Below are 72089 nucleotides of genomic sequence, written 5' to 3' on the forward strand. Positions count from 1 at the left end.
GGGGGTATCCAAGAAGAAACTGCCTACGGTCTTATCAGAGGTTTATCTGAGGTTTCAGAGGAGACTCCAACAGAGGGTAGAAAATTAGATGCAGAGAGGTCTCTATTTCTCTTCCACACAGAGATTCTTCAATATTGGCCCATTTTCTTTCCTGTTAGCTATAATTTAGATGTGATTATCTACATGGTCACAGGAGGGTTCTCTAGTCTGGTAGTTTTACAGACGGAGAACGTTGGTCTATAGAGATCACTTTTTCTTCATTTCTAGCTTTATGCCCTTTCCCTGAAAACAGCCCAGAGCTCTTTTACAGCATCTTTATTCGTGCTGTAAGCAGCATACGTGGTTTTCTGCTTTCACATTTCCTTCAGGTGCACACACATTCACTGATCCAACATCTCCTTTCCTCGATTCGCGTCCCCAGTCACACACACGTCAAACAGCCCTCGCCCCACGTGCCCCATATTATTTTAAAGGACAGGGCTCCACTGAACCAAGGGTGCTTGTTCCTGGGATTAAAACTGTGCCCTGGACTACCTCTCCAGATTTCTGCCATTGTACTTTTATGCCATTCGATTCTTGCTCATTTTTTGTATATCTACCTGTCTCCCTCTTCGTTTCTCCTTGAGGAAAGGCTATCCCCAGCTCTCCATTCAGGAGGCCCCTGTCGCAGTATTGCTCTCTGGACAGAAATCCTGCTCTGGCTTCCCCCAGACCTACATCATGTCTGGTCTGGACCCCGCCTCTGACCTCGCTCTGGTTATGTCTGCTCACCCTTCCCACTTCTGGGTTATAGTTCACCTTAGGATTCCCCTGACATCCAAACCTGTCTGTTCCTTTTAGTAAGTAACTTTTGTTAAATTTGGTAACTTTTAACAAATTACGATCAATTGTTAACCAGCTTTTAATGTTTCCTGTGCCTACCACTTCATGCTTGGAGAGTCAGAGGCATCCCTCGGTCCTTGACGAATAGACTAATCATAAAATGATAGAAATCATTTATAAACACTTACCCTCACTGCTACAAAAAAAGTAAATACAGGCAGTGAGGTATGCTTTTTCACATACAAAATTAGCCGAGATCAGAAAGCAGGCGTGCGTCGCGAGCCTGGTGAGGTGTCCTGGGACAGGCACCCGTGCCTAGTACACTGATGAGTGTAGCTCGGTGCAAACTTTTGGAAAGAAGTTTGGCAAAATACAATAGGAAACATGACAGATACATATAAAGCTTTCAGAGCATAGAGAAGAATCACAGCATTATTTGGACAGTGAAAAATCAGAAACAACTTAAAGGTCCAATGTAAGTAATATATAAGAATGTTTGCTAGAGGCGACTTCCGGTCAAGATGGCGGGGGAGGTAAATGCGGTATCGCGTCCTCCCACAACCACATCAAAGTTACAACTAAACTACAGAACAACCATCATTCAAAACCGCCAGAAATCAAGCTGAATGGAAGTCCTACAACTACGGAATTAAAGCAGCAGCCACATCCAGACTGGTAGGAGGGGCGGAGGCGCAAGGGGCGGCGTTGGCGGCGTGACGGGCTGGTCCCACACCCAAGCGTGGTGGATAAAAATCAGGAGGCTCCCGCGGCTGGGAAGGTCCTTCCTGAGAACTGAGGGGTCCCCGTCCCACACCAGGCGCCCCGCTCAGGGTTCCAGTGCCAGGAAGAGAATCCCCATAACTTCTGGCTGGAAAAACCAGTGGAAACTGAGGCTCAGGGAAGCTGAAGCGGCTGGAGCCCCAGGCAGCTCCCTAAAGGGCCCGCGCACGGACTTGTCGGACTCTCTCCCTCTAAGCTCGGAGGGGAGGCAGCTCGAGGGGCGCCAGAGACTTACAGGGAAGAACTGAGCTGTTTGACACTGGAGCGAGGGCTGGAGAGGGGGCTTTCTCGGGTACAAACGTGCTGTCAGAGGCCTTTGTTCCTTTGGTGAGCCCTTCCGGGGGCAGCAGACAGTCTCCATATCTGGGACTCCAGCAACCTGGCTCACACTGTTAGCCCCGCCCTGGTGACTCCCTGAGGCCCCGCCCCGCCCAACTTTCAAGCCCACCCAAGCTGCTGCCACTTGCTTAACCATAGGATTGGCCTGTCTTGGATCCTGCTTCAGGTTTTTCCTAAATTCTTTCAAACGAGCAGCACCTGGGCTCAGCGAGCCCCATACCTCTCATTAAGTAATACACAGAAACAAACACAGGGAGACAGCCGAAATGAGGAGACAAAGAAACAGGTCCCAAATGAAAGAACAGAACAAAACCCCAAGAAAAGAACTAAGGGAAATGGAGATAAGCAACCTAACAGATACTGAGTTCAAAATACTGCTTATAAGGATGCTCAATGAACTTAGTGAGGGCCTCAGTGAACGTAGGGAGGGCCTCAAGAGCATAAAAAAAGGCCAGTTAGAAATCATGGATACACAGTTAGAATTGAAGGAGGCATTAACTGAAATAAAGAATAATTTACACAGCTTCAATAATAGAGTATGTAAATCCAAGGAGCAAACCATTGATTTTGAATATAAGGAAGCAAAAAATGCCCAATCAGAACAGCAAAAAGAAAAAAGAATCCAAAAAAATGTGGATAGTGTAAGGAGCCTCTGGGACAACTTCAAGCGTGCCAACATTTGCATATTGGGGGTGCCAGAAGGAGAAGAGAGAGAACAAGAAATCGAAAACCTGTTTGAAACAATAATGGCAGAAAAATTTCCTAACTTGGTGAAGGAAACAGACATACAAGTCCAGGAAGCACAGAGAGTCCCAAACCAGATGAACCCCAAGAGGCCCACACCAAGACACATCATCATCAAAATGCAAAAGGTTCAAGACAAAGAGAGAATCTTAAAAGCAGCAAGAGAAAGGCAGCTAGTTACCTACAAGGGAGTTCCCATTAGGCTGTCAGCTGATTTCTCAAAAGAAACTTTGCAGGCCAGAAGGGAGTGGCAAGAAATATTCAGAGTGATGAAAACCAAGAACCTACAACCAAAATTACTCTATCCTGCAAAGCTGTCATTTAGAATCGATGGACATATAAAAACTTTCCCAGACAAGAAACAGTTAAAGGAGTTCATCACTACCAAACTGTTATTATATGAAATGATGAAGGGTCTTTTTGAAGAAAAAGATAAAATATATGAACAAACAAAATGGCAATGAATACATATCTATCAACAATGGAATCTACAAACAAAATGAACAGGTAGAACAGAAACATTCTCATAGATACAGAGAACATTTTGTTGGCTGCCAGTTGGGAAGGGGGTTGGGGGAATGGGTGAAAAAGGTGAAGGGATTAAGAAGCACAAATTCATTGCTAGACTGACAAACCTCAAAGGGAAAGGGGTTGGGGGTGGTGGTGGGAAGAAATAAACCAAAGAACTTATATGCATAACCAATGGACACAGACAATAGTGTGGGAAAAGGTGGGAGGGGGGCGGGAGTGGGGAGGAGGGGGTCAATGGGGGAAAAATGCGGAACATCTGTAATACATTTTACATCCAACAATAAAGATTTGGGGGGAAAAAAAAAAAGAATGTTTGCTAGAATTGAATATTTTGCAGACGTTCAGTGCTTGTTCTTCCTCTATTTTAAAATTAAACTTTCTATTTTGAGATAATTGTAGAGTTACATCCCATTGTAAGAAATAATATAGAGGGATTCCTTTTACCTTCTACCCATTTTTTCCGGTGATAAGATCTGGTAAAACTGTCACACAGAATCTCAATCAGGATGTGGACATTGATTGATATGGACAGGAGGCAGAACAGTCCCCTCACTGCAAGGGGCCTTTGTGTTAGCTTTGTCTGCTCCCTCCTGCCTGCACCCCCCCCCCCATCCTCAGCCCCCAGCAACCACTCATGTGTTCTCTATTTGTATACTTTTCTTACTTCAAAAAAGTAATATAAATGGAATGATATAGTATGTAATATTTTGGGATTGGCCTTTTTTCACTGGGCATAATTCTCTGGAGATTCATTCAGCTGTTGCATATATCAATAATCCTTTCCTCTTTATTGCTGAGTAGTATTCCATGATGCGGATGTAACCAACCCACTGAAAGACATCAGGGTTTTTTCCATTTTGGGGCTAGTATAAATCAAGCTGCTATGAACATTCACACCTAGGCTTTTACATGAAGATAATTTTCTTTCTCTCTGGAATAAACACCCACAAATGCAATTACTGGGTCATACGTCAGCAGCATGTTTGTTTTTTAAGAAAATGACAAACTGTCATCCAGAGGGGCTGTTCTTTTTACATTCTCACCAGCATTGTAGGAGTGATCCGGTTTCTCTTCATCTTCATCAGCAGTTGGGCTGTCACTGTTTTTTTTTGTTTGTTTTTTTTCTTTTCTGTGATAGGTTTGTAGAATATCTCACTGTGGTTTTCACTTGCATTTCTCAAATGGCTAAGGATGCTGAACATCTTCATGTGCTTATACACCCTTTGTCTCTTCCCTACACCGATTTGTCTCTTCGGGCCCTTGGTCATTTTGTTATTGAATTGTTTTATTCTTTTTACTGTCGCATTTTTAAAAATTGAGATGTAATTAACACCATAAAACTCATCCTCTTACGGAATACAATTCAGTAGTTTTCAGTATATTCAAGAGAGTGTGTTAACATCACATTTCATATCGTTCCAGAACATGTTAATCTCCCCACAAAGAAAGCCCATATCTATTAGCAATCCCTCTCCATTCTCTCCTTCTAATCTGCTTTCTATTTCTATACATTTGTCTATTCTGGACATTTAATATAAGTGAAATCATACAATATGTGACCTTTTGTGACTAGTTACTTTTGCTTGGCATGTCTTCAGGGTTCATCCATGTTGTACCATGCATCAAATCTTCATTTCTTTTTATGGCTGCATAATATTTCACTGTGTGGATATACCACATTTGTTTAGCTGCTCATCAGTTGACGGACATTTAAGTCGTTTCCACTGTTTGGCTAATATGGAAAATGCTTCTCTGTACATCTGTATTCAAGTTTTTGTGTGCATCTATTTTCAGTTCTTTGGGTGTATCCCTAGGAGTGGACGGCTGAGACAGAGGCTAACTCTGTGTTTAGGTCTTCAGGAACTGCCCAGCTGTTTTGCATAGCTGCTGCACCCCGTCACACTCCCACCCGGAGTGTCGGAGTGTATTAGAAAAGTATAGACCTAAGGAAAGGCTCTGCCATCTTAGACAAGATAGTTTACTCTGGGCAGTTAATTGTCTCTCAGCCGAGCTAAGGCTCCTGACCTCACAGTGCAACAGAGAGACCGTGTGTGAAGTGAGTGAGTGACAGCCCTCAAGTGTCCCACTTGTGCCCTGAGCAAGCGGTTATTTTTCACACTCTTCTGGGGGCTGTTACCACACTTTGTAAATGTCCCCTGAACTAATCCTCCTCACGTCAGATCCTCCTCACGTCAGATCCTCCTCATTACCACATCTGACAAAGCAGCTCCACGCAGTGCCCCTCGGCTCTGCAGGGAATGTCTGCTTTGCAGAAACTAGCCTGGGTTTCAGGGAAGGAGGCAGTGGGGAGATGCCCCTGAAGACCCTGAGAAGGCAGCTTGCCTGCTCCCCCTGCCAAGTATCCGAACTTTGGCAGCCACAGCCCAGGAGGAGGGAGCGAGAGGTGGTCTAGGGTCTCTGAAGTAGGAAGTGACGGTCTCCCTCCTTCTCCGGCATTGGGAGCAGCACTCTGGTGCGGAGCAGAGTGGGGGCTCTGGCCGCCCGGAGTGGGGGGCAGAGCCCTTGCAGCCATCAGCAGCTTGCACGGTGACTGGGCCTCACTCTCCGGACTGAGCTACGCGTTAGGTCGCCCTGATGGCCAGCACACCATACAGTGTGTCCTTCGTGGCAGCCTCTGACGCTGATCCTTCCCAGACCTCGGTTATCATTTTTATTTTATTATTTATTTATTTATATTTATAATCCTCACCCCAGGATATTTTTTTATTGATGTTTTATCAGATAGAGTGGAAAGGAGAGAAGGAGGGGGAGAGAGAGGGAAAAAAATAAACATCCATGTGAGAGAGACACATCAATTGGCTGTCTCCTGCATGACCCCAGCCGGGCCAGGGACCGAACCACAACCGAGGTACGTGCCCTTGACTGGAATCAAACCCGAGACTCTTTGGTCCTGGGGCCAATGCTTCAAACGCTGAGCCAAACTGGACAGGGCTTTACTTTATTTTTTTTCAATTAAATTTATTGGGGTGATATTGGTTAATAAAATTATATAGTTTCAAGCGTAGAATTCGATGATCCATTGTCTGTATTTTGCATTGTGCCGGGCCAGCCACGCACAAGGGTTTCTGTGGGAGGGCAGGAGGGGTGGGGACCTAAAGGAACTGAGGCCGGTTGGCCTGGAGGAGAGAAGGCCCGGGCGCAGACGTGCAAGTCTGTCCTGTGGAAGGGAAAGCCCACTTGGCCCGCAGCTGGGAACTCAGCCAGGCCCAAAGGGTGGGTGAAAAGCAACAGAGGCATTAGGCTCAGAAAGGTTCCAGCTCAGGATAAAAGCTGCCAGCTTCAAGGAACCAGTAAATTCTTAACATTCTCTCTTCCGTGAGGGTAGCCACGTGGGCTCTCAGCGAAACAGCTCAACTGGGCCGTAATGGCAGTGTGTTGTGAGGGAGCAGATTGATCTTGCGTTGCTTCTACGTACATATGCCCAGAAGTAAGCCTAATGGACACGTGCAATGAAGGAAAAGATGACCCCCTTTTTTCAGCTCTGATTCACGAGCTGCTTGCTGCTCCAGGGCTTTTCGCAGGGGTGCCGGGGTCTCAAGGACCGGAAGGTTGGGAGCCTGCTGCCGAATCCCACTTCTCTCGCTGACCTGAGCCCCCTCCTTCTGTGACCGCTGACCCAGCCCTTTCGGATTTGCTGGGTAAAAGATAATGAAGTTTAAAAGAATCTGGAGGAAAAGGATACTCGCATTAAAGGGATTTGATGTTCATTGTAAGAGATTGAAGTAAAGGCTCTAGGAAAACTTGCCAATCTTTAACACACACATGGAATTTGCAGCCCAGGATGACTGAGCTCTGGGGTCTTCCTTATGTGTCCCTGGTGGTCTGCACATCAGTGGACCATCCCCTGACAGGCAGTCTGGATCTTTCTTTCACTTCCCCATCGAAAGTCACTGATGCTGTGCTCTCTCAGCATCCTTTCACCTGCAGGGCCATAAGCTCATGACCAGCAACTTTCAAGGCTTCAATCAGAAAAATAATGAGGGAATTCAGGCATTGTGTCTGCGTGGAAAGTGTCTCTGGACAAGAGTGAGTTCCTCAAAGCACCGCCCATAGCTGGTTGTCTGTCTCAGAGGCCTTCAAACTTTTTAGGTATTACACCCTCTAAAGGACTCTTAATAAAGTATGTACCATCATGTAATTTTTAAGTTAATAATAAAGTTTTTATCATAAGTTTAAATATTTTCAAAGAATGTAATTTGGGTCATATTGTACATATTTCCATTTTAAAATGAAAGTTGCTCTTTGTAAATGTATACAATTGAATTTAAACACCATAACAATTGATAATCAATTTTATTTTTAAAAACAAATACTTCTTTAACTTGCAGAAATTGGACTTTTTTTCTCTTTGAAATAAATTTTCATTCCACTTTCCCCAAAGAATTTCACCTAAATGTATATAATTTTTTCTTGAAAAGACTTCATTGATTACCCTATCACATTTACTTTCAATAAAAATGTGTCTAAGTTAAAATTTTAAACTTTTATTTTCTAACACTGTACGTCTCTAAACATTTTTAAAAATTATTGTGCAATTGAATTATCATTATTCACAATACACTACTGATTAAAACAAGATGAATACATTATACTAATTATCAAATGCAAAAAGTGAAATGATATTGCAAATGCATCTCTTAATGAGGTGACAAACTTTTTTCACTTAGTTCATGTATCTGTAAATGAATATTACTTATTGCTAGAATAAGATAAGGTTCAGCCTCAATTCTGGTTCCAATTTTTTTGGATATAAGCTCTAAGAGTTGAAAGTGTTGTATTACAGCAATATAATTCAATTCTTTGAACTCCTTCTATATTGTATGTCAAAATTTATATAATGATCTTTTATCAAAAAATATTTTTAATCTTCTGTCACCTGACAACTTGATGAGGTCCTTCTTCATTTTTCCTATAAGCAGTGAACTGGAAATCACCTGACTTACAAAAAGATTTGTTCTCATCATTAGAATAAGTCACTTTCTCAATTTCTGAGAAGTATACCAAAAAAGCTCTACTAAGACTTACCAAATTATTGTTAATTATGCTGTAACACTTTCATTCAGACTCATCTTTTTATTTATTTATTTTTATTTTTTATTTATTTATTTTTATTAATTTATTTTTGTTACTGATGTTTCTCTTTTTTCCCCACATTGACTCCCTCCTTCCTATCCCCTCCCACCCCGCCCCCAGTTTTGTTGTCTATGTCCATCGGTTATGCATACGTGCATATAAGTTCTGTGGTTTATCCTTTCCCTCTACCCCCGCCCCCTTCTGAGGAATGTCAGTCTGTACCCTACTTCTATGTCTCTGGGTCTATTTTGTTCATCAGTTTATTTAGTTCATTATATACCTTGTTCGTGGATTGGAAGAATTAACAGACCCATCTTTTTAAATCGTAGACATTCAAAAATGATAGAAAAAAGATATATGATTAATTTTATCACATTTTACCAAAATAATGCTTTTTGATAAGAATACTTTGAACTTATTCCTTGTTTTAAATATATAACCATGACTCTGAAGTTGCAGATTTAACTCATTTATGGACAATGTCTACCACAAATCTCATCTCAGATTGGTTAATCTTCACTGTCAAACCAATTAGCCAAGTCAGATACACTTTCTGTCAGGAAAAAAATCTTTGGCTTCATTTTTCAATTCAAATAACTATTTTTGAGAATTATTATAAAAATTAATAAGCAGGAAAAGTATATCTCATAAAACGGATTGCCACAAACATGAGAATTAAAAGCACATCTTATGAACTTGATTACTAAAAACAATCAAAATTAAAATAATGTAGACCCAGTATAATTAATTATTCCATGCTTAAATAAGTTATAAAACCAAGATGATCAATATAATCTCATAAAAAGTAACAAGGACGATAATAAAGAGCATGGCAAATACCTGGTAAAACTAGGTGAGGCACCTCTGTCGAATGCTGCTGACTAGCTTTGGAGAAGCAGCAGAACGAGCCGCAGATTCAGAAACGCCACTAACAACACAAAGGTTCTAGGCCGCTAATCAACCTAGCAGCATATACTTTCTTGTTATGATGGAAAGGATATTAGTTTTATATGATAGAATATGATAATAATTTACTATGTTTGAAATAAATATTTCCTGCTATGATTTGATACAACAGGTTTTAACAACTGTTAACTAATGCATGTCAGATCTGGAAGAGCCCACATGAAAGTGTATCCTTGGGTTTTATCCATTTTATCTTGTAAAAATTGGTATTCCTCAAAAGCATTTTAATTACATTTAAAATAATCAGTATTGCAAACCAATATTGCTTTAACTTTTCTAAGTTACTTGTCTTCCCTGTTAAAATTTATCCTAGACCTGAGTAGAGAGTATAGTGGAAAATAATTGCTTACAATTACATAAATACAGTTTTCGTGTTTAATGTCTCCTACTGATTTTTCCTCCGCTTCACTCTCTCAGGATTCTCCCTTAAGAGCAGAGCATTCATTCTTTGACAAGCATCAGGAGGTAGAAGGGAAAAAGTATTAAATAAAAATTGTCATTATTTTCATCACTCCATTTTACCACATACCTGAATTCTGAAAACCCCTGTATGAGTCCAAACACTTCATTTCTGTGTATTCTAGCATATCACATTTAATGTGTGTATAAGAAGGAAAAGCCCAAAGTTCTGTGGATTTGTGATTAATCATTAAAGGAACCTTTCTCTTTGTTTGCCACATCTGGGGGTTTTGTGTTATTTTAAGGGCAATATGTCATTAAGATTTGGAATAGGTTAAACCTACGTGTATATTTTTTATAATGTGGGAAAAGGACTATTATGAACACAAACTCATTCTCAGCAGATCAATTTTAGGAGAGTACAGAAAGACTTCATGTAGCCCTGAGGCACACATACCCCAGTTGGAAAATGATGAGTTCACCAGACTCTTATATAGCTTAATGTGACTCAGTCCAATATTTTACCGTGGAGATCTCCATCACTGAGGGGTGGGAGGCGTTATTGAAGAGTTTGAAAGGACCCAGAAGTAGAGAGGGACCTGCAGCAGCCCTGTTTTGGGAACAGTAATGAGGAGTCTTGTGTTCATAGACCTCATGTGCTCCATGCTATCAAACGTAAAGATCTAAGAAGATCCCCCGGCCCTTTGTTGGTGAATAAGCGCATCACCGTCTCCTGAACCCAGACGACATGTTGCAGACTCACATGCCAATGGGAGGAGACAGATGAGGTAAATGAATGAAGCAGACAGTTTATAAGAAATTAAAAGGTGTAAAGATTGGATCTTGCAGGGGACATGCCTCACCAAAGGTGGAGGCTGCTACTCAGCTACAACCCTGCTATTGTTAGGTCTTCCACTTTCATGGAAAGTCAAAACCTCCATTTTCATGTGAAATCTTTCGATTTGAAAATCTTGGCGATCAACATTTGTATAAACACACAGTAGTCAAAACAAGTCTATGGGTCTCATCTGGCCCCTGGTCCTTGGTTAGCAATCTCTGCCCAAAGGCAAAATCGTGATATTTTTGCCCCAGGAGAGAGAATAAAGCAGTGTTTAAACAAAGTTTGGGTCTCCCATTCTGACTCCATCTAGAGCTCCAATTTCTTAGCTCCGCCTCAGCAGTTATTAAGTTTACTATTAACTTTAGCTGATCCTTCACACATGTGTCCTGCTAGTTTAAAGTGAAGTATAGGGTCAAGCTTCATGGAGACCAAGGGAGCAAATCCAAGTCCAATGAGTTGAATAGAACTTAAGACATCATTTATTCTGGCATTCCTATTTTTATGGCTTCCAGCAACATCTTCTAAATATTCCTTTTGGGGAATATCTTTAAAGGAAGGTCATGCAGCCCCAATATAGCAGTGTCTGGATGCTCTCCTTATTCACCTTCCGTCTCTGGCCTACAATTACCCTGAGTCTTTAACTTCAGATGGTGTGCTGGTCTTTAAATGTATCCAGAAATTCTTTGATACTCCTCCCTTTGGGAGGAAGAGCTTAATTTCTTCCCTGAGTGTGTAGACTATACTTAGTGATTTTCTTCTAATGAATAGAATATGACGGATGGTGGTGGCTTGTGAGAATAGGTCAGAGGCATGTGGCTTGCTCCCAGCTGTCTCGAGTTGCTTGCTCTGAAGGAAGCCAGAGGTCACGAGGACCCTTGAGTAGCCCTATGAAGAGGCCCATAAGTGGAGGGGCTGAGTTCTCCTGCCTACAGCCATGTCAGGGAGCCCCACTTGGAGCAGATTCTCAAGCTCTGGTCAAACCCTCAGGTGACTGCAGCCCGCTGACATCTTGACTACAAACTCATGAGAGATCCCAAGTCAGAACCAACAGCTAAATTGCTGCTGAATTCCTGACTAGAATCTGTGAGATACATAAAGGTTGCTGTTTAGAGATGCAGTGTGGTTGTCACATGTCATGTGGCAAGAGATAACTAATAGAGCTGGACATAAAGTGACCCAGGCCATGGCACCTCCATGGCCTGGCTTGTCATCTCTCTGTTGTTCTGTGTAGCAAGGACAAGAAGGCAAGATGTACCCCTCACAGTTGGGATAACATACAGGTGATGTGAGCCTGTTGGGCAAAGAAAGTGGTGATTGTTTATAAGATGAAAGGTAATTAAGTGTAAGGAGGACTTCTCATATTCACAAGTACTAATCTCTGGATGGGAGGACCAAAAGACAGAGTGGTCGCTCCATTCTAAGAATTTCCTGTCAGACAACACATTCTGGTTACCTGGCAGGCAGCTGGGATTTAGTTCTGCCCTAAAGCTCCTTCTCTTAATTAGGTTAAAAGTCCAGGGTAAATAGGAAACTTAACCCAAATCTGAAATGTGCATCGATTTCAAAAGTAACTCCCGATTTAGATGGCCCTCCTGACACACACAGGGGTCAAGACCCGGGCTTTCTCAGGGCGCATGTGATCCCCGCTCCCCAGGGGCGGAGCTCTCGTTTGGGGCAGAGCCACCTCTGCTCCTCTCCCTCTCTCACTGCCTCTTATCTCGGGCCTGCGCCTTAGCTATTGTTCCGGAGAAACTCCTATCTGAACCCAGCCAGCCAAGGTAGTAACTTTTGTGTAATTCCCGTCAAGTTTCACTCTCCTAACAAACAAGAAGAGAGCAGCAGCCATTTCTCCTGCCCAGGGAGAGCACAGGTCCCCTGAACTGCAGGGATTCAGGCTCACATGAGACTTCCAGAAGGTTCTGGTGATGCCACCTTCCTCATCGATCATCTCCTCGATGCCAGGTGGCTCGGTCCATATGAATTAATGACCTAAAATCCTGTCTCAAATTCTTATCATCTTGCCCGCGTAAGCCTTGCGCCTGCTTATAAGTGAGATCAGGTATCTTTTAACGTGGACAGAGAATACCACAGAGTAGTTTTTGATGGTAAGGACTGAGGGAGGACACGCTTCAAGGTGTGTGGGAGTGCCCTGAAAAAGGAAAAAAAACAGTATAGAAATAAAAGGATTTTGGTTTAATTCTTCTTTGTATCCAGAGGCAGCTCTGCAAATCCCACCCTAATGAGCCCAGTGCCTGGCCCCTAATCTCATAAAACCCTCCGAAGGGAAAATGCGTAAAAGGCAGACTGATTCGATCCCTTTTGATATTTGCCCTGGGGCCTACTTTGGGAGCTCTGAGAACACAGGAATTAACACGAACCGATAAAAGCATTCCAAAGTAGGCCTTTCCAATGACGAGCCAAGCCAGTTACCTTACAGCTTGTATATTTATTGAACAAACACTACTAAAATAGCTAAAATACATTGGGTACTTGTCATGAGTGCATCAGTAAAGATCACATTGTCACAAAAGCCTGCATTTCCAGCAGCACACAACTGCAACTACATAAATGCCACAGAAGCAGAATACTGATCTTGCTCTATTTACACAGCAGATACACCTACTCTAACAAAGGGAGGAGAGGGGAAATGCAGGAGAAACGCAGGCCAGGGGAGGAGCAGAGGAGACCGAAGTGCAGCGCATGCATCATCGATGTTTAACAGTCAGAAGCGGAACAGTTCAGAGCAGAGCCTGCCCTGTCAAAGGAAGAGCTAAAAGACAGTTATATAAAAATTAAGGTGGGCTTTCAGACTGGCTAACGCAACAACATTCTGTGAGTAGATGGTATTTCTGATTTTTTTGTTTGTTTATCCATTCCGTTGGGAGCAAGGACAAAAATGTAAAATCTACACCTTGCTTATCAAAACTGCCGAAAAAGAGTGTTCTGCCCTTTTTTTTTTTTTTTTTTTAATTTTGTAAAGACACTTTTTTCCAACCTAATATTTGGGAAAGGTGTAATTTCCCTATTCCTACCCAAATGCCAGTTTTTTTGGATTTTTTTTTAGAGGGCATTTATTAAAAAAGCTTTCCCTTCCCCCCTCCCCCCAAATATTCTTTCAAACAAAAAGAACCAAGAGAGACACCTAAAGACGCCTGTCCCATTATTGCTTTTCTTTCTCTAAGTTAGGCAGGCGAGGCTACCAATAGGAAGAGATTTGGTACGTAAATTACAGTTTTGTGATTGCTCCCGCGACAGGGACTGCGGGTCCATGAGTGCCAGCCAATGAGACGTGGTCTCGTACACTCTCTCTGGTAGCATTCACTCAACCTACAATGCTGAAGAAGAAAGCCACACTGAAGACACAAGGAAAACAAGTCAATCCAGTCTAGAGAACAACATTCAGGGAAACAGAGTACCAACACCTTCTTAGAACATGGAAATAAAAAATAACTCCATCAGAGCTACCTCGCCAAGGAGCATGTTGAAAGTCCAAAATAGCACCATTCATCAGTGTCTCAGGTCCTGTGGCAGCATCTCGGTCACTTACCACAAGGAAACAATGAGTTTCAAACTACTTCTATACATCAAAAGAGTACATGGATAAAATATAGAGATATACAGACAATTGATGAACATAAACTACTAGGCTTGTTACATCTAAATGAAAAAAAAAAGGGGGGGGGACTCTCAGCCTCTGCAAGAAGCAGTTGGGAGCTGTGTGAATGACAAGGCAGAGTGGACCGGTTGTGAGAGAGCGGAGGGGTTTGAGTTGTGGAAGACGTCATCGCAGCGAACCAGGCCTGAAGGCCCACCTGTAAGGGTTGTAAACGTGGATTCACAGTGTGAAATTCTGAGTGTTTTCACTTGAGTCAGAATGATTAAAAACTGGTTTGATGATACCTATTTGTCCACTGTAAATTCTCTAAAGCAAGGCTCAGAGTCCCATAGTTTCTTCTTATACTTGATGATTTACACAGAAAAAAATCCCATATATGATACCATGACCTCATCAATACCCATACACCATACATAATACAAATGGAGGTGTTACGATTAAAAAAAGTGGAGGTAACTGATTCTCGGGGAGTGGAGTTCATTGCTGCCAAGTGGAGCCAGGGAGGCAGCCTCTGTCTCATCACTCTTCTTGCGGTTCACTTCCTTTGGGACGGGAAGTCTTCCCTGAAAAGCAGGTGGACCCAGACACACACAGACGGACAAACACAAAGAGAGACACACTTAGTCATACTGCTAAAACCATTTGAAAAATTTTGCCTTTTATCCTTGAACCCCCACTGTTTTGCAAACAGAGTTTACACATTAAACACAGTTCACCTGAATGTAAATATTAGGTCTGTGGGGTATGAAGTAATTAAACACTCGCCGCCTTGGCCTCGGGACAAACAAGTGCCTCTCTAACGGCTGTGCCCAGCCATGTGGGAGGCCGCATTCCCCAAGGGGCAGGCTTCCCAGGGCAGTGTTAGTGTCAGACAGGGCCTGACATGAAGCTGGGTAAGAGGTGCTCACAGGAGTATGGACACATTTTTTATTTATTTTTTTAATCCTCACCCGAGGAAATTTTTGCATTTATCTTCAGAGCGAGAGGGAGAGAGGGAATAAGAGAGAGAGAGAAACATCGATGTAAGAGAGATACATGGACTGGCTGCCACCTACACAACCCCAGCCGGAGCCGGGGACAAACTGCAACCAAGGTACATGCCCTCAGTGGGAATCGAACCCGGGTCCCTCTGGTCCACGGGCTGACGCTCTAACCGCTGAGCCAAACTGGCCAGGGCTGAACACATTTTTTAAAAGAAGAGTCCAATGGCTGTGGTGGAAGAGGGTAATTGTCTATTTTCTAATATATCGTAAAAATATTTAAAAGCATATCAGAATTTGCGCAAATGTAAATGATATGTGGTCCAGTCTGTAAGTCCTAGCACAGTCCACGTGGGCCTTGGGGTCAGAAGCAGGAGTGGTGGACGTATTTGGGAGGGAAACAGTGTGGGGTTTGGGGGAGAAAGTTTGGGGAAGAGGAGGATGGTGTGAAACCAAGACCAGAAGAGAGAGACAACTAGTTCGGACTGATGGGCTCTTAAGAGCGAGATTTTTGTGTTTCTGACTAGAATAATCCGACTGCACTGTGACGGAGGATCCACGGAGCACCACTGGGAAGAAGCTCTCCCTCGTGACCAAACAGCAAGAGGACAGGAACCTGAACCCAAGGCCACTGGGTGACACAGAACACAGGTCTTACTTTACCCAATCAGATATGAAGATAGTGATTTGACAAGTTTCTCCTTTAGACAAATCATTGTTTACTGGAGTTTCTTTGGGGAAAAAATTACCCAGTGTGGTTTTAAAAGATCTTTTTTTCCCCTTTTGCTCAGGTCACATGTTCTAACAGGACATTTATAATAAGCTAATTTGACTGGATATAAGAAGTTGGATTAAAGTGATAATTTTGCTTTGTGGTCTGGAAATAATCACATCTGAATTTCTTTCCAAGAAGAATTCAGACACCAGGAACTCCCTAACAACTTCAAACCGAGTCGGTATTCTCAACAGCCCCAGGGTGAACTAAACGTCACAAATAATTCAACTTCAAGAAGTCTTATTACTGTATAGATTTCTCATACTGAGCATCTGGTATGCCTAAATTTTGAGGTTGAAAATCTGAGACATTGAGAGCATACAACATTTTTAAGATGTATATCAAATCCACTCAGTATGTACTTGAATGTTTCAGTCTTAGGTTGTGATTTAGAGGTTGTTTTGGTCTCGTTACATATCAATAGAACCAAACCAGGAAGTTAAAATTAAAATATAATTCCTCACTCACACACACCTAAGGATTTAGATAAATTTCCAAAAGCTTTATATTGGGCAGTTGCTTTGAGTTGTGAAAAGAATTTCAATCTTGAAATTTTGGCATGCAATCTCGAGATTAAAAAAAGAAAGAAAGAAAAAAATCCACTGTAATCGTGGTGCCTTTAAAATAATACTTGTTCCTCCTCCTTCGCCAACCAGTTAGCATGCATGGTCTAAGATGGGACAAACTCAGGTTTTAAACAAGTGAAAAACTCAGTGGCTCATTGTCACAGGCCAGGAAGGAGAATCCAGAGTTCACAAACAGTATTTCACTCAACAACTACTCTCTCTATATGGCTGGACTTCAAAATGCTAACTCAGTTCAGATTACTCTATTCAAAAGTGAATATAGCCCTGGCCGGTTTGGCTCAGCTGGTAGAGTGTCGGCCTGTGGTCCAGAGAGACCCGGGTTCGGTTCCCACTTAGGGCACGTACCTTGGTTGCAGTTTGCCCCTGGCCTTGGTTGGGTCGTGTGGGTGGCAACCACTCGATGTGTCCCTTTCACATCGATGTTTCTCTCTCTCTCTTCCTCGCTCTCCCTCCCACTCTATCTAAACAAAAAATGGAAAAAATGTCCTCAGGTGAGGATAAAAAAAAAAAAAGTGAATATATATTACATTAGTCTGTTGCTCTATCAGTCTCAGTCTTACTAACCTTTTACCTCCATGGAAAAATACACAACAAAATGAAATAAAGAGTTGAGTGGGATCTGAATAATTTGGGGAAAGGTTTATCCAGGGGGAAAAAAAATGGGGAAAGAGATTATTTCAGATGGGAATCCACATTTCTACTACTTTTCTCCCTTGTGAGGCTCCCAAACATTCATGTCTTCATTTATTATTCATGTCCTGAGTGTCTATTATGGCTTGAGTAGTCTATTAGATTTTGAGCCTACAAAGATTAAAACAGAGACAAAAACAGTCCCTGCCCATCCTGCCCTTAATTAACTTGCTGCATGGGAGACAGCCAAGTAAAACTGGACAATGGCGAGGCCGTGGCGGAACCCACGCAGGGGCTGTGCTCCGAGGCTGCCTGGTCTGTGGGGACAGGAGCTCCGGGGCGAGCCAGTTCTGCACATCCTCCCTTTGGGGGCCAGAACTTACTGGATTTCAGTCTTTACCTTCTGTCCTTCATTAAAAAAAAAAAGAATACAGTCTTTCTGCCCCCGCGAAAGGAATTTTAGCCTTCTGTAGGAAGGGAAGGAGGCACTTTTGAAGGGGGAAAACAATGATGTCTTATTTCTCCAGAAGTCAGAGCTTATAAAAGTTCAGGCAAAAATAATTCTATGTTCTTCCATCATCCAGCACATAGTGGTCCCAGAGGACTGAGGAGCTTGAACAATCTGGAAGGCAGGAGAAGGGGCATGTGCCCAGTGGCTCCCACGGGCCGGTTCTCCTGGACGCCCCCGAGCTGATCTACCTCAGCCTGGAAGCCCTCTCTGATGACACCTGGTAGCATGCGCCTCCCCCAGTCACTCAGCAATGTGCCTGGGACCAAGTGAGACAAGATTATTCTTCTTATGATTGTGAAAATATGTGCTTTTCCAGAAGAAAACTGCTGGAAATAAGGCAAATGTATTATGCTTAAGATACTATTTACATATTTAGAGAGGGAAGAACTTAAAATGAACAGAAGACCTGAATTTCAGGATCCATGTGCCAACGCCTGGCACCAGGACTGGCCTTCCAAGAGGAAGGGGAGGCACTCTCAGCCCCACTGAGAAACGTCCTAGTCTTGTCTTTCTGGTCGGCAGTATCAAAGAGAGGACCTCTGGATGCCTGTAGGGGCAGGATCTCATGAGAAGACTGGACTCTCCCTCGCCCCTTCCATTATCATGTCCCACGTGCAGCTGCCCAGGGGAACTAACTGTGCCCGGAGCTGGCCGCTAGAGAGCATCTACGGCGATAGGCCGAGGCCGGTGATGGCCGGTGAGGTAGCAGGTGTCGGGGTGTTTTAAACGAAGCTCCAGTATGGTAGCTCACTTCCACCCCAGCTCTGCAAGATCGATGCGAGTCTAGCTCAGACAGGGCCTAAACCATTTTGTTCATGACTTTGGTGCCAATGAATTCAACCTTGACCTTCAGAAATTCTCTGAAAAATTAAAAGGGATTTAGAAGTGCTTTCTTTCAGTGCAAAGTGCCAGCTGACACAACCTCTCCAAGTTCTGCCTGCCGGTGCGAGAGAGAATCACCGAAACAACTGAGTGTAAATGAGTTTTTCAAATACTGAAATATCCGTAATAGCCAGGTAGGCCTCATCACTGGAGAGTTACACATATGAAACTTCTACATGTTAATTTTTATCTTCAATGGACTCTATTTTTCTTTATTAATTGCAAACTCAGCAGATCAGTGGTAAAAAGTACAATCCTATTACTTACGGTCAAATGATATTTACCCTAACAGTCAAAGTCCAAAGTGATCTATAGTAAAAACTGTAAATGATTTTTAAATGTTTTTGTTGGATTTTTTTTTAAGAAATGGTGTTAAAATGTAAAATGTACGTTTTAAAAAAAGACTTAAGGCAGAGAATTGTCACATCTAAGATGAAAGCGTATTTACATAAAATATTTTAGGTCTAAAAATTAAAAGAAAGAAATATAAGTTCTTTTTTTAATGTTCTTTCTGTTTAGTTTCACAGGTAATCTTATCAAACATTCAGGCATTATTACCAACAAGACTATCATCATCTTATCCTTTTACGATATCTTTTAGATTGAGCATCATATTTGACTTTACCCAGGAATGGAATAAACATATTAAAAATCTGTAAAATGCATATTGATTTCCTTGATTATTAAATAAAAATTTGCTTTGGACTTAACAAGAACAGGAGATAATGTGAACTTTAAGAGTCATGGGACTTTAGGCTATGATTTCTTTTTTCAGTATACGTTATTTCCAAGGTCAGAATAGTATCAGATAAATGATTCATTACAGTAGACTATAATGGATATTAAAATGAAAAACTCTGATTTTTTAAAAACTTGCTTCTAAATTAAAAAAAAAAATCAACAAAGTAGCAGCTGAGGATCTTACCTTAGGAAGCCTTCCCTCCATTTCCTTATTTGGAAATGGTTCTTGGCTGACCCAGACGGAGAGCTCTGGGTAATAAACCTGTAAGAGACATAAGAGCACACACATTAAGATTAAGAACAGGATCCACTTTGAAACCACCTGTGATCAGCTTTCTGAGCTCATCCTCCTCAACAATCTCTTACTTCCCAATTGCAACTTTAGAGAGCTGGGAGAGGCCCTTAGCTCTTTCAGATGGTTAGTGTGCTTTGCGTGTTTGCTGCACTCAGGACAGTTTTAGCTCGTTGTCTTCCAAGACTGGGACCAGTAGAGCAAAGATATCAATCAGTGTTATCTGCAGCACACCAAGTGGCAACTTCGTGGCATGACTGGCTGAGCAAACTAAGGTGCCGGAGACGCCTAGCTTTCCAAGTAACCTACGATAAGAATCTTCTTTGCAAAATCCTTGTTTGTGAGATAAATGTGCCATGCACCCATGAAACACTTTTAGGGGTTTTCCTGATCATTTTCCAGAGGCTCAAGATTATGCACAAACCATAAGGAGGAAAGGAAGACGCAGGCTGCGTTCTCCCAGGTCCGTGTAGTGACTGATAACACTGCCCAGCTGCCTGGAAGTCGCAAAGGGTATGAGCGAGGGGCAGGGAGAGGGGCAGCATCGCCAGGAACGATTCAGAGAAGACTCCTTGATGAATTGGGGTGTGGGATGAGGTGGAGAGAGTAAGTCAAACTGAGTAACTCTCCTTAAATACATAAACAAAGGGTTATTATCATAAGCACTCGGCTGACCAGCTGTTCTCCAGGAAAGACAGGCGTCCCGGATTAGGACTTAAATGACAACCACAGATTTAGGTCAGCTATAAGGAAGCACTCAGCAGAGGAAGAATGTGAAGTCTACTTTAAGAAATTTAGAAACAGAATTTAACAACCTAATTCAGGGCTAATTCATATTTGATACAGGCCCTTCTTGAAGGGGGCGGGGGGACATCAGATAAGATTTCCTCCAGATCTGATTCTCCAAGTGCTGTAAATAAGCCTCACACTTAATACACAATATTAAGAACCACACCACATTAATAGGTTAACAGACTTACAAGTCGTTTTTGTTTGGGGAACCACCAGAAGTGGTGGCCTAATCACCGCGCTAACTGGGGTGTTCCCAATGTCCCAGGCAGTCCATTTGCCTAGAGGTCTGAGGCAGGGGATGTGGATGGCTGCACTGGGATAGCCTACCGGCAACTTTGATCTCCTCCGGTAACACTAATGGCACATCCCAGGTCACAAAGCAATTCTGTGTGCCTTACCTAACCTGACAGTAAGCCTCTGAATAGGTCTTTATCATTACAGCGGTGAGGAAATGGAAACTCAAAAAGGTCACCCCACTTGCCCAAAGTCCCACAGTCGATGTGGGATAGGACTTAAACTCAAACCTGGCTTCCAGATCCTAAACTTCAGTTCTTCCCACTATCCCGATGCTCTTGAATTATCCCAGAACACAAACTGCCCACCCGCTCTCTTTCAAAGATTACACTGTCCACAGCCAGCACATACATTCAGGTCTTATATATTGGAGAGCTCAGCCTGTAAGAACTGGACCCATTTTCTGACTTTGTACTGGGTCTGCTTTCTGGGCCACGTGCTTCCCCCAAACCCAAGCTCCTTCCTTTTGTTCAGCTGTTTGCTCCTTTGACCAGCTCCTTCTGAGAGAATCACCATCTGCCTTGTTTGGGACAAAGAGCCACCCCTGACATGCCTTTAACCAGGAATAGGTGAAGAAAACAAAATGGTAATTTAAAAAACACATGCTTATTTTGAGGCTTAAAACAAAATCACAGCACACAAAAATCCCACTTTGGGCTGAACTTTAGGAGACCCTAAATTAGGATCAACCATAAATTCACTTACTATAAGTCTATCAAAAATGGGGCAGGGGGCAGGAAGAGATAAACCAAAGAACTTATATGCTTATATGCACAACTAATGATCACAGACCAAGTGCAGTGAAGGCGGGGTGGGGGATGGGGTGTAAATGGGGGGAAATGGAGGGACATCTATAATATTTTTTCAACAATAAAGATAAATTTTAAAAAATTATTACATTTATACATTACTGCTTTTAAAAGTATGCTTTAAGTACCATAGTAAAATATTACACATATTAATGAGAAATGGTTTCACTGCAAACCAAACATGCTGTTGATAAAAGTACGTGTAAAGCCCTGGCCGGTTTGGCTCAGCAGTTAGAGTATCGGCCCTCAGATAGAAGGGTCATGGGTTCATTCCCAGTCAAGGACAAGTACCTGGGTTGCAGATTCAATCCTTAGCCCTGGTTGAGGTGGTGCAGGAGCAACCAATCGATGTGTCTCTCTCACATCAATGTTTTTCTCTCTCTCTCTCTCTCTACACTCACCCTCAACTCCCTTCCACTCAATCTATAGAATCAATGGAAAAATATTCTCAGGTGACAATTAACAAAAAAAAAGTAAAAATTCAGTAGGCACATGGACGCCAGGAAAAGCAAAATCAAGTAAATGTGTTATGTCCGTGTCCTTGTGATTTTCTGCTATATTCTATTTTAACAAAATCATACTGCTTTACCATTTAGCTTCTAGGTTCAAAGCGTCAATACTAAAGCCATCCAAGTCCGATTTGTAGGGAAAAAACAGATTGCCTCTCAGAAATTATACTTATTCTTACAATTTATTTTTCCAAGAACTTTCCTTTTTTAGAGAAAAACAGTGATTTTTTTTTTTTTTGCCAAAGAACTCAAGAACACCAGTCTGATAGCAAAACCCACAACTGAGGAAGCTTCCCCACCTACTTCAAATTTGTTCTTGTGAAACATTCATTTAGCCACAGATTTGCCAAGGGCCTTTCTAATTAGGCACCTTGCAGTGTTTGAATCATAAAGTAATCACAGCCCACTTTAGGAAAAAATACGTGTCACTTTGGCCTTGCAGTAAATTCATTGTCTCCTTCAGATTCAGAACCATAATCCCCAAATGGCCGGGATAGAAGAGTCTGTTCCCTTCTTCAAACCTATGAGGCTGGTCTCAGAACTCAGCATATCCCCAGATATGGTATCTAAAGGAGACGCTTGAACTACCTTTTTGATTTTGGAAAAAGGTGGGAGATTATTGGAAACATATGCCACTTACATTACAGCTTTGTTCTCATACCTGTGGTGCTCTGGGACTGTAATAGGAAGGACTTCAGAGGAAAGATCTATGATGATTATTACCCTTGCTCTCAAATAATTCAAAATACCTCTGTCCACGCACGCATTCACCACGGGTGTGGACGGCCTGCTAAGGGCTGGCACTGTCCGGCTCTGGGGATCGCAAGAAAGTGCAGGCCTTGCCTTCTAGGAGTTCAGATGGGCAGCAGAGATGACAGACCTTCCAGAAGATCATTTGCAAAGTGTGTGCTATGGAATGAATTGTGTCCCCCACTGAAAATTCATGTTGAAATCCTAACCCCAGTACTTCAGAATGTGACTATATTTGGAGATAGAGTCTTTAAAGAGTCACCTGGGTGGGCCCAAATCCACTGTGACTGGTGTCCTTATAAAGGAGAGAATGAGCACACAGACAGAGAAGGGAGATGATGTGAAGACACAGGGAGAAAAGGATCATCTACAAGCCAAGGAGAGAAGTCTCCGAAGAAACTAACCCTGCCAAACGCCTAGACCTCAGACTTCCAGGCTCCAGAATTGTGAGAAAATAAACTTCTGTTTAGCCATCCAGTCTGTGGTACTTTGTTTTGACAGCCCTAGCAAACTAATACAGTGCTTTAAGTGCAATTTAAAAAAAAAAAAAGTATAGGTCATGTCAAATGTAATAGTTGTTGGAACATGTATCAACAGACTAAAAACAAACAAACAGAACCAGCGTTTAGCAAAACGTCCAGAAGCACTGTCAACAGAGGAAACGTGGGTGGCAGCGAGCGTCCCGGGAGCCATGCTCAGGCTGGGACGCCACCAGCTGCTGCGTCCTGTTTTTCCCCCGGTTCAGAATGTCGGGAGTGGACAACGGCCCTGGGATGGATGGAGGCTGTTGAGTACGGATAATATGTGGGTCAGAAAACAGACATAAGTGGATCTGCCTTTCTGGAGTCCTTCTGTTCTTGCTGGACCTGAAAGCTGTTCGTTCTTCTTGGTCCTAGTCACCTGATGCTCTGAACGTGGACACGTGGCTTACACCATATTCCATTCACTCCGTTTTCTGGATTGACGTTTGTGTTTTTTGTGAAGAGCAATTAAAGTAACTTTTTCTCTTTTTTTAACTTCACTAAACTCTCTCTCTTTATGGTGGTAGTGTGAATCTCAGAAATGTAAACCATATGAGAATACCTCAAAGATGTTGTTTTATTAAATAAGTAAGCCAAAGTGTACCTGGACTTTCGCAAGAGAAGTGTGTGTATTTTAAAAGTGTCTCCCATTTATAAAATAAACAATTGTTCTTGCTCAAGTAAAATCCTCAAAATCCTCTAGAACAGCATTTTTCAAGCAGTGGGCTGCAGGAATTTTTTTTTTTTTTTTTTTAAACATGCAATACCTGACTATTTAGTCAGGGGCACTGATCTCTTTTGCAAATAAAAAAAAAAAAAAACGACAACAGCCAGCATCTGGTGTGAATGAGTCAAAATTATACCTATATATATATTTTTTGTCAGATCCACAAAAAATATATTTTTTGGTGTGCCACAGAACTTTAGTAATTAGTTCATGTGTACCATGAGATGAAAAAGGTTGAAAATCGTTGCCCTACAAGACTGTTCTTCCAGAAGTGAGAAATCAGAGAAGCAAACTATACCCTCACAATTAAGAAAACATTGCCCTGGCCGGTTTGGCTCAGCGGTTGGAGCGTCGGCCTGCGGTACAGAGAGACCCGGGTTCGGTTCCCGCTAGGGGCACGTACTTCGGTTGCAGTTTGTCCCCGGCCCTGGTTGGTCGTGCGGGTGGCAGCCACTCGATGTGTCCCTTCACATCCATGTTTCTCTCTCTCTCTCTCTTCCTCTCTCTCCCTCCCTCTCTATCTGAACAAAAAATGGAAAAAATGTCCTCGGGTGAGGATTAAAAAAAAAAAGAAAAGAAAAGAAAACATTGTGAAAATATAGAGGGGAAGGAAATTTTTGTTGTTTTACATTGTAGAACATGCAAAGGTTTTGCTTAAATTCTGAGAAAGGCTGAGTGTTTATGCTTGTCACTAAATATATTAGTTAATGTACCTATTTCTACAATGCTATAGTTGTGTCACTGATGACTACATTTAAAAACAACAGAAATGACATTATTGATTTAAATACACTAATCATGATAGATATGTATTTAAGTATCCATGAGCAATTCTTAGGTAAAAGCAATTTTTTGCTTTCAAGTATATTGAACATATTTAAACCCACAATATACTTAGATACATTTTAATGGTGAAAATGTACTAATTCTTACTGATTTTTGTAACTGTATTTGATAATTGGGTATTTAAGTTTCAACTGTCTATCACAGCATACAAGTTGAGAACATAATGCTCATGGTTTTTGTCCTTTTAAGTCTGTTTAAGGCTTGTTTTACTCTCTGGACAATGCATCATAAAAAAAAAATAAAAAAAAAACAACTTCATTTTTTTTTTTAAGTCTATAAGTGATTATGACTTGGTATCCAATTAGAAAATTGAAACGTGGAGAAAAGCAGAGACTACTCCTGCAAGGTCCTAAAAAACAATGCAAATGAGATTATCCCTTAAATTCTTTTTAAATCTCTTTTAAGCTTTTCACGTCAAAATTTGCTATTTATTTTCCAATAGCATGGTCCCCATATAGAATCAATCTAATTGACGTTTCCTATCACTTCTATACTGCATGTAAAATTTGAATTATACCTATTTATTACCTGTTTCTAAATTTGTATTTTCCTCTATTTACTGCCTTTATCACTATTTCTTTGGGGAGACTGTTACATGAGATGGACCCTCAACAGTAGGGTCTTGGCTTTATTCAGAGCTTAAATACACCACATGCATATATGTTGCTGACTTAACTGGTGAACGTACTGTCTCAGAAACCTGCTATGAAGATGTTGCATTGCTTAGTTGTTATTGACCATAATTACATTTTCTCTCCTTGATGGAGTTCTATGTGCTTAAGAATGCACACACATGGCCATTTGATGTCTTAACATGGATAGGTGCCCACCTCGTGCAATTAGGAAAAGTGGACTAGGGCAGCAGGTGTCCAACCTGCATAATTAATTCTTTGAGCAGCAAAGAAGTATATTCCATAATCTCTCTGCCAATTAAACAGTGTGTGTGTCTTCATGCGTACACGTTCTATTCTGCCTAACTGTCTGGGAGGTTGTGGAACCCTGTACTGCAACACAAGGGGAGATGACGTGCGTATGCGCACACTTCATTTCTGTAAATACCCTTTGAAGTGGTGCTCTTAAGAATCTCCCTCAAAAGCCACTCTGCTCCCAGGTGTTGCTGGTCATGTGAGCGCACAGGATGTAAACTGAAACCATAAATGAGTTGCAGGGATCATTTTCTCAGAACAGCATTACATCAATGATCGGATGGGGCCAGAAGACCATGCGCTGTCTCTCGGGAGACGAGTCTTCGAGCTCGGCCTAACCCTGTGAGTGCTGCCTGCAGATGAAGCACACAGTGGAGGAAATGGATTGCAACTAGAAGACAGGGGCTAGACAGGCAGAACCCTGAGCCATTCTGGACATTCTGGAAAGCAAAATAAAAGTGTTAGTTGGTGCGTAAGCTGGCAAACATTCTGGTTTAGAAGCTAAGCAAAACATGCAGAGGCCTAATTTAAATACACACACACACACACACACACACACACACGCACACACACGAGCCGGCTGTGGTAACAATGGGTAATTACAGAGAAAGCATTACAAAACATTCTCAGTCATAATTGTCCTCCTGCCAGGAAGGGAAAGGTGGCCTTTTAGGGCAGTGCTGCATCACAGCACGTGCTGACACCCCCTTTTTCATGGCTTGACAGTTCTCGACCTGGAGAACTGGGGGAGGGAGACAACAAGGTTCAAGGAGGAAGATGATGACCGCTCACAAACTGGCTAAGCCCATGGCTTTAGCTTTGCTTTGGGTGCATAGGTCCACTATGGGCACCGAAAATGTCCAGGTTTTATAAATATTAAATATTACACAGCAGATGATGTTACTGCCCAACGGTACAGGTCAGACATGGGTGCCTGAAGCAGGCCACGTAAACTTGAAGAGTGGAGTCCTCTAAATCCATGCTGCCCACTGGGGGCCATGGATGAATATGTGGGAGCCAGACAGCTGTGGAATTTTATTTCTAAATTTCAACAAGGCAGAGAAAGGAAAAGGAAATCTCCTGGCAACAAAATGAAAGTGTTTACATGTGAAATTAATCGTCGGCACAAAGAGGTTTCAGAGTCGCTCTGTTCCACAATATAATATTCTGCTTGTTTAGCTGCTGAGTCTTTTAAAATTTGATTTCTAAGAATAATAGCAAAGACTTTCAAGAGGAGCAGAGCAATGAATCAAGTCTGGAGCAAGTCACAAAAGGTTAATGACACTATCCAACTTCGCCTTTTCACCACTATTTAAAAGAGTGAGTTCAGTGAGTTTTCAGGTCTTGGACGGTGACGGCTCAAGGCAGGGTGCAGCAGCCGCAGGGTAACTCGGGCACGGTGAACAGAAGTTAGCGGCAAGCACCTGCGTTGAGCAAGCCTCCTCTCATCCCAGCCTCATTCCTTTCCAAGAGGAACATGCTTAGCACAAAGCAATCCACCTAAAGACTCCATAAATCCAAAAAAGGGAGTTACTGATCGAGGAATTCTCAGATTTCTGCCAAGACACCCTCCCCTGGGCTGGAGGTCAGCCTGGTACAGTAACCAGAGCCAAACTGTGGACTGGACTCCAGGAATCAAGTTCAACACTTCAAATCACGAATTTAAATGGACGACTTTTCTTTTCAGTGATGAAGACAAAACAAAGTACAAAGAGCTGATAACAACCCAAAGTAAACCAGAAGAAAAAGTACAAGAATAAAGCTTGGAAGCAAGTCTCATAGGGGATATCAAAGAAGAGATTTTTTTTTTTTTTTTCAAACAAACAAACAAAAAATAAAGCAGCTTTTTAAAGCTCTGGTTTGAGATTAAGCAGTTTGTGAATGAACAATAAAAAGTAAAGGCCACAAAAAAAGATATTTGTTCTTTTCAGCAGACAAATAAATAAATACTGGTCTTTGTTAACGAGCGGCAAAAAAAGAAAAGAAAGAAAAAGAAAAAGGGCCCCTCAGGCATTTCTGCACAGCATAAGCTTTTCCTTGCCTTCCTGACCTCAACAAATATGTTAATAAAATCAGCTACCTCCCTGGAGTGGAACCAGAGTAAATATTTACTTAACACATCTGAGTTCTAAGTCTGGACCCCCTTATTCCCTATATAATTTGGTTTTCATTTCTAATCAAGACTTTGAAAAACTACATTTGGCGGTGTTTCTCTTACTTTTAAGATAAAAGGAGGAAAGAAGGAAAGGACGAAAGAAAATTCTATATTGTATCCTCATACACCAAACAGCACTTTGAATTTTTGAACTGTATATTTTTTGCCATAAATGCGAATAATGCTGTTAATAGGCTTTCTGATACTAGACCTCTGGAGTTAGCAGGACTTGTTTCCAAGAGCATTCCAAGGTTAATAGAAAACATCTAGACTTGCTTTTATTAGCGGGTTTGAATAATTTTAGGTATGCTGGGTTTCACCTACAAATAATCATAAGAAGTCTAATTTCTACTTGCCAAGAATACTACTTTTTCTTTCCTCTCGTCCTAAAATGACTGTGTTAGCCATTAAAATCTTACGAAAATTTTCACCAACAACATGGAAGAAAAAGTCTTCAAAAATCAGGTTTCTTTTGTTAATGCCCTTAATCAAAGGCTATTTATTTATCGAGATATGGATTTATTTACATATTTATTTCTTGAGACATAAGGACTGGGGATTGTTCTTGTTCTGGGTGAATGACGAGATAGCCGGTTGCTTTTGAGAAGTTTATGGACATTTCAAAACATTCCTCTTACTGACATGTGCAAGATTGAGCTTTCCAGAAAGTATGCATTTTCTCCCAGAGTGCTCATTCCAAAGGAAACTATTCACTCTTTCCTCCGGTGCACCCTCTCCGCAGGTAGCTGCAAACCCCTCGGCATTCAGCAGAAGTCATCCCACAGTTCAATGCTTCTCTCACACAGTCCTGGTCATTTAGAGACTGATCTCTCTTCAACAACAAACAGCGTCACAACAGATAAATGAATTCGGAGGGAAAGTGGTTTCTACTGTGGAGAAATCCACTTCTATTTAAATGGATTTAAATCAGAGTCTAGTTGGTTACCTCCTAACACGTTTGTCTTTAAATGAAGAAAACATATTATCAGATCCCCACCCCCATGCAATAAGCACTCAGGTCACAAAAGAGGCCACTAGAAGGCTTCTAATAACCAGCCCTCCAAGAAAACTGGCAAAAACTAAAAGTACAAGAGGAACAGAATAAGATTAGGATGGATGTGGCCCTGTACACCACCTGGATTCTCGGCTCCACTGGGTGGAGCGTGGTCCTATTCACCTGAGAGGTTGATGAGGCCTCAACCAGCCAGCACCATGGGAAGCAGAGAAGACCTAAGCGGTGGCCAACAACCCAAAGCAATAAGATGTTTGAGAACCTGGAGTTATGGAAGAAACAAATACCTCAAGAGTTGTGAAGAGAACTACAAAAGGCATGCCAAATTGGGAGGGTAAGTTCCTTAGAAAGGGATTCACATACTCTAATTGACATGAAAAAAACAGAAATGGAAACTCAGACCTTCATTCCAAGCTGATTGCATTCTCCAAAAGAATGATTTGACCTCATCTTTTTCTCTCCCATTGTAAACCAACCATCACAACTATACTTCTCCAGAGGAAAAGAACTATGAGCACTACATGGGACTTGTTGGAACTCACACAGGCAGAGTTATGTAAATTTGGTACCCACAGTTTTCTGTGGAAATGCATATAGAGTTCATTATATGTTTTGTTTGTTTGTTTTAATTTTAGGTACTTATTTAATCCTCACAGTGCTGTTTCAATGATGAAATGCATCAATATATGTAAAGTGCTAGCAAGAGGGCCAGGCACATGAGTAATAGGATCTGGGTTAACTAACGATCACTATCATTATCCTCACCATTCTGCAGACAAGCTTGCCCAAGGTCACAAAACCAAGAAATGGGAAGACAGGATGCAAACCCAGCCTCTCCTCTCTCAGAATACAGTCCGCCAATACCTATCTTCTCTGCTATTTCCCCAAAGCCACCTGGAGTGACGCCACGAGGCCCCCCGCGTGCTGGGGCCTGTTTTCAATCCCCCAAGGAGGTGATGAGCACCTCTGCTTAGTGCCCTTGTGATGAAATTTAGATGGATTTCTGACACCTACTGTCAAGAGTAATTTTCTCAAGAACATATGTTGCTCTACCGCCTGTATTTGTGATAAATAGCTGCTCTTCAAAAATAACTTGCCTTAAAAATATAGCATTGTTTGAGGGCACAGAGAAAGTTTCCAGCACAATACATATATCTAGCCATCATTGCAGCTAATTACAAAGGGCATTCGCTAAGAAACCAAATTGTTTTCATATGACCCCCAAGTGAACTCTCAACCTCTCAAGTGGCCTAGAAATGGACAATCTAATTCAAAATATCTTTCTTTCATCAGATGCATTTGAAATCAGGTTGACTGTAAGTCTGCTTTTCAAAATTTCAGTTAATTGAAAAACAAACTGCTTAGTTAGAGGAAAATTAAAATCTTGTCTTTATCAATGATCTGCAGATATATGCACCACATACTATATAAAAATATAAAGTGATCCAAGTTGAAGAGGAAGAGCCTAAAAACTTAGACCAGAGAGGCAATGTGTGAACTACTAGGAATGGTGATCTGGAATGAAAACCAAATTTAACCTGACTCCATTTGGGAACTTTTAATGAATGGAGTAGAAATGCAGACAGTTCTAAAGATAGAAAAATGAAAAAATGAAGGTGGAGTAATGGGCCAATTATGAGCTATGACTATCGTGGAAGTACCAAATAGAAAATAACAACGTAAGTTTGATCCTCAGATTACATGGAGAGTATTGCATTCAGTCACAGAGTTGTGGTGTCCTCTGGCTCTGTCCAAACAACATCAGAATACTTGCTCAAGTTAGTAAAAATTCACATTATCAGATGAATTATTTCCGTGATGCCAAATAACAAATTAAATTAAATTTCTGATTGAACTGATTGTGACAGTATAGACAGTTAAGCCTCATACAATAAAATAAAGTTTAAAAAGCAGTCATCATAAAAATAAAAAGAAAAAAAGTAAAAAGAATAGGCTTAATGAAGATGAAATGAAAAGATATGGAGACTTGGCTCCCAGACCTTGGGGACAAGATCAGAACAATTTAAGATTCTATTATCAAGAAGTGAGCAAAATATCCAAGGCCAGGGGCATTTCATGATGTATAATTAGACCCAAGTCTCCACAGGGCAGCATGAAATGGAGACTCCGTTATGGTCCAGAACATCCACACTTCAGAAACAGTCGAAACTTGGTAATTAAGGATCAAAATTATGAAGATGAGAAGCACTCAGAAGATGTGGGCAGAATTTCTGATGCTGTATTAACTGAATTAGTTGGGTATATAATCCCAATTGTCCAATCAATTAATCATGAAATATTTACTAAGCTCTTACTTCTTGTGACATTGAATATTTGGTAGGTAGCTTTTTCAATCCTTAGAATGAACATCTATATTTAGTTTGGACAGGAAGTGCTAAAGTAGCAACGAAGACACATTTCAGAACTAAGCCAACAAATCCGGGGACATCTATTCAGAAAAGTAGTGGGCTAGTTGATTAATTCATCTTTTCTTTTCTTCTTTTTTTTTTCTTTATTGATTTTAGAGAGAGAAGAAGGGAGAGGGAGAAAGAGATGGAAACATCAATGAGAGAGAACATTGATTGGCCGCCTCCTGCATGCTCCCCACTGGGGATTTGGTCCACTACCTGGGCATGTGCCCTGATCGGGAATCAAACCAGCAACCTCTTGGTGCATGGGTTGATGCTCAACCACTGAGCCACACCAGCCGGGCTAATTCATCCTTTCAAATTCTAATTCTCTTAACCATACAACTGAAGCCTCTGATATTGCCTGTTTCAAATAGTGGGTCCATTCCCTGCACAGTATTCATTCTTTCAGACAGCATTATATCCCTAAAATGCAGCATGCACTAGACTAAGTGTCCCACCATGTGCTGTCACACTCACACACACACTGATACACTGAGATTCAGCAACTACCTGGCAAATGTGCAAAGAACAGACTTTGAGGTCATGGTCCCAATAAGCGTTTTGAGTAACTTTCTCTACCATGACATGGTGAAGGCCAGGAAACAGCATGTCTTGGGAAAGTACGTAGTTATAATCCCTTACTTGGGGTCATGTTTATAAATGTGATAGTCAATATATTTTATCCATCTAACTACTGACTATAGACCTTCCTTGATAGTTCAGAATGTTGACTGCCAAAGATACAATTATCTTCTCAATTCTACTCTTTCCTGTTCAAGAACAGGTTCTGTGTCTGACACTAACTTCATCCAATAAAAACATCCTCAAAATGCCTGGACCCAGTTTAAGCACAACTTGTGTCAATTTCTCCCTGTTCAGCCACTGGACTGCAGTACTTTTCCCTGCTGGAATGGTATCAAACACAATTCAGACAGGAAGGTTGTTACCTGCCCCGGTCATCAAAGGACAGTGGTGTGTGATGGTGATCTGAGTACAGGCTGAAGTGGAGAAGGGAGAAGAGCTAGAACTGGGCGACAATGCCAAAGCTTCTGTGCACATTCTGAATCTCCCTCTTGTTTTAATTACTTTTTGGTATGAATCTTTGGCTCATTTTTTTACTGGCAACGACCATTCAGCTATTCTCCCTTTCTTTCCAATCAATGGCTTTGGTTCCCCATTTCAGCTTAAAAGGGGCAAACAGACCTTCCTTTCATTGGCCACATTCTCTTATGTATCCCCTTCTCCTTTCTAACCAAGAGTTATGTTTGTATCCTAGTCTATGAAAGTAAGAATGAACACTGAAAAATAAATCTACAATCAAGGGGTTAAAACGATCTCCAGCTAGATAATCATGATACTTTTAAGGCAAAAGGCTTAGCTTGAAAACCATTCTAAGGTAATAACAGGCAATAATTTTATTTATGAAGATTTCATTACCTTGTGAAACCAGAGCAGATTACGCTCTACTGTCATGAATACCTCAATCAGCTCCTGAGAAACAAACTGCAGGACGGCTGGAAAACACCATTAACCACCTCGAGCACAATGGTGCTCCATGGCCCATGTTTCAGTTGTGTGTCCACTCTAAAGTGAGATTCCGCTTTCAGCAAACCAGACCAAACTCAGTGTGTGCACTCTCTCAGGCCTGTCTGTCTAAACAAGTGTAAAAGAAGGGAGCCCTGAATTTAGGAGGTTTTTGTAGTGTGTTTAGATTTCACTTCTCTCCCTTACCTCCCTAACACCGAGCCTTCTGAAATGTTCAGTGAGAGGGGCTGTTGAGTATCAGTCATAATCTGTGTGTTTTTATATATTTTATAACACTAACTTCCTCAACTCTGCAAAGTGTTGGGTGGTTGGTTAATAGTTATACATCTCAAGGTGAACCCCCTGGTTTTGCTCAGAAACAAACAGATTTCCATGTTCCATAACTACTAATTCATCATCCATTTATTCCACAGACATTTATTGATCACTAAGGATGGGCCAGATCCTGGATAGGTATTGGAGCAGCTCCCAGACTGGTTTACAGATACGGAATATGTTCCAAGGTCCCATTAGAACATGTCAATGACTAGGGTTTCCTTCCACTTTGTAGAAAGAAAAGACCAATTTTACTAGATGTGCTACAGTTCCCTCTCAACGATGAAACTTTTCCACATCTAAATTCACCATCCTGCTGAGAGGCAAAGGGGAAAAACGAGGCATCACAGCTTCAACTGCTACCACCGAGAGGGATGATGCTGAGTTACTAGGGGTCGATTTTCTCGTTTCAAGTTTCCAATCTTAGAGTAGCTGCAGAAATACGGCAGCTACAGGTAGAATGTCGTATAAGTGTAATGAGTGTACAGAGGAACATGAGATTATTCCTGCTGGATGTACTGGGGTGAGTTTCATAAAGGAGTTGTCATTTAAACCCAGTCTGGAAGAATAGCTTTATTTTGTCAAGAGGAACATTCTTTCTAGGACTGAGTAAGCAGAGGCACAGAGGAGGTACTCCTGGGGCACATTAGTATACCAAGTGGCCTGCTTCCTCTAAGAAAATATATTCCATCATATTCCATCATGGCCAGAAATAAAATATTAGTTCACATAGCTCCTGGCATGGCTGCCCAACAAAAAAAAAAAATTAAATTTATGGGGGTCTAGACACAGAAGTTGAAAAAAAATTATCTGAAAGTATGAAGTGGGAGTAGGCAGAAGGAATTCAAGGAGCAATGCTTATCTATGTCACTTTTATTGAGAGACTCGGTGATAACTCACCTCATCTGAAGGGGCTAAAAGAGCTAGTGAAATCATTTCATGTTGAAAATCTTGCCGCTGATGCTTTCGAAGGTAGGAGTCTGTGCTAAATCCAGAAATTTCAGAAAAATCCTCTTGTTCTTGGCTTTCCCCAACTTCTGCATATCATGCAATGAGATTCCCTCCGATAGTCACCAGACTATTGACTAAATTAGTAACAGCCTGTAGGCCTCAAATTGTAAACAATTTTATGATAATGATGTAAGTGCTGGCTTGAATTTTGAATGTGTCTGGCTACTCAGGAAGAAGTGGAGGGAGAGAGAACCAGCTGGGTACATGTGGTTACAACTGATTAGCACAGGGCTATACCCAGCTCGCCACCCCCGGGAAGCGCGGGGCCTCCTCTTGGGCAGCTCCGTCCAAGCCGACACCTGTGAACCTGTGAACGCTGGGACGTGCTGAGGGAAGTGCTGCCCCTTTCTCAAAAGAAAAGGCCTAAGTGTGCTCCTTTCTTCCTCCCCAGGTCTTTCATGCTAGAGACCTTCCTTCTCTCCACCACTCCACCCAAGCCCAAGGGCAATGAGAGGCAGCAATAAAGTAAGCTTACATTTACCCAAAAACTATGTGAGCCATGTACTCCTTTCTGTTGGGCACAATCAAAAGGCAAAGAACCTGACCCAGGTTGGAACCTGAGTGAGAGCCTGGGGCCATCTCTAAGATGCTTGCTCAGCGGCTTCCTGTGGCTCAGCTCAAGTCCTTGACTTCTAGGTCCAGCTCATGAGCTCTGTCCTTAATAGCAAATAGGCCCGAAGTGGACAAGGACACTCCCTCCCACAGTAAAAATGTTATGCTCTCTCTCATATGCGTACCTTTTTAATGGATTCCCTTTTTCTGGAAAAAGCTCCTCTCATATCTAAATTTACCCAAATATTCTCAATTCTTCATTCACTCAATATTTATTAAGGAATGGTGCTAAGCTCCAGGGATAAAAAGCTTAAGGAGGCATAGTACCTGCTCTCAAGGAGCAAATAGCCCACTTCTAGGTTTCAAATTTCATGCCAACTCCAACTGGATGTTAATGGTACACCCTACTGAGTATTTTGAAAACATATTTAGGCTGAATAATAATAATGATGTCTGGCAAGGTGGATTAGCAATGTCTGCCACAGGTGTAGCAGGAGTTCAAAGTGACACGTATGCCATATATTTGCCATCTCCGACTCTGGCTTAATTTCTACCCCTTTCAAAAAAGTGTTCCCCTACCACCTCCAGTCCCTAGTCCTCAAGCACTCTTCTAGATTATACTGTATTCTACTGTCTGTTAAGTGTGTCACGCATGCTAGTCTTCCTTCCACACCTAAAACCTACATCCACGGAGGGCACAGGCAAGAGTGCACTTTCTATAATGCAAAGAACTAAGCACGAATAAAATGCTAAAAAAAAAAAAAAAAAAAAAAAAGTCCTTGTTCAACTGGCATGGGAACAGATGCATAATCCACTGCTAACTCTTCTCGGTCTCTTCCACACTTTCAGACATGGCACCTTTGTGTTCTTGGGGTCATTTTCAATATATCACAGAATCAGATTACATTGGAAATAAGTGAGGACTTTAAACTTCCAATACTGGGAGCTCCCCCTGGATCCTGGAGGGAATTTTTCATGGCTGCAGGAAAAGCTGCTGTGAGCTCTGAGGACCACAGCTGGATCAAACCTAGCGAGCTAGCATCTCCCCAGGTTGCTCAGTGTGGCATTAAAAGCTGGTAAAGGTGAGCAGTTGCAAGACAACTCCTTTTTGGCATGTGGCTTTATGGCTTAACAACAATTTTTTTCCTCCAGTTAATACACTATGGAAAATAATCTGTTGTGAAAACTAAAATACATTCACATCAACTTCCTAGATTTTTAGAAGGCAAAGATACACATGACTTCTAGTTCACCCAAACTAAACATGATTAAGCCATTAATGATAAATAAAAGAAGTCCAACTTAATATATATTAGTATGCATAGACCAAATAGTTATTGACCTTCTAATGTATATTTAATACTTTGTTAAGCACTGTACATGAACTTTATAAACCCTCTGGGTGCCTATAATTTAATTAGTCAATGAAAGAAATGCATATAATACAACCAAGAAATAATCCAGGAAAGTATAATGTAGTGTTATACCCAGGTTAATACCAAGTCACGGCTACTAATAACTGAATTGATATTTAGAATTTAGTTGAGAGTCGTGTTAATGCTTAAATCCTAAATCATTAGAGCTGCTAACACCTGTCATGCCCTGGAAGATCAATTTCAGAATCACTGCTATTTTTTAAACTACTGAGATGAGAAATTCTTGAAGCTACCCCTAGGTACAAGATATGTCTAGAAATACCCATATCATATAAATTTAGACCCAATAAATATTTTCAGCAGCCATGATTTCTACAGATGTGGGCTGAGATTTATGGTTAACCTGTTTTCCAGTTCAAAGCAAAGAAGTTTAAAATTGGAATCTTTTAATATATCTTGATCAACCAAGATGACAACTCCAAGTACATTCAATACACTTTCCTCTGGTATATTCCAAATGGATTTGCTGATAAAATTTCTTTATCCCTAGTCTTTTCCTGTATCACAAAGAAATTATTCAAATAATTCAGGCAAATCCTTCCCACTCCTATATCACTCCAGCAACATTTTAAGTAACCAAAATGAATCAGACAAAATCAAGTTTTGTGTTTTTTTGTTGTTGTTGTTTTTTTAGCATAATTATTCAGATAATTATCTCAACCCTCCATTTCACTTTCCTGTGAGGATAAGGCCTTAAAAGACTTTCCAGTCAGAAATAAAGTAAAATATGTGTGTCGCACTCTAGAACTCCCCAGTCAGCCCAATGCAGATTAACATTTAATGTATAAAACTAGAAATCTGGAGGTAACTTATTTAGTTTAGTAAAACATTCATATTTTGAAAGCTTATTTTCCTATTTTACAAGTATTCATTTTAGGATTTAAAATAAAGTGAAGTCCTTCAGTGTTTTTATGATGATCTGATTTACATACAAGTTTTTAAGAGCTGTTTCGGCTAAAATAGAATAATACTTTGAAAAGCTCTTTATTCAAAGAGTTCTGCTAATAGATACCCTCTCCTGCCTGAATGATATAGCTAAAAAGGAGGTTGGACTGAGGTTAAACCCTGACAGTCCATCCCTACTGCCCTAATTCCCCAAACAATTCCCAGTTCTCCCCTCCCAGGGTGCTGAAAGGCCTGGTAAGAGAAGACAGCACCATATAAAATTACCCCCCTAGGAACTCTTCAGCATCCCCACAATCAAGAATCACTGTGAGCAACTTGCAAATTTACATTCTAAAACCCACTGGCACTGCTACCAATAGAACCACATCTCTCCTCAATCTTTGTCTTTTTCTTTAAACAGGAAAACCTTATGTTAATGGAGAGAGCATTCAAAGAGTCTCCTTATAAACCCATGAATGCCACTTCACAGACTCCAGAAAGCAGAGCTCTATGAACCATACAATGGAGTCAACTCATCTTTTCTAAAAGCTCAGCAACAGCCTTAAAGAGAACTTAAATTGTTCCAATTCCTAGGTCTCTGTTAAAACATAATGAGCCCATGCTTTATGCCACTGTGAGTCCATGGCACACACAGACTCAGAGGCAAGTTTACTGCACAGAAGGTAGGCATGTTGAAAATCAGAACTTAACCTAGACATTGGATTAAATAATTTATTTTTTCGAATGATTCAATAACACCATCTGTGCATTCTGAAGTATTTTCTTCTCACTGACGTATCAAAAGCAGGTACCTTTAAAATAAAACACCTAAGTAAATATCAAAGACTTACACAAAATATAATCTTACAAATTAAAATTTAGTAGAAACTAAATATTAAATTAAAGAAATGCTAAAGATCTCTGTAGACTCACACTATCTTGTTCATTGTATTTTTTTTTTACAAAAGGGGCAACTGGGAAAAGGCATGTTTACTAAAAATCTTAAAAAGTTGGGGAATAAGTTATTGAAAAAACATTCTGTTCAACCAAGACATAGCAAATTTTACTCAAAACTAAAACTTTTAAAAGTACTCCCGTGTTGCACAATCCCAGGTGCATTGTAATCTATATAAGTGGCGCCCCCTGGAGTTGTGCTTAAAGGGTCTCATGCACAGCATACAATGTGATTACTGCCTCCTAGAGTTAAGAAAGCGGTTGCATTATTTTGATAATGCAAAAAGTACTCACTCTAGGACTCATGAGTGAATCTTCAAATTATTGGTGTGAAACAGTATCATTTTAGGGTATATAAAATGTCTAGATATTGAATCACGCTGTTTTGAACTCTGAAGTCTACCAGTTAATTTCTTTTATGGGAATGAGCCAATTATAAATTTGTATTTGGAACAAGCGCTTTACTAAACAGGCTCAATACACTGACATTAGAGCCTTTTTAGTGTTTTAAAGTATGTAAATGGAATAACATGTTTAACAGAAAGGGTGTTTATATATTTTCTGGAGGTGGTCAGGTGTTAAATCTGCTTCCCTAGCATTAGTTTCTATTGTATGTGGGCAGTCTTTAAGTAAGCCAGCTACAGATCAGCAAAATAATTTCAGTTTTAATCAAGGAAAGAAAATAACTTCATTTTGCCAAAACGGAAAAAGTGGAGGTACAAAACCCCTCTAACATCAGTTTTTAAAAATCACAACTGAAATACTTTACACTAATATGTACACAGATTTTTAAGAGCTCCGACCTCCCGGAATGAGAGAATTGCTAGAAAGTTACTTGGAATCACCCACAGACAATAACTGTTGGTGGTTTCATTTCAGGCAATGGCTTGTGCCAAAAGGGACTGACATCTTGATGAAAGGATCACCAAAAAGTTGAGAATTTTTCTATGAGTAAATATCCTTCCAAGAGAAACACACTGCAATTTCTCATTCTGCCACCATACATAAATGACAACTGTAAGAAATTAACAACGTGTAATAATAATTCATATTTGCTCTTCTGCATTCAAATCATTCCAACTTTCATTCTCAGCTCACATGCTTGCTTTCCACTAAGCTCATTCCACTCACTACTACAGAAACATGAAACTCTCTGAGCTTGATCTGTAGGGCTAGTTTTCGTGGGGTCAGCGGTTGAATGTATGTTTAACCAAACTGGTCACTTGACATATTACACCCAATCTTCCACAGAGGGTGAAGTTCTGGGATAAAGAGCTAAAAGGCAAGGTAATGTGGCCAGTCCCACTAAAAGATCATTAAATAAACAAAAATACTTTGCAGCAGTTCATTTTATTACCATCCTGGTACTCTGGGACAATGGCTAATTAGGAATGTAATATGAAGTTAGGAACCATTTGCACAAAACCCTTGATCAGTTTGATTTTCTGTTCATCCCTTTTGCTCTTCTACCCCAAGTTCCTTAACTGGATCAGTATCAAAGTCCTAGCAAGAGCTATTTTATTTGGTGCTTCGAAATCTACCTGTTGAAATGACAGGTGAGGCATACACAAAAAAATAAAGAGCCTGTTGGATAATATGATTCAAACTGAACTCATTTAATTGCTCCTGATTCATTTTTCTCCTTGGAAGCTTATACTTGGGTGGTGTTCAAAGAATATCAAGTATATCAGGTTCAATTCTGATTCATTAAATTCCACCCTCGTTTAAAAGGAAAAACTAAAACTAAATTTGGAAATCACACATTCTAAGTGGCAAAGAGGTGTTTTAAAGAGTATAAACATCTGCAGTAGGACATGCTGTACTTATCTGAAAAGTTTCATGACATTTTTTTTTCAGTTCAACTTTTTTCCAAAGAGGAAATTTTTCATAGAAGATAAATATACTTATGCAGCTGTACTTAATGAGTATTTCATCTAATTTATTCATCTAATCAGCCATCAAACACTCAACTGCCTTCTCTGTGGATCATAATGCTTGTCAGAAATAGTTACCCTTTCATTTAGACTTCTAAAACTGAGTGGATGTCTCCTATAAATGAAGGTTATTAATCAACAAAAAAATAATGCTAATTATATCTCAGATACAATAGACAGAGTGTTAATGTAAAAGTCCATGTTCTTCATATATATTGCTCTTAAAAGCCACAGATACTACAGCAATTTGATTAGCTGCACACAGACTCCTACTTTTCAGGTAAGTTCTGGCTATATCTAAACTAAGACCCGTGGCTTTGTCTGAGCCCTACTGCTGTCACCCTTCCCGTGCATGTCACAACACATCAGCCTTCTTAAAGAACAGGATAGTATCTGTTGTTCAAGTTAAGTACATCTTGACATCTGAAAAAGGAATTTCCGTTTTCTATTCAAGATGTTGAAAAATCAAAAGATCGAATTCACCGCATCCAATTCATATAAATTACTGTACTACAAAGCTCTCACATGCTGGAGATAGAACCTTTTAAAGGTCAGATGGGGTAAGAACAATGAAGGGTTGAGACAGGATGAAGGTGAGTAGTTGATATTTGTATGGAATAAAGACGGAATAAGACTGAGAATCTCCTCTGATGACCAATTCTTACCATTTTGAGAATCATAACAGTCTTGGACTTGCACCCTCCCTCTCTTCAGTCCAGGAAGACCAACCTGCAAAATATGTTTAAATACAATAGACAAATCGCCTCACCACAGGGCAGCAAATGAAAAATGCCTGTTTAGAGGTTACAGACAAATAATCATTTTCTGTGGTTAAGTTACATGCAAATTATTGTTAGTGCTGGGGCTTCTGAAAGAGCTTTCTAAGCTGTCTATAGGCTGAAATAGGGGACAAAGGAATCCTTAGTACCTGGCTTTGCAGAGTCCTGGGCTATTCTTAGTGCTTGGTTCATTTTTAAATTGCAGTTCAAAAGGGTTAGGAACTTAAAAGTAGAACTGAGTGATAAAAATAGATTGTTTTCTGGCTGCTCTTTGTTCCCAGACATACTACTGGCAGTATATTTGCAATCAAGACAGCAGAATAGGAATTAGCCTTCCACGGTGTAGTGTAATGCCTCAGAGTGGATATTTTTGGAAATGGCACTGCATTACATAACCTTCCGTGTTTAGAAGAAAAAAAAACTACACTGGGGGGGAAAGTCAGGAATATACACCATTATGCCCTTCTCCTTAAACCAAATCAACATTAATGTACATGCTGCAGTGATTTTGCTCTCAACCTTTATGTCATCAGAACACAATTCTTTTGTTAATATAAGTTATGACAAAAATTAAGATGAATGGAGAAACTAAAAGTTCACCAAATGGGTATCATAAGCTCTTAGAGTTTCCTATGTTATTAAACATACATATAAATGCAAATCAGATTATCATCATAAAGCAAAAATCAGTCATTTCTTTTCAAGCCGTCCCTCCTTCCCCCAAAGTTCAACTGCTTTATAAGAAAATGCAGAAAAAAGTGTTGCAAGATTGAATGCCTCAAAAGACCCTTGGCAGCAACAGCAGCGGTGAAAGAGTAATAAAGTGTAAAGATGGAGAGACACAAATTCATTTAATAACAGGGGGAGGGGGTGCATGCACCAAAGTGCATTTAATGCAAAGAAACAGAACAGTTCCTAACAATGCTCTATGAGCAAGAACAAAATTAACCACACCAACAGGCAAAAACAAACAAACAAACAAATGCCCCTTCCCCAAAGAATTCTCCCCTTTAACTTGTGCCTTTTTTTTTTTTTTTTTTAAGCCCAAGTTAAATTTCAGCCTTAATGCAGCAGGACCAAAATGCCAGAATTTCTCCAAGGTACACGCTTCAGCTCTTTAAATTTTAGAGGGAAGAAGCATGAACTCTGCAGGGTTGAAGGGTCCAGCTAAGAGCAAAGGCAAGGAATCGACACAAAAGAGAAAGCAGCGCTCCCGGCCGGGGATGGGAATATACTTACAGACAAAAGCCCCGCTCCCTGTTCACTCTCTCCTCTCTACACCTGAAACACAAATGTGGATGAAAAAGGGCATCATGCTAGAAAGACAGCTGGGGGGAGGGGGGAGGGGAAAGGGGTGGAGGAAGGGGGGGAGGGGGAAGGAGAAACAAAACCCAAACCGGCTTCACTTCCAAGAAGTGCAGCCTTGGAAAAGAAAGAGGGGAAGGTCTCCCTGCCTCGTGCTCGGTCTTCAAGAGTGTGTGTGTCTCTCTCTAAGAGAGTCTCTCTCTCTCCCTCCCTCTTTCTCTCCCTCTCTCTGCTGCTAGTGTGCTAGTGAACAATGAGCTAATTCTGATGGGGCTGGCGCGGCGCCAGCGCCCCAGCCCCGCTGCCACTGTGCTGCCGCTGCGGAGCCAGACTGCTTACTCGGCAGGAATCGGCGACTCCGAGCCCCGTCGGCGAGCGGCCAGCGGCCGGCGGCCAGCGGCCGGCCAGCGGAGCCCCGGCCCCTCGCCCGAGCACCCCGCCCCGCGGGGTCGCCCCCACTGCGCCCGCCGCCCCGGGGGGACAAAGGGGCCCGCCGCCGAGCGCCGCCCCGGCCCCGCCCCCGAGCACGGGCGCACACCCGCCCAGCCTCTCCCGCCCCCTGCGGGCTTCTCCGCCTCGACGTGCGGTGGCTTTTCAGACAAATAAGGAGGTGGAGGAGGCGGTTTGGGAGCTCGCCAAGCGTGAAGGCAGCCAGGGCGCTGCACAGCCCGGCGACCAGCCAGGGCCGCGGGAGAGGCGGCGCGGCCGTACTGTAATAATAAACCTGCGGCAGAGGGCATCTGAGGGAAAGAGGACGGCGACGGGCGGCAGCCGCCTTCCCTTTTATGTGCCTGTCCCGAGCGCAGCAGAAAATGGTGCCGGTGGCGGCGGCGACACAGACACAGACACAGAGCCGGCGCACGCGTTTGCGCACGGCCCGGGTGGGTCCCGCCGGTACGGGCGCCCCCCTCCCGCCCGCGGGGAAGCCCGGAGCCCAGCGGCCCCGAGGCCCTGTGGCTGCGCGCGCACTGGGCACACACTCGTGCACACACACAGAGACACGCTGGGCGCACTCGGGCACACACAACACGAGCTGAGACAGCAAGCCCGAGACACTTCCCTGCTGGTCCCTTCTCCTTCCCCGGAGGATTTAGCATGTGCCCCGCTCCCTGTCCCACAGAAATAGTACTTTTTAAAATTGAAGATGGCTTTTTTTAAAAGTGCTTTGCATTTCGGATCTTTTTTTAAAAGTCATCTTTCTTATTTAAAATATCTTTTCATAGTACTGTAATAGCTCAAAATTTTGCATATGAACTCGAACAAACTGGTTTTGTTGCTAACAGAACAAGATATTTTACAGTATCAGATGTTAAAGAGGAACATTATTTTCTAATTAAAATGCTTTGTCAAAAATATGTACATAAAGGATCATAATGGCTTCTAAATTAGCCATCCACATTATACTTCTAATCACTAAAAGCAATGCTTACTATTGTAACAGTCCAAAGAAAAGCGGGGAGGAGAATTCACAAAAACATGTTTATAGAATGTCTTACTTTTTAGATCTTAGTATTTTGGGGCCACAGAAACAGCACACCTTGAAAAACAATATTTTACACTCAATTCAAAAAGTAAGTTCTCTGTAAGCTTGCTGCTTGGACTATGCAGAGCCCCTTTCACATTACCACAGCCGCTGCACAGCAAATGCTCATTAGACTGCCAGTGGATTTATGGTTAAGGGGCCCACCAGGAGCTTCCCTGAATTAATCGAAAACATAACTCATTTTCCTGCAAGAAAAACAAACAAACAAAAGAAACTTACCTTGGAACCATTACCAAGAACAAAGGGAAGAAATAAAACTTAAACTTCCCTAATGCCTGTAGGTCCAGAGTTCACCTGCCAGGGAACCGATGAAGGAAGGTCTGGGCAGTAGTAGTGTGGTGGGAGAAGGCAGAAGACTGGAGGCTGCTGCTGCAAGTCGGAAGCCCCAGCAAGCGGGTCAAGGGCACCTCAACGTCGAGATCTCCATCATTTGCCTCAGTCAGACTCAAAATAAAAACCCAGAGGTCACTGCCACATGGACGAAAAATCTATCCCAAAAATCTATCCCAGGAAGGTATATTCAGAAGTTATTTCTGCCCTGGCCAGTTTGGCTCAGCGGTTAAAGTGTCAGCCCACAGTCCGAAGGCCGAAGGGCTGTGGGTTCTATTCCGGTCAAGGGCATGTACCTGGGTTTCAGGTTCAATCCCTAGCCCTGATCGGGGTCTTGAGGGAGGCAGTCAATGGATGTGTCTCTCTCACATGGATGCTTCTCTCTCTCTCCCCATCCCTCCCTTCCATTCTCTCTAAAAAAAAAAAAAAAAAAAAAATCAATAGAATAATATCCTCGGGTGAGGATTAATCCCCCCAAAAAAGTTATTTCTACAATAAAACATACACACACATATATACACTAACTTCAGTGTTTATGTAAAACTCACCTAACTAAGATGTCCTTTCAAAACAGGGAAATTTGGGATTTATTATATGGTAGTATTTTTTCATTATAACTACAGACATATAGATGACATAGATTATTTTAAGAAATAAGAATCCTGGGTGAGAATCACAGTCTATTTACTACTGTATTCCAAAAACAGTTACAGTCTGACTATCCAAGAAACACACTTGAGTCTTTCTGCGTGTAGAGGACTGTGCTAACTGCTAGAGACATAAAGGAACTCACACCATTCGCCTCATTAAGGAACTTTGTAGCAATAGCTACATCACAGTGCTCCTGGCTACCCTGCTCTGCCCCACCCCATTTATCCTGTAGGCTGTGTGGGATGCCCACTCTCCTGAAATACCTTTCTAATCATGGTACCCACTGCTCCATTACCAGATGAAGACCGTACTTAGACTTCCACTCAGAACTCACCACAACGTGATCACAATTTAACCCTCTAGCTTTAGCGTCCATCTCTTTCATCTTTTTCCAATTATGGAATCTCATTCTTTGCTTCATTCTGATTGATTACTTAGGGCATATATTCATCCCTAGATCATTAACAGTCAGGAAGCAAAGTCATGGAACACTGACTTACACCAGCCTCAACCTCAGCACTGGGAGGATAATGCTTGGATGGGGCAGGATAGGAGAAATGTGGAGTGGGGAGGGGGCTGTCTTGTTCACTGTAGGATGTTTAGCAGCATCTTGGGCCTCTACCAATTGCAGGCCAGTAGTAAATCCCGGGTGTGACAACGAAATATGTGTCCAGACATTGTCAAATGTTCCTTGGAGGGCAAACTCACTCCTGGTTAAGAACCACTGGCTTAAACAATCAGATCCATTCCTTGAGATGAGAAAGAGGTATCTCCCTTGAGCCATGTGGACTGAACGCAGGAGGGACAGAGATCTGAACAAAAGCAAATTTTCTTAGGAAAGAAGAAAAAGAAGTAGGCAATATCTTTATCTTCATGAAATGTATATAGTCTGGGATGAGGGGGTGGAGAAACAATTAAAGCCAAAGTTATGGTGCAGTGTGATCAGGACAATTGTATTGCTCTGCACGGGGTACACTGTGAGCATCAAGGTTCCTGTCTCAGTTGGACCAAGGGTTCAGTGAGAGTTTCCTAAAAGAGGTGATGGTTAAACTAAATGTGTGGAGAATGAACAAAAGTCAGAAATTTGAAGAAAGGATAAAGAGACATTCTGGGCAAAGGCAGGAGCAGATCATGAGCTAAGAAATTTGATCAGAGAACCCTGGGCCAGAATCTGACCTTTGTCTCCTGTCCCTGACATGTGTGCCCTAGTCATTCAGAGGATTTGGTCTAAAGAAGAGAATGTATGTTAGATACAGGCTTTGCCTTCAAACTTCCTTAGATGTTTCATTCTCAAGTGTATCTTTATATATCCAACTGCATCTCAACTACATACACCCACAATTTTGTTTATTTTCAGTCTAAGTCATTGCTTGGAGTAACAAGTTCCATGAGTTCAAATTCCAGGTGAAAGGCTGTGTATAAAAGTGGTTAGAGCCAAGTCTGTGTGACCTTGGAGAAGTTATTTAACCTTTAATCTCAGTTTCTCCACTTTTGAAGTGGACATTATACCATAGTACCAGAGTGCTGCATTATGTAAAATTGTGTCCAGTGTTTGGCATTGTAGTTAGTGTTACAAACATGATAGCAATAGGTTTTATAGGTACTTGATAGAAGAAGACGTATATGATTTATCGTGATCTGCCCTTGCCTCTCATTCTAGCCTCATTTTCAGTCCCTCCCTGGGCCTGAAGGATGTGCAGCTTTCCACTGAGTCACTCTTTTGCATGACTCTTGGGCCATTTCACTGCTATTTCCACTGCCAGAATGCGCCTTCCCCCTTCTTCAATGTGTTAACTCTCACCCATTCTTCATAAATTTAGGTTATGCATCATCTCCTTTAGGAAACTTTCTTTGAACCTCTAGTCTGACTTTTGGAAAGGAGTCCTTGTGCTCATGTGTTGTCCTGTGCAGAGTTCGCCAGTTCTCCTTACCACACTGCCCTGCACCTCTGGCTTTATATTTTTGTCTTCACCACTAGATTGTAAATGCCAAAAAAGGATAGATTATAGCATACTTTATTGGTCACCTGCCAAACACCCATTATCTCTTCCTCCTACTCTTTCTTAATTAAACCATGATTTTTTCCTAATCTCCATTCTTCCCCCATATAGCCCACAAGTTCCACAAGTTCTACTTCTTGACCCCAAGAAGTAGATCCTAATTATTTTAGCCAATCAGTGTATTGAATTGTTTGGATCTGATAATAGTCTAGAGATGAGCATGTGACCTAAGTTCAACCAATAAAACTGAAGGGAAATAATTTTATTGCATGCTTGTGCTAAGAAATTGAATTCTATGCTTAAAATAATACAGAACTTTTTGAAGGAATTTACTGAAAGTGATCTTTTTTCCCTAGAAAGATTATTCTTAGAGCAATTCGGAGGATAGATTTGGAAAGAGAGAAGGGGCAGAACTGAGGAAGTGAGATCATTAATAGACTTTTACAGTAATCCAGGTGAGTAATTGAAAATGGTCCAAATAAAGGCAGCGACCATGGGACGGAGAGGGAAGGAGTCAAGTTACATCACGAAGGTGGAATTGCAGAGCTCACGACGCTTGATGACTACTGGGCATTAGCTGGAGAAAAGAGTCCAAAATTACCCCAGGTTCCGGGCTTTGTGACTGCTAAATGATGTTGATCTTTCCTAAAACAGAAAAATACAGGAAAAATCATGGATTTGGGAGAAGGGGGTGATAATGAGTTTAGTTTTGTATCTGTTGAGTGTAGAACTGACAGATTCAGTATTTCAACAGAAAGTCTTGAGTCATTTTCTTTCTTTTTATATTTTATTTTATTCTCACCCGAGGATATTTTTCCATTTATATTCAGGGAGAGAGAGAGGAAGAGAAAGGGAGAGAGAGAAACATAGATGTGATGGGGACACATCGACTGGTTGCCTCCTGCACAACCCTGACCAGGGCTGGGGATGAACCGCAACCCAGGTATGTGCCCTTGGCTGGAATCCAGCCCGGGACTCATTAGTCCTTGGGCCAGTGCTCTACCACTGAGCCAAACCGGCCAGGGCATTGAGTCATTTTCTTATCACCACTTCCCTATTCCTCTTGCTTTTCCTATGATGGGCTGGCTGTGTCTTTTCTAAAATCCACATGTTGAAGTCCTAACCCCCAGTACCACAGAATGTGACTGTATTTGGATATAGGATCTTTAAAGAAGTAATTAAAGTTAAACGAGGCTATGAGGGTGGGCCCTAATCTAATATGTCTCAGTAAAAAGAGTCAAGGAGCACGCAGGCACACACAGAGCAAAGGCCCAGTGAAGACACAGATGAGAAATGGCCACCTATCAGCCAAGGACAGAGGCCTCAAAAGATGTCACCTCAGATCATCAGAACTGTAAGAAAATACATTTCTGTTGTTTAAACCTCCAGTCTGTGGTACTTGGTTACGGCAGCCCTAGCAAACTAATACACCTCCCTTACACCAAACATTCAGAAGACTAAAGATTTTGTAATATTTCTGTTGGCTATGCGTTTTAGGGTATCGTAAAATGGAAAGTCCAAGAAAGAGCCCAAAGCGAAAGAAGTCATATGTCCACAAAGGGAAAGGCTTTGTCCAAACCCAGCAAGTCACATTAAACATGTGGATGGAAGCTGTAGTCATGAAGGCTCATCTGAAATTCAGGGTTTGCGGTTCTCAAAGCAGCATTCCAGAACACATAAGGAAACGTATTTGCAGTCGACCCTGTCCACATGCAAGTCTCCAGCTGTATTTACACAGCTGCTGAAGGCAGCGCGGATGAAAAGGAGTCTCTACCTCACTGCTGAGAAACCCACACTGAGAACAGGTTCAGAAAAGTGCCTTCACATTAGAGAACCCAGTAAGTCAGGGAGGAACACAAAACACCAAGAACTGAGCCATTGACACTGGGGACACAGGCAATGAAAGGGGGGGAAATTGCTGTACATTTAGTAAAGTGTGAAATCCGAATGTAAAAGTGAATATAGGAGAACTTGTAACCTGTGACATTCTCTAAAACATAATGATAAACACAGTATTTAAAAGGTAATAAAGGACAAATGTAAAGGTGAGAAACTTTTGAAAATCCTGGTGCTCTCAATGTTGTATTTTGTCCAACATCTGGAAATAATTGTAAATCCCTGGAAAAGTCAAGTTAACTCTCCTGGAGGTGAAAAACAAGCTGGCTGTTGCAGAAACAAAGAGATAAATGGAAAGAATGTCTCAAAGGAAGATTTATCCAGATTATCCTACCACGCAAAACAGACCATATGAAACACATTTCAAAATTAGCCTTCTGCTTGCCTTAAAATTTATCTGAATGGTGATGCAAAACTTTAAAAATAATACTGGTAGTTAATGCTGTTCTCAAATAGTAAAAGGAATTATTTTAAAGTCCCAGTGTGTGTGTTAGCTAATTAGTCTTAAAAAAGAATATTTTTTTACATTGGAAACTCAAAATTTTTAAACTTATTAATCGATGGATATCCTCCGTAACACTGGGAAATGAAAAAAATGGTTCAAAGAAGCTGACAAAATATATACCATTCTACTATATGAAGGTAGCGCTTGTCTTATCATTCAAGAGGTGGAGCAACAAAAAAGATCTCTGGATTTAAATATCCCTCAATACTGAGTCATGGTTAAAACAAAATTCTATACATATTCAACCTAATTTTAAAATTAATTCAAGAATCTTGACAGCTGAGCAATGTTCTGTCCTATTACAGTGGGATTTGTCTTCCTCAGACTCTAGGATTCAGTAAAAGCTGAGATCCAGGTTTATGGTTTGTGGCACCTTCATTCAGGCTCCGTCCTCACCTGACCACTCAGTGGACAGCGAGGATGGAAGGAGGCCGACCAAAGGGAAGAACAGCTGGCTGGAAGATAGAAGACCTTTTGCCTTTAGAGTGAGCTTCTTTCTTTCAGAAGGTTGGGGGCAATTTACCTCCTCTTCTTGTGAAGATACTCAAGAAGGTAAACCTATGCCGGAAACCTCAGACATAGATGGTGTGGTTCACTGGAATTCAGGGAAATACACATGAAAGAATAATGAAGATGGGTGGGTTTAACAATAACAATATTTTCACACCTCTTTCTTATACTTTCTTTTTTAACTTGTAGAAATATTTATATTTTTACTTAAATATATATATATATATATATATATATATATATATATATATATATAATCATTAGCCACAAGAATCAGATGAGGAAATGGAGTCAGTTAGGATCACACTGATTATACTATCTATGCATTCTTTTCTGCCCAAAGCCCTCAATTTCTCAGAAAATAGCATTTGAAATCAGCATACCCCACGTGCAAGCAGTTGGATTATATAGTCCTTGTATCAGTTCTGTGACATCAGTATCCTCACCTCACAGATAAAAAACTGAGTGGGAGTGAGGTTAAGCTATCCAATGATTTCACATAATGTAAACAGTGGATCTGGGACTTGAACCCAGGAAGTCTGACTTTGAAAACCAGGCTCTTATCCACCATGCTCTTCTGTACCTCCCCTGCTGTGCCTTGAGGCCTAGAAATCCATAGCCAATGGACACTGGTTAGTCCTCCACTCCTTGACTTCCTTTAGTTCTTGGCCTTACTCTCTGGCTTCTTCTTTTACTTTTTTACAGACTCATCTTCTGTCTTCTACTCTATAAATTTTAGAAATGTATGGGAATGAGATGGTTTTGCAGGCAAAACAATTTGTAAAACTGGCAACTAAACTATCCCTAAAGCAGCTTGTGATTCTTTGACATGATTAATTTATGGCTTTGAATGACACCATGTGCCAATTATCCCACTAAATACTGGTAATGACATATTGTCAGAAAACAAAACTGAAAAACCAAGGTTCTCTTCCCACTCCACACACACATATTCATTTACATATTTATCATTATAGTTCCTTTTTCTTTTTAAATATTTTTTTCTTTTCTTTTTTCTTTATTGATTTTAGAGAGAGAGGAAGGGAGAGGGAGAGAGAGATGGAAACATCGATGAGAGAGAACATCGATTGGCCACCTCCTGCATGCCCCCCACTGGGGATTTGGCCCACATTCTAGGCATGTGTCCTGACCAGGAATCGAACCAACATCCTCTTAGTGCATGGGTTGATGCTCAACCACTGAACCACTCCAGCCAGGCTACAGTTCCTTTGAAAAGTGCACATATATCATAACTTTGGGTTTATCTTGGTTTTGGTTGATGTTGTATGTAGCCCTGACAATCTAAATTAAACACAGTTAAAAAGCGTGTCTTAATCATTTTTTAAAATAGTATAAAGTTTAATTTTTGTTGATCCTCAAAGGCATCATAACACAACAGTGAGAATTTGACTCTGGGATTGGGAGACCCAAGAGACTTCCCTGAGAAACCTGAGAATGAGCACTTTAAGAGGCTGAAATCAGGGCAATTCCAAGAAAAGTTGCCAGGTTTTCATTTGTATGGATTGGCCTCATTTTGCGCCAAAAGGTCAGGCAGTGCCCTAAAGCATCCAGCTGTAATCTCTTAACTATGCCCTGAAGAGTTAAAAGTGTAAGCCTCAGCTACTCCTTAGAGAGAAAAATCTTAGGGTTCAACAATCAAGAATACAAGGGTAGAGGGTGGTGCAAGGTGGTTCTCTATTTTCCATCTCGAGTTGCCTCCCACACACAGAGCCCACCCGGGATGGACATCTGAAAACTCTCTTCTTAGGTCTCCCTCGCCCTAGAGCTGCCTCTTCCTCTCTTGCTCCTTTTTTCTCCCTGGAGTTCTGATGCTTCCTCCACACAACCTCATGTTCAGATCAGCAAGCCATTGATTTCTTCTCCACGGAGGTTGGCGTACTTCCAATTCTGGTGGGAGAGAGGGGCCAAAGGCCCAGGAAATGGGTGGGTATGTGCTTTCTTCCCAGAACAGCTTGACAAGGAAGAACATTTTCTTTGCCATAAATTATATGGGTGCTAATTCTTCGCTGGTTGCTGAGTTTAGAAACTTCTTGGTTTCTTCTGTCAATAAATTTAGTTTTTCCAGTTTTGCAGTTTTAGATGTTCTGAATTATTTTGTCCACTTTTCATAAGTTACAATTTACTTGAACATCTCCCCCAGGGATTTAAGGACACACATAACAAAGCCTCCACTGGTGTTACATAAACACATCCTCATCCTCAGTAATCCAAGCAGTCAAGAATTTTGATACCTCAGCTTCAGGCAGGCTAAGCTGACGTTAGATGGAACTGTATTTTTAGAACGTATATGAAGGAAGATTTTATGAGACAAATTAATAAGATAAACAAGATTTACGCTTTTCAAACTCTAGCTTTATGTTTTAAAGTCCAACTTCAGCACATTTTCAGCATTTTTCACAAAATGTGCTGCAAATTAGAAAAAAAAGAACTTATAAAAGTAATCCCTGAAAGACCTGTGTTCAGAAGTAGTTCACTGGCAACTGTAATGATGGCTTTACAAAGTAAAAAGTAGCAGAAATCCCTGTCTCCAAAGCAAACTTATTGTCCTTTGTCTATGTGTCTGTGGAACATCCCTACCTGAATGGCCCACAGGCATCATAAACTCACCTTATCCTAAACTATAGTTGTCACCTCCCTCTAAAGTCTAAGAATATCTTTCATTCTCTGTTTATGCAAATTGTCACACGTCCAGTACTCACTCACACAAGGTGGAAACTTAACTTTGTCCTCCAATCAGTACCCTGTTGGTGTTATTCTTATATCTTAAACAGGGTCTTTCAAGCCTCAGGTGAAGTATTTCTTGCTGTGTAAAGCTTCCCTGATGACCCTAGTTACTCCTTATAACACTATACATCTGATTCAATAAACATTTGTTGATCATCTGCTTACTCTGTTCAAGGCAAAGTGCTAAGCACTGTAGATAGAGCAGTAAACAAGATAGACCTAGGTATTGTCCTACTGGAACTTAATTCTACAATTATAATAACAAATTCAAGATACAAGTAAACAAATTAGTAAGTAAGGCATTTTAAGATAAATAAAAATATTTTTAAAAAGTGATGTGGCAGTCCGGCGGATGTGGCTCAGTGGTTGAGCATCGACCCAAGCACCAAGAGGTTGCCAGGTTTGATTCCTTGTCAGGGCACATGCCCAGGTTGTGGGCCAAATCTCCGGGGGAGGGGTGTATGCAGAAGGCAACCAATTGATGTTTTCTCTCATTGATGTTTCTATCTCTCTCTCTCCCTCTCCCTTCCTCTCTCTCTAAAATCAATAAAGAAAAAAAAGTGATGTGGCAAAGAATGGCTAGGGACAGGGTGAGGGAAGGTGTATTCAGTGAAGGTCTCTTTGAGTTGACACTTGAACTAAGACCTGAATAAAGAGATGGAGCCAGCAATTGGAAGATATAGGGGATGGCATTCCTGTAAGAAGGGGGAGAGCAGGTGCGAAGGTATTGAGGCATGAATCAGTGGGGGTGTTCAAGGGAGAGGAAGAGTGTGATTGAAATAATGTGGCTGAAGTGTAGTGAGCAAGGGAAAAGAGTAATGAAGATGAGATCAGAAAGGTAGGCATTCTTCTAGTTCAGCAATGTCACCTTGTAAGACTTTAACTGTGTTTGTTTTACTTATCACCAGACTTCCGGGATCATTATTTTTGAGTTTTAGATCACTGGTGTCTGAAACAGAATCCAGCACTAAGTAGGTAAAATATCTGTTTAATGTATAAATATGACAGAACACATGTTTTTCTTCAAAAATAAAGTTTAAAGTCTTTAAATTGATTCAAGATAATACATTTTACTAAATGTTTAATAAATCATTAATATTCCATTTTAAAACTGCACAGAATTTGTGGAGAATTATAAAAGCGAGCTACAGTTTCTCTCTTTGGGCTGGAAAGGCAGCTCCCTACATTAGACTGCATTTGAGGTGTTAAAATTGTATTTCTTCATCCTTAACCACACCACGCTCTAGTTTGATTTAGTGCCCAAGTTGAAATGAAGTTGATGGTAATTTGACTAGACTTCAGGAAGAAAAAATAATAAATTATATCCAATCCCCCTCTCTGGGCAAGCAAGAGAGAAAAGTACTATAGCTTGGTTTGAATGAGGGTTTTTTTGTTTGTTTGTTTGTTTTCAAATTCTAATGCTCATTCATGGAACCTGTCTTTCTCCCAGGAAAACAAACAAACAAAAAAACATTCAAAATAGAAAATTGTTATATCACCCAAAGAACAAAAGTGTTCAAATTTATTTATTTATTTTTAATCCTCACTGAGGATATTTTTTAAAATTTATTTTAGAGGGGTAGGAGGAGTGAGCAAGCAGGAAACATCAATGTAAGAGAGAAACACAGATCCGTTGCTTCCCATACACACCCCAAATGGGGATTGAACCCACAACCTAGGTAGGTGCCCTGACCAGGAATCCAACCCACAACCTTTTAGTGTACAGGATGACACTCCAACTAACTGAGCCACCCAGCCAATGCCAAACTTATAGTTTTATCCATGTTAATGCCTTTAATTATTTTGCTGAAAGCTTTTGGGAGAATAGCACTGATATATCATTTAGAAATATCTGTAATGAAATGATGCAGAATGTGTTTAAGTCGTAGGTAAAGACACGTGGAGGGAAGAAATGAAAGGCACACCTATTGAGCTGACATGTTTGGAGAGGTACTGTGTTAAGTACATTCACCTATGGGATCTCCCATAAAATTCATAAAATACTTCGAGTTAGGTATTATTTAACTCATTTCAACAGATCTGGGATTCCTAAGTAAATAATTTGCCTTATATCACACATAGTTACTAAATGACAGAGATAGAATTTGAGAGCAGGACTATCTGACCAGAGACTCTCTCTCTCTCTCTCTCTCTCTCTCTCTCTCTCTCTCTCTATCTATCTATCTATCTATATATATACACACACACACACACACACATATACACATACATATATCACAATTGAATATATATTTTAACATATTATATATACATATATTGCAATAGAAAATTTAGAAGCAGGATTTTATAGTGCCATCAAAATGTAATATTTTCCTATCCTTCAAATATAAACCAAAAATTATACCAAAGTCCCTAAGAACATTCTGCATGACTTTGTTTCAGCTAAAAAAAAATAAAAAATGGAAACACAGGAACTGTGATTACAGAACAATTTTTAAATTTTTGTATGGTGTTAAAATTATTTAGCTGATAGTTTGTTATAAATGTCTCTGTAAAATACTGTCATTAGGAAAAGTATGAGGAAATGGAATTATTAGGAATTCTATAATCTATAAGACAAGGGGATTGAACTAGAAGTTTCTCCACATCCTCTAGTTATAACACTCTAAAATCCTATGACTTTAAAGCTTGGAATAGAACTATTGTACAAAAATTTACAAGTGAAATCTTCTGCTTAAATACATTTCTTTAATTCGTTGTCAGACTGTGATGACTTGTAAAATTATGATCTCAGTCACCCTCCATTTGGTCAAGGGTCTCACTTCTGCCTGCCTGATAAACAAGTAAAGGTGACGGAATGAAAGGTTTGTTTGTTTTTAATCTTCAGTAATTTTAAAATATAATTCCTTTGTCATTTTTGTTAGTGCTTGTTTCACCTAATTTTAGAAATGATTCTGAGATTTTCATCTTTAATATGCAAAGATTTTTTACAAGGAAAATTACGTTTCTACCTAGGAAATATTCCAGTTTCTAAATGTCTGAAGGTTCAGTGGCAATAAGCAAATCATCATTTGATTTAGGGAACTTTTTTTTTCTTTATTAATTTTTAGAGAGAGGGGAAGGGAGAGGGAAAAAGAGATAGAAACACAGATGAGAGAGAACATCAATTGGCTGCCTCCTGCATGCCCCCCACTGGGGATTTGGTCCACAACCTGGACATGTGCCCGGACTGGGAATAAAACCAGCAGCCTCTTGGTGCAGGGGTCAATGCTCAACCACTGAGCCACACCGGCCAGGTGTAGGGGAACTTCTTATACACTTGGTGAGCATACTTAGTCTGACCCCACAAAGAGAAAAGGTGTATGGCCTCAGAGCTGCACAATTCAGTCGTCTTATAGCTCATCACCAAACACATTGACGCGGATGCCTCTGGTTCTTTACAGGAACTATAATCACAGCCTTTGGGGGGGAGGGGCAGAAGGTAGGTAGATTTTCCATGGAGATCATAAATGGAATTGCTTTTGAAATAACACCAGAAAGATGTTATTTTCTTGAAATATTCCTTTTCCTGAATCTTCCTTATTACAGATAATTGAGCATAGAGGTTTAATAGAAATCATGAGTTTCCTAGCATAATAGTTTTGGATTAAGTAATGTTATCTTGTCACTAATGGTTACTGCTGCTTGGCTTTCCTTAAATAGCAGATAATGATTTTCAGATTATCTATTTTAAGTTCCATTTTTATCTGTATTCAACTACAGTCAACATAGTATTGATAGTTCCAGGAGTTTACTAAATATAAACACACTTTCTTGGACCTATTAAATATATTCATACATCATCTATATGACAGTAAAGTGTGCAAGTTATAGTACAGACAACTTTCATTCTGTTATCTTAGATTTTACTTATTTTAAAAAATAGGTTAAACAAACTACCATATTCAGCACCGTGTATACTGTGTTCTTAGACTATAGATGAATTCTTTGCTCAAGGAAGGTACAGTCTAGGAGACAGAATTATAAGCATATATAAAAACCCTAGTAAATATCTATTTCTCTAAAACAAATATAATAAATAGTTTTTGTAGGTTATTAATTAATTCTTGACCATTGCAAATATATATGTGTGTGTGTGTGTGTGTGTGTGTGTGTGTGTGTGTATGATATAGTGCTTTTATTTTACTCAACTCTTTAATGAGAGACTATTTCTTTGCTCAAGAAATTTGGAGATGATTATTTATTCCACTGAGAATATTTAAAAATGAGGATTTATTTTTAGGGAAACTTGTTGGAGATGGGTGAGAATCTGTCTTTTTCAGTTGTCCAACAAAGATCAGTAAGAATTTTCCTTTGGGTAGATTGTGATTAAAATTATCTTGCAAAATGTCTTTCGATGTCTACCAAGAAGACCTCAGAACCATGGACAAGATTTCAAATGATCTAAAATTTTATTTCTACCACATAGAATATTTCTTTGTTCAAAAATATATTGCCTTTTCTATAGTGCCTAATATTCTTTTCTTCTTTTTCTAAAAACCCGGGTAAGTCCACATTTGGCATGTGTCATCGCAGAGTTCTATGTGTTCTGTCCCCAGCATCCTGCATGGCACAGCAACTTCCAGGGGCTTAGGCCAACCCTAAAGGTGAACTTAGGCCAGAGACACAGAACCACACTCCTGGACCAGGGAGGCCCCTCACCCTGGGTGCAGGGGAAACGGGACGAGAAGCCCCTTGTGTTTTTCCTACTCTGATTTTCTAGGAGTTTATAAACCACCTGACAAATTCTTGATATATATTCCAAGAATTTAGACTTGAAACCTCAAGATGAAGAACACTAACATTATCATTCAACTACCCAATATTCATTTAGCTCTCCTTACATTACATGTCCAGCATTGTGCTAGATGGTGTGCAGAGGGAGAAGGAAGATTGATACTGATAGTTTTAAGCATCTCAGTGATATTACCATTTAGAATAACTTCTTAGGTCCCTCTCCATACCAGTCCTTATTTTGAGAGCAACCTCTCATTTTACAAGATACTCTAAGTTGACAAGTGTTTGGGAGCAGAGTGCAATGCCTGCCAATATCTCTGTGACGTGTGGGCTGCCCCAAGGTTGTGTGAGGCATTTGATGACCACATATAAACATGTTTCAAAGCTGAGCAAAGGACCCTTACACAGAATCTTGCTAAGAATGCAATTTGCTTTCTTGAAAGAGTTGTTAAGATAGCAAACATATTCATGTTCCGTGCATATGCCAATCACTTTTTTATATGCAGGCTTCCTTTAGATTCTCTGAAGTGTGCATTAGGGCAAGATTACTTTTGATAATCCAGCTAGTGCATTTAAAGTATAATTTATTTTTATTCTTGAATAATGGACAAGACACATCTTGTAAATGGAAGAAATGGTAGACTAGGGCTTTGGAAAATATGCCTTAGAGCCCTAGCAGGTGTGGCTCAGTTGGTTGAGCGTCATCCTGTGCCCTGAAAGGTTGCAGGTTTGATTCCCCATCAGGGCACATGCCTGGGTTGTGGGATTGATCTTTGATGGGGTGCTTACAGAAGCAGCCCATGGATGTTTTGCTCTCATACCAATGTTTCTCTCTCTCTCTCCCTCTACCTTCCTCTCGCTCTAAAAATCAATTTTAAAAATCTTAAAAAAAAAAAAAAGAAAAGAAAAGAAAAGAAAATATGTTTTAGAAGCCTGATGTACAGGAAATATTCCAAGTTGTTCCTCAAATATTAACAGATACAGAAGACGAGTAACAACCTGGGGGGAAAATTCTAAGTCAGATCACAGAGAAAGCAATTGTTTTTACTATTTTAAAAAATTCCTGAGTCAATAAATGACCAACAACTCAATAGAATAATGGGCAAAGTACATTAAAAGAGAGGTCACAGGAGAGAAAATATGAATGCTTTTAAACTTATAAAAAGATACTCAATATCACTTATAATAACAAACATTATTTATACCTATGGGACAGATAAGTTCAAAACATTTGATGACTTACCTAGTCCATGAGTATGAGGTGAAACAGTGTCAATTATTGACAGGAGCAGTATTTGTGTATGTATGCACTAGTTGAAACACAATGGAGACCATTTTTTTTAAGTCTACTGAAATTAAAAATGCACATATCCTTGGGTCCAGCAAATTCGCTTCTTACACTTTTTCCTATAGCTAAACTTGTATATGCGCAAGAAGATTTATGTAAAAGGAAAATATCTGGAGCATATTTTGTAATAGCAATGTTTGAAAACAACTTATATTTCTATTAATAGTGGACCTGTTTAAACAGACCATGGAAAATCCGTATAATGCTACACAGCTGTTACAAAGAATGAGAAAAATTAGAATAACCATTTTGGAAACTGACAATGTTTAACAAAGCTGAACATATGCCTAGTTTGTCATGACCTATCTGTTCCTAGGTACACGCCCAAGAGAAATGACTACCTATCGCCACTAAAAGACATTTACAAGTCTATCCATAGTAGCTATATTCAAAATAGCCCCCAAATGGAAATAATTCAGATATCCATCAACAGAAGAATGAGTAGATAAATAGTGATCTATTCATATAATGGAATAATACTCAGCAATAAAAATAAACTGATACATACAATGACATGGAAAATCTCTCTGACGTGGTGAGGGAAAGAAGGGAGATACCAATATGGTTTTATTTATAGAAAGTTTCAAAACAAGCAAAACTAATTGTAATGATAGAAGTTAGATTAAATGTTGCCTCTGGGAGGCAGAGGAAAATATTTGAGGTGATGGAAATGTTCTATACCATAATCAGAATGGTGGTCACATGGGTGTAAACATATATAAAATTCTTCATGCTGTATACTTAAAATTGATGCATTTTGCATACTTTCTAATTTATATAATACCTCAATAAAAAGGAACAGGAAGAACAAGGAAAAGAATAGGGATGACTAGGAGGAGGACAGCAGATCATATGAACCACCCATATATAAACTGCAAGCTAGGTTAAGGAAAAACATTTGTTAACCAGAGTTGTTCATCTGAACATTATTTATAACTATTTCCACATTTCTCCCAAGGATGCTACATGATATCATTCCTGATGCCAAGGAAAAATGTTCACTTATTACATACCATGGATTCCTTAGCATATAAGAGCTTAATTCTCTCAAGAAATCCTAACTGATTTATTTGTGTTGTTTTTAAGTCTATAAACATATACTTTATTTATATATTTATAAGTATATATATACTTTTAATATATTTATATAAATAATACAAATATTTAATATAAAATATTAATATTTAATATTCTTTATATTGCAAGAAACTAAAGTGATCATCTCTGGAGAGGGACCTGGGAAGCTCATTTTTAAATCTCTGACCAGTTGTACAGTTTAAATTGTGTACTACGTGCATGTAAACGCACACAACTTTCTCAATGGGACGGTGAATGTGTCAGAGAGGCGGGACACTCTGGGGTAAAGGCAGGGGTGCCTCAGTGTGGTTTCACGTCAACCAAGGTATGTATGCTAGTGGTATTTAGAACACACAAAAGCTCATAAGTCCAAAAATGCTGTTTATATTAACTTTGAGTAATCTAAGAGAGAAAAAGGAAAATTTCTCAGGGCAAGAGCACATTTCTGAGGGCAACATATATGATTTAAGTCTGGTTAACTTCCACAAATTTGTAGGTGCAGAGAAAAAATAAAGGAAATTTGTCAGGAGCCTAAAGTATGGTAAGGTTCCAATAATATTCTCCTAGAAGGTGGTTTCCTTTTTTCCCTCTCATCTGATTGTCATCCAGTTGCCTGTGTGAAATAGGTGATGACAGATGAACAGGGCAGGGGAGGTCCAGGAATCCGATTGTTTTGCCGGCAATTTTAAAGGTTAGGCAGCAAAATAGCAAAACAGCTTCTCTGTTTTGCTGGTGAGTAAAGATTTTTTTTAAAAAACCAAAGAAATTGAAGCCTGATGACCAAAACCATAGGATTTAGTACAAGACTAATTAAACACGTGCGGCGCACACACACACACACAAATGGGAATGGTCTTGGTGAGCCAAGCCAGGCTGTGTGTCAGTTTCCAGCCTGCACTTCAGGCCCTTCAGATACCAGAAAAACTGCACCAGACTTTCTAGATACGTGTGTAATAGTGAATATAACAATAACTTCTATATACCAAGGATTATGAGATTTATTGAGCACATCAATGCATGTGCCGAGTGCTTTACATGCACTATATTGCTAAACCCTCACAACATCCACTGTAGTCAATAATGCTGTTATCCTCACATGACGGAGGCGGAAACAGGCTCAACGAGTTTAAGTAGCTGCATGGTGAGCGAGTGTGAGTGCAGCCTGCTTCCTTTCCTCTGCACTGTGCCCTGTGCGAGCACTGGGTGCCCATGGTCAGTCGGCGGTATAAATTCCTCACCTAAAGAATTACACAAGCAGCTTCACACACAGTTCAACTCCTTATTCATTCCATTGTGATTTAGGCTTTTCCTACCATCCATTACATTTCTTAATGTGATCATGCATTTTACCCCATTTCTTAAACTGGGCACACATTTCTCAGAAATGCTTTATAAGTTTTTTCTTATTTGTTTGTTTTGCAGTGACACTCACCCTCAGGAACAGATTGAGTCCTTGCAAAAAGAAATGGACAAGTAGCATATTCTGTAGCATCTCACAAAGGCCTGCTCTGGAGCAGCTTCAAATAACGTTCACGATTCAAGGGTTAATATTTGGAAAATACCTTCAGAGATACTTCAATAGCATGTCATTTCTTGAGAAAGTTCTTTGACTACCTCGGATAAATTGAGAATGACATTTCATTCAATATTAAGATATTTTATCATTTTAATGGTCCTAGAAAATCAGAGAGGAACATCAATTATACTTTATTAAAACTCCCTTATTTATAATTCTTCACTACTTACAACATATATACCCAGAAAATAGTAGGTAAGTAAATTAATGAAAATAAAAAATCTTTCCAGTTTCTTTCTCATATTCTGTGTAGAATGATCTCTGTTCACTTGGTTACAAAGTAGCTGAATAAGGTCAGCGGATTATTTCATTGATGGGATCTCTCCGCCAAGTCCAGGGGCAAGAGGAGTAGTCAGACCTCTCAAGGACCTGGAAGCAGGAACCAGATGGTATTTGGGAACTAGATTTCTCTCCAATTCTGGAAGCCAGATGGTTTGCGTCCATGTCAAATCTCTTAGCATCTACTTTGTGCTTTTTGCCTCTGCTGAGAGTTCTGCTCTGCTTTGCTCCCGCTTGGGCGGCTACTGTCTCTTCTTAGTCCTATCCCATTGTCCTAAGAAAAGTGTCTGATTAGATTAGTGTGAGGCAGACGTCCACTGTAATCCATTCAGCTGGAGGCAGGTGTGTGGGGTCACATGGTGCGCCCCTCTCAGCAGGGTCAGAGTGGAGAGGAGAGGGTCAGGCAGACTTGCTAAGAAGAGGGTTAGGGAAGTCGTGAGGATATGACTGGGGAAGACAGTTGGTACTATAGCTGCCACGTGGGAAGCTATGTTCTTCCAGAACCTGACTATTTAGAGACTATTCAGAGGGCATCTCTGTTATATTTCGATGTTTCCATAAAGGCCTCTCTTTAGTCACTCTATTTCTAAAAGCTCATAGCATTTCAGACTGGGCTTTGGAAAGGGAACCAAACGGACCCCGAGTTGTGCTAGGGGAGAGAGGACAGAAGTGGGTTTTACCTATTTGGTTTAGATATAAATGGGGATTTGGAGGCTCTCTCTTGATTGAATGGTGATTTTTGGCTCAGAAGCTCGGTTCTTAGGCATATTTATAATGTGTGAAGCTGAAGCTTTTCTGAATGTTTTGGAAATCAGAGATGGAAAACTTAGGTGGATAGTGCTGGCTGCAATTCAGTGTAGTCAGGCCAGTGCAATGCAAAGGGGAAATGTTGTTTAAACTCACAAATTAATGTAGCAACTCCTACCGTTTCCATGGAGAGGAGATGGGTGGGAATAGGGAATAATTTACACAGCGGGAGGGCTAAATCTCTTCACTGATCCTTGCCCTTGCAGAAAGAGGTGAAGGAGGGAGAAAAGTGAGGCTTAGATTTAGATGGCCTGTGGTTTAGCAGAATTTATGGGTGGGTCTTTGTATATGCGAGAGAGTCCGTGACCAGTATGAGGTCTGGAGATTCAGGGAAGCTAAAGCAAAATAATTTGTATAAAAAAGTGGATGGTATTTCAAGTTTTTACTCCTGAGAGAGAAGAGGCAGATAAGAAAACAGAGGGAAACAGGAAAAGAGAAAATCCCATAGAATTTTTCAAATTAGGCGTTTCCAATATTCTACTTTTAGTTATTTGTTTGGCTACAATGTAAATCCCATCCATTGCTACAAGCCTCAGTGAAATCTGCTACAAAGAAAACTTTAATGAGTGTTTTTGTCTGTGAGTATTTGTTTGGTAGGGGTGTATTTCTTTGTGTGTGTAAATCACGGAAGGACGCTGAGTGTCAAGTGGTACAGAACAGGAAGAGAGCATATAAAACAGCTGGACGATTCATTAATGGAACTAACTAAGCAAAAGAAGGAGCTAAGTGTCATTAGTGAGTTGGAAAATTTTTAAACGTCTCACTGTTGCTTCCTATTGCAGCATTTACTTTGCAAAGAAGTCCACACCGATATGTATACCCCCATCCCTCATGCTCATTGTACAATGTGACGTTGACACACTTCCATCAAGAAATGGAGTCTATGTTTCTTCTCCTTGAACCTGGTGGATCTTTATAAGCGCTCAGCCCACAGAATGAGGGGGAAGTGATGAGGCATGACTTCTTCGCCTAGGTCAAAAAAGGCAACGTGGCTTCTACCTGGCTCCCGCATTCCCTCAGGATGCCTGACCTTGGAACCACACTGCCATTGTGTGAGGAAGCCCATGCGTCATGGAAAGGCCACGTGTGTATATTCTGCCCAATAGCCCCACCGAAGCACCCAGCCAGCATCAGCTCCTAAAACTGTGGGCAAACAAGTCTTCTGAAAATTCCTGGTCTCAGTCTTCAAGCTTCCCAGCTGAGAGCCCATACACTGCACCGCACAGGCAGGCCGGCTCCACCGACTCAAAGAAACCATGGAAAGCAATCAATAACTATTATTGTTTTAACCACTAAGTTTTAGGAAATTTCGTTATGATGCAATAGATAAAATAATATATCCTCACTCCCGGTGAGGAAAAATTAAGAACATTGTGAGATTCAGACCAATTCTATTTGAAGCTCAAAGAACTGGATTGTATCTGTGTTTAAGGCACTTGTTAGATCTCAAGTACTATTCTTTGCAGTTCAAGAGCTCCATAGCCTGAAAGGCGAAAGCTATCGGGGCAGGGAGGGATGGCAGGTGCTTGGATCTGAAGGTCCGAGTCCCCATGAAATTCATATGTTGAAATCCTGATGTTAATCCATATGTTAAAGGTGATGGGTATTAGAAGGTGAGGCTTCTAGGAGATGCTTAAGTCATGAGAGTAGATCCCTCATGGATGGGATTAGTGTCTGTGAAAAAGGCTCCTAGCCCCTACCCTCCACCCCACCATATGCCAATGAGAAGTCTGTGACCCAGAAGAGGATCCCATGCTGGCATCATGATCTCAGACTTCCAGCCCCCAGGACTGTGAGAAATAAATTCCAGTCTGTGGCATTTCGTTATAACAGCCCCGACGAGACTAAGACAGAAGGGTGGGGTGTAAGTTCATCTTTCAGAAATAAAAAGGCAGAGGCCAAGGACAAAAACAAGTGGCTTGATGCACTACAGAATTAATTCCTCCAGATTCAGCTAGTTACTGACCATGTGACTGGAAAATTACTCTGTTGTTTTTGTGTGTTTTTTTTGCCTCAGTTTTTCCATCTATAAATGAGGCTAATCCATGTTTATAATGGTGAAGATTAATAAAGAAAATGCACATGAAATGTTTAGGATAGTGTCTTGTATGGAATAAACACTTCATAAATGTTAGCTATTATTATTAATAATATGATTAGTGTAGGGCATAATGTTTGGTAATGGCTTAATAAATGATAGCTGCAATAACTGTAGTGCTCCGAATATTTACTCTAACATGCTAACCCGTATCACTGAAGTCTGCATTCCCATTTCCATGGCTATGTCCCTGGAATTTCCATATGGAAAGGACAGAAAATTCTGTAGTATATGGAACTGTCAGCATATCAGTGCTACTGGTAAGCTTGCCATAAAATTGAATGCACTCAAAATGCCCAAACCTAATGCAATTTGTTAGCTACCAGCCTAAAAAGGCATTGATTCATCTCTGCATGCGTTGGAATATAAATGGCAGTCCTTAGAGATGCAATCATATATTCTGCCAACCTTGGAACATATTTATAACTTGGAGAGAATCTGTGTTTCAAATTAGACTCTTACATTTTGAGTGCTTAGTTTCATTTATACTTGACTACATGAAACTTTTGACTCTTCTCTCAAACAGAGCTGAAAATAGATTCTCTGGGCATCTGATCATTCTAAATGAGTAAAGCAGAGAAAAACCAGAAATTTCCCATAATATACACAATAAGTAGAAAATTTAAGTAAGTGGGTGTAGAAAAACAAGGAACCACATGCTACTTTTTTTTTTAATAGAGGCTTTTTTTCTTAGGTTTTGGGTGAACTCATGGTAGGGAGGCCTACACAATCATCAGGAAGCAGCCCCCAAACTATAGGTGATGCTTTCAATAGACTTACCAACTACAAAAACTGGTCACAATACTTCCAGTTAAAGTCTCTATGCTGGCTGTTCTCATAAGAGATGGAGCAGGGAAGATGCGCTGACTCTCTGAGGCAGCTCTGGTGTTCTGTGTGAATTCCTGTTCTATTGTTTTATAATTTGACATTTTAATTTCCTTAAAAGGTTAAAAACCTTCCTAAGATTAGCTCTTATATTGTATATGTTGGGAAAAATATGCAACAGGAGATTATTGGGCTCATATATTTAATTCAATTTGTTAGAGTTATCTCTCATGTTACCAGCCTGGTGGACGTAACAAAAGAAGAGAATTAGTTAAGCCATCTGTTGGAGGTGAAATCAATTTTGCCCGAAAGATGTCTCCATGTGTCCAAATTCCAGCAGATTTTACACATACCCAAACAAATTGATTTTGAAATTCATGAGGCAAAATAAGGTAGAAAAGAGCTAAGCCAATTTTTTTTATATTTAAAATTTTTTCAACTCTAATTTGGCATAATTAAAGAACATTAAACTGCACCTATTTAAAGTGAACAATTTATCCAACTTTGACATATATATATAGATAGATATAGATATAGATATAGATATAGATATAGATATAGATATAGATATAGATATACCCATGAAACCATCATCAGAATCAAGATAACAAACATTCTCATCACCCCTGAAAATTTACTTGTCACCTTTTTAGGGCTTCTCCCACTTTATACCATCCACAGACAGTCACAGATCTTCTTTTTGTCACTATGGATTAGTTTACATAATTTTTAGAATTGTAATTAAATGGAATTCTAGAGTATGTACTCTTTTCTGCCTGCCTTTTGTTTACTTAGTAAGGTTTTGAGATTCATTCATATTGTTAGATACATCGATAGTTCTTTTCTTTTCATCATTGAGTAATATTCTATTATGTAGATAATACAGGATTAGTTTATTCACTAATAGACATTAGAGTTGGTGAGACATTAGAGCTGATTCCAGTTTGGGACAATTACAAATAGAACTGCTATGATTATGTGTGTCCACAAGTCTTTGTGTGGACAAATGCTTTTGTTTCTCTTAGGTGAATACCAAGGATTAGAAGTGTGTGTCACCCTGGCCAGTTTGGCTCAATGGTTAGGGTGTCAGTTGGTGGACCAAAGAGTCATGGGTTCAATTCCAGTTGCAGGTTCGATTCCAGTCAAGGGCACTGTTCATTTGCGGTTCATCCCCGGCCCAGGGCCATGTGGGAGGCAACCAATCTCTGTGTCTCTCTCAGTGTTTCTCTCTTTCTCTCTCTCCCCTTCCATCCACTCTATCTAAAAATAAGTGGAAAAATATCTTCAGGTGAGGATTTTTTTAAAAAAAAAGAAATGTTGGGTCACATGATAGATGTAAATTTAACTCTTTAAAAAACTGCCATCTGCCCTGGCTAGTTTGGCTTAGCAGTTGGAGTGTTGTCCTGCAGACCAGAGAGTCCCGGGTTCGATTCCCACTAGGGGCACATACTAAAAAAAAAAAAAAAAAAAAACTGTCACCAGCAGTGTTAGAGAGCCCCAGTTGTTCCACATCCTTGTCAACACTTGGTGATATCAGATTTTAAAATTATTCTTAGCCATTCTAATGGGTATGTAGTGGTATCTCATATTTGCCTGTCATCTATGACTAATAATGTTAGGTATCTTTGCATATGCTTATTGACCATCCACATATCTTCTTTTGTGCCATATCTATTAAAATCTTTTGATCCATTTTCTTTCTTTTTTTACATTTCTAAGAAATTTTTAAAGTTTTTTAAATTACAATTTACATTTAATATTATTTTGTATTGGTTTAAGATGTATAGCATGATGGTTAGACAACCATATACTTTACAAAGTATTCCCTCTGATATTTCCAGACCCACCTAGCACCATACATAGTTATCACAATATTATTGACTATATTCCCTATGTTGTATTTTACATCCCTGTGACTATTTTGTAACTACCAATCTGTACATCTCAATCCCTTCACCTTTCTCACCCAGTCCCCCAAGCCCCCTCCCCTATGTTCTCTATATCTATGAGTCTGTTTCTGTTTTGTTTGTTCATTTATATTGTTCTTTAGATTTCACATATAAGTGAAATCATATAGTATTTGTCTTTCTCTGATTGACTTATTTCACTTAGCACAATACCTTCTAGGTTCATCCATGCTATTGCAAATGGTAAGATTTCATTGTTTATTATGGCCAAGTAATATCCCATTGTATATACGTATGTACCACCACTTTTTGTGCACTTGTCTATTGATAGAGACTTGGGTTGATTCCATAGCTTGGCTATTATAAATAATGCTGCAATGAACATAGGTGTGCATATATTCTTTTGAATTAGTGTTTTGGGTTTCTTTAGACATATGCCCAGAATTGGAACACTGGATCATAAAGCAGTATCATTTTAATTTTTTAAGGAATCTCCATGCTCTTTTCCATAGTGGCTGCACCAATTGGCATTACCACCAACAATGCCTGAGGGTTCTCTTTTCTCTGCATCCTCTACAACACTTATTGTTTGTTGATTCACTGTTGATAGCCATTCTAACAGGTGTGAGTGACATCTCATTGTGGTTTTAATGTGCATTTATCTGATGATTAGTGATGTTGAGCATTTCTTCATATGTAGGGCATCTGCATGTCCTCTTTGGAGGAAAGTTTATTTAGGACCTTTGCCCATTTCTTAATTGGAGGGCTTTGATTTTTTTGTATATTAACCTTGTATCTCAAGACCTTAATAAGTTAATTTATTAGTTCTAATTCTGCCAGGTTTTAGATTTCCTAGAATTTTTTATAACAATTGTATCTGCAGATAGGGATAGTTTTAAATCTTTCTTTCTGATCCTTATGCATTTTATGTCATTTCCTTGCCTTAATTTACTGGATAGGATATCTAAAACTACACTTTATATAAATAATGAAGTGGGAACCCTGGCATTGTTTCTGATCTCAAGGGGAAAATAATTTGTCTTTCAACATTTAGGTATGACATTAGCTGTAGTTTGTTTGTTTTTATATAGATGCTCTTATCCATTTGAGGAAAGTCCCTACTATTCCTAGTTTGCTGAACATTTTTTATCTTGAATGGTGTTGGATTTTGTCAAGTAGACAAACATCTATTAAAATGATCTTATGATTTTTATTTTGCACTCTATTAATATAACTACCTGAAAAATCTCCAAATTTGGTGACTTTATTTGCATAAATATCTATCTACTTTTAATGAAGACTCTACCTTATTCATCTTTGTATCCTTAAATTTGGCACTTTGTACATGACCAATACATATTTGTTGAATGACTAAAGAAATGAATTAATGACTCTAGATATATCACATATGTGTGGCTTTATGTTTCTGTTTGGCAAGGATAAAATCTTCCTATATAAGTAGTGATAACTCAGTAGCCTGAATGATAAACATAAATTTGGGATAAGACATTATTTTTATTTCTTATATACAGTCCAATTGATATGCATGCGCTGTGGAGGGTAGATGACAGAAGGGAGGACTCTGCTCCACAAATAATTCAGTAACTAAAGCTGATAGAAGTTTCTTTTCTGCAGGAATTTTCAAAGCCCTTAATATATTAATGAACATTTTGACTCTCCAAGGATGCATGGAAAGAAAAGCCTTTCCAAACCTTATTTGGTTGCAAATCACCTACAAAGGCTATAGGGCTGGGTCTGAGAAATCCTAGGGCAATAAATATTAAAGACAGCAATCAAATAAAAAGTTGTATTTTTAAAGATACTTAATCATCATTCATTCCACTTATATTTGTAAAGAAAATATAATACTACTCTCTGGGAATGAAATTACTTTTCACAAAGTGAGGCTGGGTGTGCCTGGGAAACAGAGAAACAGCTCCAGCCAAGGGAAGGGTTGTATTCCCAGTGCTTCTGTGGCCCCATCATCAGGCTTGGAGTTGCAGAGTCATGAACATCTTACCTAGAGGAAACATCATATACTTGTATAAACTGTAGGCCAAAATGTGTATTCTCTTTTCCTGAAGAGAATGAAGAGGAATTGTTCCCAATGGCAATCCAACACTAAGATCCCTGTTTAATTTCTTCCTTTAATATTCTTTGGACCATAAAATATCCACCACGATTTTCTTCATTAACAAGAAGCATGGCTTTGTTAGACACAGAGATGCTGTACTCAGACAGGGTTCATTTCTATCTTAAAGTGACCAATCATTACTCCAAGCTTTGAAGCGACTGTTGGTAAAAATGTGTGTATGTTGTGATGATTCCCTAATTCACAAACAAAAAGTGCCTTGGGGTGGTGAGTTGGTGGAGGAGAAGAAAGAGAATTTGAAGCTGTGTTTGCCTGGCACATTTGATTAGATTGGGGAAAACATCAATTATCAACAGCAAGGTAGGGGGATGAGAGGCAATATTGGCGCAGGAGCAAGGCTAAAGCACTTCCCTATCTCTGAGTCCCCACAATTTATATACGTAAACTATACGAAGGAGATGGATAGACAGAGGGAAGGAGATTCAGAGGGAGGATGGGGGCAAGAGCACGAGACAGAGAGAAAAAATAAGGATAAATCACTGTTTTTTCATTAAGTTGTTAAGGAGTCAGATAGGGCCTTAAATGTCACCTTGTCCAATTTCTTCTTTTAAAAAAAGGCCCCACTTTTCATTAATCTTCATTTTGTTTCTGATCACTGGCGTCCAAGGAAGGTTGCTTATGCAGTTCTCAAAGCAGCTCATTTGATTTTCAAACAACTCAGATTGCTAGAGGGCCCTTTCTTACATTTGTTTAAATGTCTGTCCTTGGTGCTCACTTCTATTTATTGGTTCTTTTTCTGCTCACTTTCTAGCCTCCCAAATAATATAGAAAATTCTTCAACATGACTGTCTGAACTATTGAAAGATAATATGGACTCACAAAGTGTTTTCTTTTTCTTCTCCATATATAGCTAAGCCTGTCATATGCTCCTCCGATATGAAGATTTGAGAAAACTACATCATTCTTTCTTTCTTTATTTCTATATCTTCACCCAAGAACATTTTTCCATTTTTTGTTCAGACAGAATAGGAGGGAGAGAGAGGAAGAGAGAGAGAGAGAAACATCAATGTGAAAGAGACTCATCGAGCGGCTACCACCCACACAACCCAACCAGGGCCCGGGACAAACTGCAACCAAGGTACATGCCCTTAGCAGGAACCAAACCCAGGTCTTTTTGGACTGCAGGTCAATGCTCTAACCACTGAGCAAAACCAGCCAGGGCTCTTCATTCTTATCAATCTCCTCTAAATACATGTAAGATATTCAATGCTCTTCTTAAAAATTCAATGTGAAGAAAATATAATAAATATAGTATACGTAACAAATGCCATTACAGCTAAAGAACTAGGATGTTTAGAGATTTTTGCAATGTTAATCTCTTCTAAGGGGGGAAATTATCAGAATTTTGTATATTGGACTGGACCACATGGAGCCAGCAGCACCACTAGACCTTTGGGTTATGAAATGTCTCTGTCTTATATTCTCAACCCTGTGGGATACTCCCTCACTGTGCTCTCTCCCAAGTCTCCACAGGTGGTGTTCTCTGCTTCAAGTCCCCACGATCACTCCTCATCTGACACTGGTGTTCTCCAGTGGTCTTAGTAGAAGATTCTGAAGGCACATACACATCAGTTCCCGTGCCTTATAGTGTGTGTGTGTGTGTGTGTGTGTGTGTGTGTGTGTGAGAGAGAGAGAGAGAGAAATAGATGAAATTATTATCATCATCATATAAATAACTTGCTTTAGACCTAGGTGTGAAGAAACTACATGTTTCTCTGGACAAAAAAAAAAATGTATAATTTTAAAATGTGTTTACAATAAGAAATTCACATTCGGTTGATAGTTGAGCACCTATTCCCAGGTCCAGGTTTTATAATCATATAAGCTCTTACAGCCTGCATGAAAGCATACTTACCAGACCCTGACAGTCTCGTTGTCCTAGTCCCATTTTTGATTTTCTAATTTGTGTTGTCTTGTTGAGAGTCTGATACAGTGCCCTAGATATCCTGTAGAGAATGAAATAGACCATACTTAAATAACCAACCAACTCAATTTTATAATATTTTTGGAAAACACTTAATATATATGTTGTTACCAACATCTTAAAGTAAAAAGAAAAATACTAATAAAGATTGGGTAGATTACACTTAAGTGTATAATAAAAAATAATGACCTGATATCCCGAAAAAGGATATGGTCTTAGCAAGCCAGATAACAACTGGATTCTTCTCCCACTCTCTAAAGCACAGTTTTCTCCTACATACGTGGCTTATATAAGAACTGCCTATCATACATTGGAACGATGTGACAGGAGCAATAGGAAAAGAAACATTTGGCAATCTTTCAGTGTCTAAAACTAAGAGAAAGATGAGAGAAAAAAAAAGACAAAAGAAGGGAGAGGAGAAAATAGAGGGGAAAAAGCTGTTTGAATGAAATGAACAAACAAAATGTAGTTCTGCTGGTGATTCAACCATAACTTTGTTTTATGTGTATCACATATTATAACCACATCAGGATGTAAAAATTCCTGTATGAGACCATTATTATTTGGTGGTTCTTTGTTATTTCTAGTGTTTCTAGACCTTCGAAGTTGAACATCACTATACAAAAGATGCAAATGGGCCTTTGGGAGGGAAAGGGAATGTGTTGCGCTGATTCAAACATACACCAGGCAGGGGAGATGACAAACCCCTCTGCACGCCGCGCAGTCAAGAGGGTGCTGTGAATTCCAGTGAAATGTGGGCATTTCCCAACGAATCACCTTTTAATTTCATTTTGAGAAATGCTGGGTATTAGGAACCCTCCTGACTTCCATAATATTTTATACCTAATGAACGATAAGGAAAGTTGATGAGTGAATGGCTATTGTAAAAAAATATCAAGTCAAAATGTAATTGACAGCCCCTTTAACAAACAAAAAAATTACATTAGTAAGTGTTTCTATTCAGAATCCAATATAGAAATTCAACGCAAGGAATTGTCTTGAAATGGTTAACTAGCGTAGTATCTTTGATCCTAGTAGCATTATCGTGATTTTTACAGAGAGACATTGACATTCTACACTAGTGTGTTTCTAGTTCGCTCTCTTCTAATCTTTCTACTCTGTGTGAATAGATGGGGACGAGCAGATGGATAATTACTAAATAAATACACAGGAGTAAATAA

At 40.2% G+C, this 72089-nt stretch overlaps 1 protein-coding gene across 1 annotated transcript; it reads right to left on the reverse strand.

The window, feature by feature from the left end:
- Window positions 1-12942: 12942 nt before the first annotated feature.
- LOC118641797 (neuronal regeneration related protein) lies at window positions 12943-42391 on the reverse strand. The gene is made up of 5 exons (XM_036279359.1): window positions 42338-42391; window positions 41933-41974; window positions 40580-40643; window positions 19423-19500; window positions 12943-14695 (listed from the first exon to the last, which is right to left on the reverse strand). Exons 3-5 carry the CDS (start codon window positions 40592-40594, stop codon window positions 14570-14572), a joined length of 219 nt encoding a protein of 72 aa, XP_036135252.1. The 5' UTR covers window positions 40595-40643; window positions 41933-41974; window positions 42338-42391; the 3' UTR covers window positions 12943-14569.
- Between the last annotated feature and the right edge of the window lie 29698 nt (window positions 42392-72089).

The sequence above is a fragment of the Molossus molossus genome, unplaced genomic scaffold, assembly GCF_014108415.1.
Source record: "Molossus molossus isolate mMolMol1 unplaced genomic scaffold, mMolMol1.p scaffold_m16_p_3, whole genome shotgun sequence".
Classification (NCBI taxonomy): Eukaryota; Metazoa; Chordata; class Mammalia; order Chiroptera; family Molossidae; genus Molossus; species Molossus molossus.

Bases quoted from the DNA above. Each gene is read 5' to 3' on its own strand.
- LOC118641797 (XM_036279359.1), bottom strand. The intron at 14,696-19,422 runs GTAAGATCCTCA...CCTGCTTTTCAG, and splicing joins TGGAGGGAAGGCTTCCTAAG to GGAAGACTTCCCGTCCCAAA.